This window comes from Spea bombifrons, chromosome 2 (assembly GCF_027358695.1).
Source record: "Spea bombifrons isolate aSpeBom1 chromosome 2, aSpeBom1.2.pri, whole genome shotgun sequence".
Taxonomy (NCBI): domain Eukaryota; kingdom Metazoa; phylum Chordata; class Amphibia; order Anura; family Pelobatidae; genus Spea; species Spea bombifrons.
In genome coordinates this window covers 124,399,185-124,470,773 of record NC_071088.1, presented here as the reverse complement: position 1 = coordinate 124,470,773, position 71,589 = coordinate 124,399,185, and the positions used below count along the sequence as shown (strand labels likewise).

Genomic DNA, 71,589 nt, shown 5'->3' with positions numbered 1-71,589 from the left:
CTTTCACTTTCTTTGCCCAATGAACATAAGCAGAGAAGGTTAAAGCAATGCCCTGAATAAAATCTAATTGTCACCACACTGTAGGGCATCACTAATTTTTCCCAGCCAGGTCAGGCTTAGGGCTGTATTCACTTGAATAGTGAATTGGCTAATTAAAATGTCTTCATGTAAACTTCCGGTTTAGTTTATTCACTGCTGACAAACAGCTAGCCAAATGTGATGGATGCTTATCCCCTGCAACACATGGTTGCTTTACCTGTCTTAGCTACGTCTCATCATTCATTGCAAATCATAAACCAAGCCAGGCTTCAGCACTTATGCAATTGCCTCCACAGAGAAAGGCACAGCTTGCTCCAGGCATTGGGATTAAAAGGTAAACCAGGTCCTACTGCTTTACACTCCTAAGTAAGTGGAGTTCAACAGGGCAATTTAACGTCATGTTACAGAAGTGTCGTGGCAGCTCACACTGTATGCAAGCTGCATGAAGGACAGGCTGAGGCTTCACCAACATAAGTGAGTTGTGTGTGAGTCTAGGTATGTTAGTGTGTATGTGACTGTGTGTGTTAGTGTGGGTATCAGTGTGTGTGTGTGTGTCTGAGAATGTGAGGCTATGTAAATGAGGTTGTGTTTATAGATGATATAATGTGTGTGTTACTGTGGGTGTCTGTGTGTGTGATAGTGTCTGTGTGCATGCGTGTTAATGTGTGAGTCTACGTGCATACGTGTAAGTGTTGAGTGTCTGGTTGTAATAGTGTGAGTGCAAAGATCAGACTCTGAATCCACCCCTGATATAAAAGAGGATCACTTCATGACGTTTGTTTAGCTAAAATAAATAAAAATATTAAATTGTTTTTAACAGGTTTTTTCCCTGAGGGCATGTGGCTGATCTCTTAAAAGGTAAAACTGTAGCAGGAGAAGTGTCTAATAGCTTTATTAAACTGACAAATCCACTCTATAATGTTGGCAGACAATCAAGATGAAATGGCAAACAGACCAAATGAAATCCCACATAACAGAGAATCCTTGAGCTTATGGAATGAATAGAGCTGTGTAACCGTAACATGGAGATACCAGATAAGACTAGAATTACACTTTTCCCCCTATTTTTAACTTTTGGTAATCAGATGTGATCAAATGCTTTTTACAGGATTAACTCTATGACAAATTATATAGGTACAGTATATACAGTGGTAAGGAAAACGTAAATGAACCCTTTGGAATTACCTGGTTTTCTGCATTAATTGTTCATAAAATGTGATCTGATCTACATCTAAGTCACAAGATAGATAAACACAATGTGCTTAGCCTAATAACACACAGTGATAATTTCTCATGTCTTTATTGAACACACCTATTAAACATTAACAGTGCTGGTGAATAGGTGAACCTTTGGATTTAATAACTACTTGAACCTCCTTTGGCAGCAATAACCTCAAACAAGTGCTTTAGGTAGCTGTGGATCAGACCTAAACAAAGTTAAAGAGTTCAAGTTCAGATCATTCATCCTTACAGAACTGTTTAAGCTCAGCCATATTCCTAGGATGTCTGATGTGAATGACTCTCTTGAATTTATTCTTCAACATCTATAGTGGATTAAAGTCTGTGCCCTGACTGGGTCACTCCAGAAGGTGAATTTTTTAGGCCATTCTGTAGTAGATTTACTTGGGTGTTTAGGGTTCTACTGCATCACCCAACTTCTACTGAGCTTCAGTTGGAGGACAGCCACCTTGACATTATCCTTTATGATACCTTAATACACTTGGGAATTCATTGTCCTCTCGATGACGGGAATCTGTCCAGGCAACAAAGCAGCCCTAAATCATGATGCTCGCCCCACTATACTTCACAGTTGGGATGATGTTTTCATGTGGGTATGCAGTGCTCTCTTTACACCATAAAAAGTCATGCGTGTTCTTCCCAAACAGTTCAACCTTAAATTCATCAGTCCACAAAACATTTTCCTAATAGCGTTGGAGTGTCAAGGTACTCTTTGGCAAATTTCAGGCTAAGTTAAAATGGAGATCAGCGGCAATGTGGCTTTTTTTCATTTGTTGGACTCCTGGTTTGCTAACCACTGACTCTGATTAGCTTTAGTTAAGGTGAGTACCCTAGGGCCTAATGGCCTTCACAACAACATCAATTCTTCAAGGTACACATGCACACAGTTTTTTAAAGGAACTCGGCACGTAGGTTGTTACATCTTGGAGAACTAACCACAGTCCTTCTGTAGATTTAGGCAGCCTCGGTTGTTTTTCTTTCTTCACATAATCCCAGATAGACTGTTGAGACCAGGGCTCTGATTCATTACTTCCAGGATTCCTTGTTCTTCTTTATGCTGATCATAGTTCTCAATGACTTTGGCTGTATGTTTGGGTACGTTGTTGTGCTGCAGAATAAACGTGGGGCCAATCAGATGCCTCCAGGATGGTATTCCATGATGGATAAGTATCTGCTTGTAGTTCTCAGCACTGAGAAGACCATTAATTCAAAATCCCCAGCCTCATTGGCAGAAATGCAGCCTCAAACTTGCAAGGAACCTCCACCATGCTTCAACATTGCCTGAAAACACTGTCCATTTAAAAGTCAACAGTTGTTTTATTTCCATTAAAATGTTTAAGGTGTAGAAATCATGGGCAGGCATTAGCATTATATCTGTGAATTCCGGAGTTTTGGCCATAGCTAGTTCACACAAATGGTATTTTATTGTGCCGTCCTCTGTTAACAAAAAAAATTCTTAAATATTAAATGTCACCAATAAAAGGTGGGATATGAAACACAAAATAAGATAAGAAAAAAAAAAACATGTAGCAGGGGACATTGAATCAACTCCAGCAATTTCTGAAGACTGCAGCTATAAAAGGTAAGGGTAATGATTTTCAGAAATAGCAAGGAGAAAGGTAATAGCTGTAATTTATAAAAGAACATGCTATTGAATCCCAACTCCAAATAATATGGCGAGACATAGAAATCTGTACATTAGTTGTTGTTTTTTTGTAATTATCCTAGGCTTGGACAGGACATATAAACCTGTAAAAGGTCATATGATTCATGACCCTGTGACCTTTGATATGTTCTCACTTCCTTAAGATTAAAAATCTGAAATATTAAAAGGAGAGCAGGAAAAGAGGGGGGAACTAGATGAACAATGGACATATGTTTTTAGGATACTCTCAATGAAAATCCTGCCTAGTTGGTTAGACACCGGTTTCTTGTTTTAGTCTGTATAATTTATCAACTAAGATGGGCTACCAGTAATAAACAACGTGTAAAAACAATCAAAAGCGTTTGATTTTAGAACAGATATTACCAATCTGTGTAAAATAAAATTAAAATTGAATTTAAAAAATAAGATCCCATATTGTGCATCTATTAATGTATTGAAACACGACTTAGCAGACATGGGAAAAATAAACTGTAAGAGCAGCAGTATTCTGTTCCTAAAAGACCTTTTTAGTAACTCAAATATTAAATCCTTTCCCCATTTAAAATCACACTATAGTTTATTAAAATCTGAGATACTTAATTACCCCAGCATAAAATTTAGGAAAGAGATCACACATCTTTGGTCAACAAATAATTAAACTGCCCACGACAATGTGCTTGACTTTAGTTAAGTTTTAAAAAAACTCCAGGCCGATTATCCATTATCCGATACATCCACATATGGTGGAACTGTAAAAAATGAAAAAGAAACTGAGGCCTTTGGGGAAGAGACTAGATGAAAAATAAATATTACGTGTGAAAAGTGCAAAAGTGTAGAAGGAAAAATAAAAATATGAAATATACTTCCCAACAATGCACTGCAGCAACCCTCAAAAACACTCCTCTCAATGTTTAGAACAGGGGGCGCATGTGCGTGTAGGGGAAAAACCAAAGTATAAGAGTGTTATCGCGTGGGCACATAAATATAATAAAAATATTATGGTTGCACTCACAAACGATAGCCGAGGCCAAACCAGAAACGTCACCTATAGGAGGGCTTCCCATGGAGCCCCATTCGATGTTCCAGCAAACACGCCCAGCCAGGAACCCCCCACCAACACTTTACCACCAGTGGATACAACACCCCCCCCCGGATACCTGGCAAGCTACCGCCCCCCGGCTGTGACAAAATGCCTAGAACAGAAACAGAGAGAAAATATTAAACATAAACACCAACCAGAAACATAGCAACAAGAAAATGGCTCACAATAAATAAAGGGAGGGAGAGAGGGTCAAACACACAGGGTAAGCTGGCACCACAAAACAGCCCAGAACCCCCTTTACCTTTTATACCCCCTTCACTTCCTCCTCCTCCCAGCTGAACTTTACATGAACCCCTGGCCTAGCCCTGCATCCCTGCCAGTACCCCCTCGACTCTACGCAGACCCTGTAGGCATCAGGATGGGTATTCAGTCCAAGTAGTCCAGTAGCCAGTGTGTCCCACACTTACCTTTACTACTTATCCAGTAGCAAATCAGGTGGCTCAGTGTGGAGCTGCTGGCTGGAGATCCACTGATTCACACTGAGTACAGCAGCGGAGAACGTGGCATGTGGCTGAGAATGTCACTTATGTTGGGAAATGATATTTCCAAAGTTGTTACATTGCATTTGGGCATCTCCAAGGTCAAATATCTAATATATATATATATATATATATATATATATATATATATATATATATATATATATAATAACTTTGTCACAGCTGGAATTATTGCAAGAAAGGGGAATAAGAGACGAGAGAGAGGAAAAAAGAAAAAGGAGCATGGCGGAGGGGGAAGGGAGAGAGGGAAGAAAGAATGAAAGGGAAGGAAAAAGTGCACATCGTTTTAATAGCAGGCGCATATGCTAGTTTATCTATATTTAAAAATGTACAAGAACATAGACAGATTGAAGGTATTCTACATCACATCAACAGGGAAAGCAACATTAGAGGCTGTTTGAAGTTCGAGAGTGTTTTCTTTTATTAAAGTTTAACTTAACAACGAAATCCATTTGTATGGTAGGCAAACTGTCTTTGTTACGTCTCTTCTTCAATTCAGCCTGAAATATCAATCCTCCAATGGCATTAATGGCTTAACTCCTTAAATGCAGCCAAAGGCAGGGAAATTATTTGTTGGTTACTTAAGAGAGGCTAAATGCCACCGAATTACGTAAATGATTTGAAATTATTATTATTATTAACTGATTTATAAAGTGCCAGGCCAGTTCTGACCTGCATTGATTGACTGTCCTTTGTGAAACACAGGGGCGTTCTATGGTGAATAGAACGCCATGGTGAGGTCATATAACATTGCATTAAAGGCAGCATTCATTATTGCTATTGTTATCCCCTATTAACTTATCTTTGTCCTGTTGATAAATTCCTGATTGTTATTGAAAGGGTCAGCCAACATTTGGAAGGTGGCGTGAACAGAAGGGAAGAACATCCCACACGAAATTGATTTAATATGCAAATTTTGCCACCCAATACCACTAATCTAATTTTCGACACAAGTTTAAGCTGTAAGTAGTTTTATTAAATGTATTTAGCTACGCGAAAAGCTGCGACTGTTTCAAAATGGATGTACAGACTGGTGATGATAGACACATTTCACAAATTCCTCCATGGTTAGGAGGATTATATATTACATTGTTTTCTAATAGATAATAGCCAAATTCATACCTTCATCTATGATTAAAAAAAAACCATGGAACCCCAATGATCCAAGTCTTTATGTTTTTGCATCTGTAAAGCAATTGTGTTCCAAACAATCAAGCAAATGCCTTTTTGCTTTTTTAGTGGACAGAATAAAACAAACCAGGCAAACAGCCGACCCAGGCTTCCACTTCAGATAGCTGGAGATGTTTGGCGAGGATTTTATATTGTCATGACACACATATAAAACCATCATTATAAGCACGTTGTTTTGCACAGGGAATTTTGTCAACAAGATAAAAAGTGTAATTATGCACCATGTTATTCCCTTGCCACAATATTTATTAGTCGAGTGATGAAATCACTGTGATTAAAATTCAGGAGGAAGACCAAAAAGAGAGCAGAGAATGAATTTTCAGCAATGCTGAGAGGGACTTTATATATTTGCTGCTGCCCTCTCACTATTTGCGTGAAAAATATTATTTTATCTTTGTTATTTATGCCAAAGTCTACAGAGAATCAGATTAACTGTTTGCTTGTCTTTGGCATTGGCCGGGTTATTGGCAGACATAAATAACTTTATAGTTATGGTGATATCTGTTAGAATGTTAGAACAAGAGGTCATCATCTAAAACTATTTACTATTCTGAGAGGGCGGTAGATAATTTGAATTTTGTGTATTGTTGGGGCTCAAGAGAGTTAAGAATAAGAATGTATTCATTTTACATTTTATATGTGACCTTAAGTGGCTCTTTCAACTAGAAGGTAAGAAGTTTACAGTCCAGCGGTGTTAAAGATATTAGATATTTGTAGTTACACATTAATGATCTAATTTTCTGCTAACTTGGTGATAAAGGTTGTTTTAACAACACCTGTCCTCTTCTCGATCTTCTTGACTCTTTTATTGACTGCTGAGTGCAAAACATGTATCTTTGTCCAGTTCTATCTATCTTGTAAAGGGCGCTTGTTGTATTCCACTGGAAAAGAAGGGGAAATGATGCCTAATAATTACTTCGGGATGAACAGCCAGTCATCCAGGCAGAGAATAGTGAACTCTTGGCCTCGACAAAGTGCACATGCTCTTTGATCAAATATTGATGTTAATATCACTCACATTGTTGAAAATACTAGGCACGTTAACTGACTTATGATGTTGTATATTCTAACTGTTCGAGTAAAGAAGCCAAACGAGTGCCGACTATAAACGTATGATAAACAAAGCAGTATACCAATTCCACCTCCTTAATGTGTTGACTAGAGGGAAATGTTTTGCCAAATTAGGTTTGCCTGAAGCATACCACCAGGGAAACATGGATGATGCCGGTGCCAACTGTTTGATTTGGAATTTCAATTGTGCTAGATATATTCCAGAAATTCATGGAGAACCTCTTATCTGGACTTCTATGTCCTATGTTGACGATGTGTACATTGGAGCAGAATGCATGCAGTCATTAACTGAGCTATTGCGAGATGTGTTATAATGATTTTCTGATGCTGGAATAAAAATGTGTACTTGCAGCAACCAGTGTGGAATTCCCGATGTCGGGACCCCGTGAGAAGCGCCTCGCCATAGTAGAGTCTGCGTGTATATGTGTAGTGCTGGGGTCAGTCTGGGAATGTGTGTGTATACTGTAGTGTCAGAGGCAGCGTGTATGCGTGTAAATGTATAGTGCTGGATTCAGTGTTTGTGTATTTATATACTGTAGTGTCAGAGTTAGTGTATATATGTATAGCGCCAGAGTCAGTGTGTGTAAATGTAAAGTGCCAGAGTCATTATGTCTACTATACTGTATTGCCAGATTTAGTGTGTGTGTATAGTGAGTGTGTATTTTATATATGTATAGTATTAGCCAGTGCATGTTTGCGAGTGGTTGTTGTTGGATAGAGTGTTGTGTATGGTACAGTACGACGTTAGCATAAATGTGTATGTCAGCATATTATGTTGGTGTGTGTTTATTATTGTATGGTGTTAGTATGTGTGTACATGAGCGTATGATGATAGAGGTACATGTCCCAATCTATAATGGATGAAGCAATCACAAACAGAGCAGATAAAAGCACTGGTATTTTCATTTATAGTTTCATGCATGTGCGTTGGTAAATATCAAAGGCTGCTTGGTTTGGTTTCAGTGTGATTTAGCTTCAGGTCTTATCTTTATTAGCTTTCCGATAAAAGGTGGTAGGTATTTCTAGGGAAGCAGCACAGAGCTGAGAAAAGTACAAATTAGTAATTGTTCTTATTTGAAATAAATAAATAAAAATCACTGTAGTAGCAGTTGCTAGGAAAGCGACACATCTTCTAACAGCTTCCACAGAAGGCTCTATAAAGACCTGAGAGACATCTCTAGCCAGAATGTTGATAAATGAGAAAGAATGGGAGGAGGAATGCCAAACATACTCGCTTGAGTCTTTATTGTATAAAATAACCTTTGCCACAAAGGGGTTAACTACAGTACTGTACAAAGTGCTAAAGAAAGGTGTGTTTTATGTCATATTGCCCCAATAAACATCCTTTAACTGAAGACCTGGGGGTAATATATGAAAATAAAAACATTATTGGGGAAGAAAAAAAGGTGTCTCCTAAATTCTTTTGGCTGGCTTCTAGAGCCAAACCAAATTTGTTGACCACTGCCATAGAGCCGGGCAATACTAATTACTTTCCTCTAATGCAGGTGTTCATTTACATACCAGGCCGCTTGGTGATGTCATAAATGGAGCAGCTTTAATCATTCAATTACTCTTTTCTCTTGCTCAATGTATGCATTTGCACATCTGCCTGTCCAGATTTTATTTGCTATTAATACATAACGAGTCATTTTCTTTAATTATAATGTAAATTGTGATATCCATGAATAGATATTTGATTATACGTTCACTTTGACATTTGAATATATTTTCTGTAACACGGTATACTTTAAATAAAGGAACAAAAGGTAATTAATTGAAATCTGCTGAAATTAGATGAGACATTTTGCCTAACAATGCATTGTGGAAGAACAATGAACAATTGTTGAAGATTCAAAATATTTTCATTTTTAGTATCACATTTTTACATTCATTGGGTTATTGTATATTTTTATCTGCACATCAACAAATCCTTTGTTACTTTTCTTTAAACTTTCTCACATTCACCTGACAAGTCTATGTTCATTATAAAAAAAAAATTTATTCAATGGTCTATTAAATGGATGTTCTGAAAAAAAATTCTGTGTATTTTAACCCGCTGATTTCAAAAAGGTGAATAATTATAGATCAACGCAACGTGCTTTTTAATCTGTGCAGTAAGTAATGTGAAAAAATAAATAAAACTTTGCCTTCTTTAACCCAAGGGGTATAACTGTCTATTTCTCTCTATATTGGTCCTCTAGGATTTATTTGTACTCATTTAACCTATTCAATTCCAAATAAATCTAAATTATGCATAGGACAGAAACTATAAGTGCACACCTTAGAAAAAAAATATTTGCCAGAACCATATTAATGCTTCTTAAATTAACCTAATGATGTTACAACAAGAACAGCTAAACCCCCCTCGAAAACCTGCCAAGGTTCAAAGCAAGCATGGAAAGGAGACAAATGAATGGTACAAACAGGGCCGGCCATACCATGGAGCAGAGTGGGGCAATTGCTCCAGGCGGCACTTTTGAAGGCTTTTTTTTTTTTTTTTAAAGCAGAAGAGAGGATGAGAGGGCAGTACCTGCTCGGCGCCCCTCTCTCTCCTCTGCGAGCCCTCTAGTTCAGTCTCGGTGCCGGCTTGTAATGCTGAGCGCCGGAAGATAATGTCAATTCCGGTGCTCAGCATTACAAGTCGGCACCGAGACCGAGCAGGGAGACTCGCCGCAGGACTGCTGAAAGGTAAGTACAAAGGGGGGGGATAGAGTAGATAATAGGGAGGGAGAAGAAGGGTAGATAATGGGGGGGGCGGCATTTTAAACTTCGCCCCAGGTGGCATTATGTCTTGGGCCGGCCCTGGGTACAAATTAGTGTCCATTTTCTGCATGAACAAATTGTTTGGGTGGATTATCAATGGGGCATTTGTACTAGGACCCTTGGTGGCAGGGGGTCCCTAATTGCTGCAGCATATAAAATATATAAACAGCAGCAAAGTATCAAAAAAAGGTCTACTTTTTATTCGCTCACAAATCATGCGATTTGTATTTTGTAACACATATACTTTGCCAAGGAGAGCGCTATTATGTTTTGAGATTAACAGTTAAGCCTGCTTATCTTAGAGGATCGAGCACTGTACTTAATATTTAAAGTCTGGATTTATTTCATTTGCATGTAAGAACAGAAGATCTCCCCCATATATGTGAAGATTGCCATCTCCTGTGGATTACTCTGTGGTGCTGAGGCCAATCAAAGCATTTAAATGGCTACGGTGTTGTTTTAACGGTGAATTTCTGAATTAGTACACAAAGTCCCAGGGATGGCTGGAAGCCTTTGCAACACATCGGCCAAGCTGGTTAAGCATATTTTGAAATTTACCAGTGTAAGAAATGAAGTATATGTTCAATTTTAAAAAGTATATAATGAGTTAATAGCACTGCGTAGTGAAACTGCTTTAGCAAGTAAAAGAGCCAGAAATAGCACATGTTCAGCTAAAGGTACATTTTCTTTTGGTTCAGGGTTCAGCATGTCAGCAAGGTTTTTCGTAAATATATAGCTAGGTTTGTTTTGAAGGCAAAACTATATTTGGGTGTTGATACAAAAAATACTTGGCAACTTAGTAGTAATCAAGGACGGGTAAATTTAAATTCTATTGTATTCTGTTTAGGCGGTCGGGATAGGCTGTAAACTCTGGTGACTCTATCAAACGGGGTCTCAGAGGAGGGCCTTTGCGTTCAGGAATAGGGTTAAAGAAACTCGCCGTAACTTGATAAGAGTGTGCCTACTTTTATAATTTTTAGTATGGTCACCCGTTCTTGCAAGATCGTATAATAAATTCTACTATCACTTGATTTGCTTTGTCCGAATATTTTCTTATACAGTTCTACAGATAACACCAGTACTGGGGTTTAACTGCCCAAACAATCTATATGACCCATATTTTCAACCGCCCAGTGCTAGCGGACTTCCGTCTACCCTCTTATAACACTAGGTATACATCATTCCCTCTCTCTAGTAATAGCTTCACCTACATTGCAATATAAAATATGCCCACGGATATAGTAGCTCACAAATCAATCTGGCAAAAAAAATAAAAAAATGAGTACAAATTTACTAAGTTGCAATGAAAACATATATAAATAGAATCTGAGCTAAACATACGTGCTGTGAAATGATATGATAAATAAAAATGTTGTAGTAACATCATTTGGAACAATTTTGCATAAACAGCTGAATATGAAGCATTGCACTAAGAACTAACAACCAGTGTCATCTTTCTATCCCCCAATACTCCTTGAAATTATGGTTTGCCTTAATCTTTTATAGTTTAGGGATATGATAAAAGACAGGTGTCACACATCATTTAAGATCATTTTTGGCAAATAATAATAACCAGTTTTTATACCATGTTCTTGGAGACGGCCCTAGCATTCTACAGGTTCCGTGACTTTACGTACCAAAAAAAGAATATGTCGGCGGTCAGTGCGGCTGACACGACCCTGGTAAGCAGGTCGGGTAGGAGTCCAGTAGCAGGGGATACAAGGGGTTCCGTTTGTACCCCACAATGCATGATGGTAAGTGGGGTGGTACGGGCAGGCGCAATAAAACACAGAACAAACAGAATACGTGGAAAGGTACTGTATTGATACAGGTGATATGACCAGCAAGTAAAGGCAGTAAATGTCTCTAGGCAGGATGCCCACTGGCAGGGCTGATGGATACGGAGGCCCACTGGATGGGCTGACGGCAGGAAGCCCACTGGCCGGGCTGACGGGTACGGAGGCCCACTGGATGGGCTGACGGCAGGAAGCCCACTGGCAGGGTAGACGGCAGGTAGCGCACTGGCAGGGCAGGCGGCAGGTAGCGCACTGGCAGGGCAGGCGGCAGGTAGCGCACTGGCAGGGCAGGCGGCAGGTAGCGCACTGGCAGGGCAGGCGGCAGGTAGCGCACTGGCAGGGCAGGCGGCAGGTAGCGCACTGGCAGGGCAGGCGGCCCACTGGCAGGGCAGGGGGCAGGAAGCCCACTGGCAGGGCAGGCGGCAGGAAGCCCACTGGCAGGGCAGGCGGCAGGAAGCCCACTGGCAGGGCAGGCGGCAGGAAGCCCACTGGCAGGGCAGGCGGTACGGAGGCCCACTGGCAGGGCAGGCGGTACGGAGGCCCACTGGCAGGGCAGGCGGTACGGAGGCCCACTGGCAGGACAGGCGGTACGGAGTGCAGGCGCAGGCGGTACGGAGTGCAGGCACAGGCAGGTAGCTCAGGTACAGGCAGGTAAGCTCAGGTACAGGCAGGTAAGCTCAGGTACAGGCAGGTAAGCTCAGGTACAGGCAGGTAAGCTCAGGTACAGGCAGGTAAGCTCAGGTACAAGGCCAAAGCAGAACGGTCCATGCACTTCAATGCAAAGGCCCTGACTAAAGGGCAGGGCAGGTTAATAAAGGCCAGGTTCTACCCAGGTGATCAGACCCAGCTGACCTGGTAATCTGATCCTGAGCACTCCAGAGGGAGGGGAGGGTGGCCACTAGTGGTAGCAGCTGGACAGAACGGCAAAAATAATCATGCATGGTCCGGGCTAGCAGGGTGGAATCCTGACAGCGGCCTCCTGAACTAAGTAAATGTAAAGGGACCATTCAGCTTTTGTATGCATTGACATGCCTATGATGTCTGGAGTATCCCTTTTACTCAACGCTTGCATGTACCGCACCAAAAAAATCATCCACCCAATAAGTAACTAATAGTATTCGGCATCATTGAAGGATGAGCTGTGTTACTGCAATGCTTAAGGCCAGAATTACTTTGGCTCGTATATAAACAATTTGACCAAGGAATATTTTGGATCGATTTATACCTTTTTACATTTATTCTGAAAGTACAGTAGCAGTGCCAGCTCATCCATTTCAAACGGGGCACCTACAGATTCTAGATCCAGCAAGACATTGTTCCAGAAGAACATCCCAGTAGTACACATATTATCAGGCATTATTTTTCCAAGAACGATTAGTAGCTTGTGTAATCACTGGTGTCCAGTTTTAAATGGACAGGCTGGCAACCCCAACAGTAAGAGGAGTGTTCATTGGCAAATATAAAAAACAGTATTGTACATTATTTGGTGTTGGAAACGAAATTTGTAAATGGGAACAGGGGGATTATGCAGCTGGCACATATCTAATATATTACAAAATATACTAATAATGATTATAGAAGACTGATAAAGAGTGTCAGAATTACTGTGCTGTTCCCTTTTATGAAACAGTTGTAGTTTTTGCAAAACAATGTTTTAGGCAGCTGCACATTGGCCATTTCTGTGTTCTAGCACTGTTACTCTACTCCAAACTACTAGACCAGTACCATACAAGTTTTTCCTACATCAGAAACGTATGTGAATTTTTCATTGAGAGAATTACTCCTCTCATTATATAGTGGGTCAGACACAGTGGTACAGAATGACTTCTACCATTATATACTGAACCAGACGTTCATACGGAGCCAGGCATTGACGGTGGTACAGCATAACTCTCATCATCATAATTTTAATTTGCATTTTATTGCTTTTTCACTCTCACTCTCTTACTCACCCTGTCTCACTTTTACTGACGCTTTCTCATTCTTACTCACTCTCTCTCACACGTTCTCACTCCTTCTCTCTCCCTACCTTCTCCACCAACTCTCTGTCATCATGAACTAGTCTGCCCATTCGACTCTGACCTCTGAAATCAATAAAGCATTTTTGTCCACACTACTGCTGCTCACTGGATATTTTCTCTTTTTCGGACCATTCTCTGTAAACCCTAGACATGGTTGTTTTGCGTGAAAATCCCAGTAGATCAGCGGTTTCTGAAATACTCAGACCAGCTAGTCTGGCACCAACAACCATGCCACGTTCAAAGTCACTTAAATCCCCTTTCTTCCCCATTCTGATGCTCAGTTTAAAATTCAGCAAGTTGTCTTGACCACGTCTACATGCCTAAATGCATTGAGTTGCTGCCATGTGATTGGCTGATTAGCTATGTGTGTTAACAAGCAATTGAACAGGTTTACCTAATAAAGTGGCTAGTGAGTGTATATCAAGCATATATTTATACATATATCATGAAAGTCCGGTGCCTTTATAGATAAACTTTATTCCAGTACAAGTTAGCAAGACAATATTGTGCTACTTTCCTTTTACATAAGGTCTGATTTTATTCCCTGCAGCCCAAGCTGGACCAACACAGCTTCAGTCTGCTCTTGTGATTACAAATCTTACCATTTAAATTCCAGGGTGATCTAATTATATTTGAAGCAGGTGCACTAATTAGGCCTATGCTAATCTTCCAAGCTAATGGTTAACCTCTTGTGTGAATATTCTGTTTAATGTACAGATGTTGGCTAAAGTATTCCACCCAATGGCTTCCACATACACGGTATCGGAAAAAATCCCACATTGAGCCAAAAATGAAGCTGTTGGAGCAATACATGAAAAATCAATTGCAGTGATTCTCCTTCACAGGAAGAGAATATCAGTATAGTCAAAGGTTTCCCTGTAGTCAAAATCCATATGGCCGGGAACAGTTTCTATGGCAATGTCAGTGGTATATTTTTTTCTCCTGCAACTGGGTCATTTCACAGGCATAAAAATATTAGACCTCTCAGTAATGGGTAATACCCTTCTCCCTTATAATATTGGAAAACATCATTATATACTATATGAACATGTATGTAAATATAAAAAGAAGAATTTGTCTGCCTAGTTGTCTATCCAGATTTTTGAAATTATGAAAATCTTATCAGACGAGCTGGCTATTTATTGCAAAATTTCAAAATGCCTTCTTTCACTTTGATGAGTTATACTATTAAAAGAAATAACGATAATATCAATGGAAGAAGAAACAAGAGTCATATCTTATAAGATCAAATGGTTCTAGTGTATATCAAATCTTTTGGGCTTTTCTCTCTTTATTTGAGCATTATATCTGGGGGAAAAAAAAACAAAATAAACTATACGAACAGACTCTACTTAAGGAATTAAATAAATCTTTTACTTGTGCATGTAGTTTTTGTAGTTTTCTTCTGCTTCCATGTTACCGAATATTTGCTGCCTCCACAGCTTAGGTCTTACTTACTGTTGAGGTTTCAATTACATACAGAGGTTGATTCAGGATACAACATAGAGACGCAGGTCCAGACTGGCGATGACTAAGTAGCCCTAGCTGTTTAAGGACAGTGGGCATTCAATGATGTAGGTGCAGCCGCATGTTACAGCTGCACACTGTAGGACTCGATGTGCTGCTTATTTGGCAATATTGGTAAGTATGTAGCCCTATCGGTCACTGGCACACTAAGTTTTTGCCCGAGGTGCCAGGTGCATCACTTTTTATCACTATTTCTCTTTATACACAAATGCAAATGTATCATGAAACAGATTTAATGGACTAAACCAGGCTTCCTATTAATTTCCATATATGTATATACAGGTATATATATATTGTGATCAAACACACCTGCGCAGCTGCGGGATGCATTTATAAGGCCAACAACACAGTCTCCTAAAGTCTTGTGAAAAGACCACAATTTTAGGCACATGCAGAGTAGTTTGGCAATAAACAAATAACAAGTAGGAAACTAATAATAATCGCTTTCTACACAAATCAACAATTCACCATCCTCTTTTTCTTTCAGCACTGCAGCTAGCTCTGCTCTCAGAAAGTCCAAACACAATGTGTTCTTGCACCGCTCCAGACTGGGCTCCAGCCTACTAATTATGCATAGGTGAGATGGTAGAGACTATGGAGGATCCTGGATCCTAAACACCGCTCTATGCACATAGACTCTCCCAAGCTCACACCCATACCTGGGAACTTCTGCCCTCTAAAAGGTTGGAGGCGAAGAATCCATCTCGTCACTCTACCATGTTTCTCCTTAGTTTGTCTCATCCAAGTTAAAGAAGCATGATCAGTAACCAACCAAAAAAACCTTCATTTCCATTCAAAGTTTGTGGGCTCATTTACTCCCACTCTCATTCATGTTCTCACTCACTCATTTATTCCCTCTCTCATGCACTCCGAATATCTACCTTCTCTGTCGACCGCAAATTTAATGCATTGAAAATCATAAATTGCAGACATAGATTACAGGTGGCATACCCCATAGGCCGACCCTGACACTCAAATTGCACACATAGGACTTGCCCTGGAACCCAGATTGCACACAAAGAGGACTTGCTTTAGCACCCTGATTGCATCCATAGGACCTGCCCAGCCCTTAGATTTAATGCATAGAACTTTGTCCCCAAAGAGCAGGTCTTTGCCATCTTTGCCCCCCATTTACACATCCATGCTATCACACACATATACATAAATACATACTCATTCATATATCCTCCTGCACCCTCTTACCTCAACTGCAGATTTCTCTGTAGTGCTTGCACACTTCCGCATGGGCCTGCAGCTTACCTCTGTGTTGCTCGCACACTGTGCAAACTTCTCTTTTACCGCCCAAAGGAAGCAGGAACATAGCAGGGTCAGGTAACGTGATGTAACTTGACCCTGCTGCGCTCCTGCTTCCCCTTGGCGGTACAAGAGAGGCTGCTCGCGTAGTATGTGAGCAACACAGAGGTAAGCTGTGGGCCAATACGGAAGTTGGTGCGGGTTCAAGGGGCAGCTGCCATTAGCTCCCAGGATTGACAGGGCCCAGGGCAGCTGCACATTTTGCCAAGCATTTAAGATGGTCCTGGACTTTGGCCGGCGCAATAGTATGTGGGCTCAGCAAGTTGAGATAAGGGTCTGAGTTACACCAGCTTGTCTTGTACCATTCCACAACCTACTTACCTACCCCTCAATGCAGTGTCAGTTTTTTTGCCTGCCCCTCTTAACTGTAACAAACTGAGATGCCAACAATGGTGCCAAATTTGAACTGATCTTCAAATACTTAGGACTTTGTTTTCTCCCCCTGCACCTAAATCATATCATCTTTTACTTCTCCATTAGAGGAAAACTAATCATATTTCACTCACATCTAAATTGCATGTTTGATTTTATATCATAACTTTGCCCATTAAAACAAACTGAAATGGTTTAACCTTTAAACATTGATGTGATAAGCGTTTTAATTTTTTATAATGAATATAAATGAGGAAGGAAATAAATGATCTTGTATTTATCACTAGGCAAATGTGATCAAGTTAAAATTATAAAAGGAAATTTGCAGTTCCCAATTAAGACTGAAAGTTATGAATCAGAGTCTAATCAGACATAATCAGGGCAATTTATACCATTTCGGCTATGGATAAGATATTGACAGAAAGGGTAAAATAAACAGAAATAATGCATGTCTCATTTTTTTTACAAAAACTGACAATTTTACCAAAGATGAGACTAATATAGAGAAACTGCTTACGTTTATTTTTGTGTGTAATTGTAATGGATTGGAATGTTGGATATTTTAGTTTAAAATATAAAGAAAAGGTTATTCTATGATTTTTTTAAATTTAAACTTTTATAACAAAGGTATCAGAAAGTCTCAGGTATTACCAGGTGTGTGAGAATATATCTTAATAAATGATAAGAAAACCAGTAACTGTCTAATGCAGGACAAATGTGGCTCTACAATGGTACCTACAATGTTATATTAAAATATTAATTTTATTTATTCACATATGTATACATAGTGCGTGTGACACTAACCAGGATCTTTCATTGCCTTACACATTAGTCCTTATATAGGGAAAAAGTATAGAAACATAGAATTTGATAAGAACCATTTGGCCATTTTTTCTGATGTAAAGACTCAAACCATAACCAATCCTTGATCTCATCTTTTGTTTCTGGATAGCTTTATGTCTTTGCCATGTATGTTTAAATTCCCTTCTTTTATTACCATAAGCAGACCGAAGACACCTTCATCATCCCAAAATAATGTAACACCAAAACACTCTTAAAGAACCGACATAGTTTATTGCATCAAAGACAACAAAAGAGAATATACTTAGCTTTGGGTTATTTCAGCAATAATGTGAGAGAAGCTCATGTCAGCATCAGCAAACACCTACACTCAAGAGTAAACTACTCAAGCAGAGCTTCAAATTAAAAACTGAAGAACAGGTCTTTTTACTTTTATCAGAACAGAACGGTGACGACACAACCTTATCTGAATGGACAGTGGTCCAAGATCCTGCAATTGCTGTGCCAAGAAACCAGTAAAGCAAAGAGAAAGAGAAGAAAGAACAGAACAGCAAGGAGAAAGCTGGAACCAACCCTAGACAGGAAGAAACTGGAGTATCCAGAGAAAACCCATGCAGGCATGGGGAGCAGTGGCGTACTTAGAGGGGGGTGGTCTGGCCCAGGTGCCACTCATCAGGACTCACTTCCACAAAATGGCTGAGCCTCCAGGAACACCTTCCCCCCTGATTGGAGAAACTGGGGAGAAGCTGTCCCTGAAACTCCGCTCTTTTGCACAAGTGCACCGAGAGGCCTGGTTCACAAGAAGAAGAAAAAGACAGAAGAAACAGATCTGCAGGAAAGGAGACAGCGACACAGAACCGGTTGGCACAGAAGGTAGGGGGACATTGAGAAAGGGAGAGAGCGTGAGTGAAAGTTTGAGCAATTGAATAAGAGTTGGCTGAAATGATGTTATTCGAGGACCAGCTGTATACATGAAGTCCCACAATGAAAATTGTATGGTACAATAAAGAAATGCAGAAAACAAGATAAATGGGGTAGAGGGCACTGCAAGAAACCTCTTACAGCTACAAGGGTCTTCAATGTACAGTAAGTGGCATATGGGAATTCTAACCAGTATATAAATTATAGAGGAACTGTCACAGCCAAGACTTTTAGCATGGTTACACTTGCTTTTTAAAACTATGCATATATTATAGCTTTTGTTTCCTACATTAATGTAAGTTCATTTATATATATTTGGCTTAAAATGAAAGGCCTATTTCACCTATAATTTCTGGCAATGTAAAATACCTACCACTAGTGCGAATGCATCTCCTTGCAGCAACTCCTTGTAAGAAGATGCAAAGGGGTCCATCCTCTGCTACCCCTAGCCACCCATCTAACTAGCCAAATTCCCATTAACTATTGGCAGATAACCAATCATGGTAACGGTAGTTGCTTTTGATTGTATAATTCTTCTGGCTTAGCCATTCAAGATGATTCAAGTTGTCCTTGATTTTTTTTTACCCCTACTCCCACTGGGACTCTATGTTACCAGGTGAGACAGAGAACCCTTTAACTAGCCTTCTATTATTATGGTAGTTGCCCAAGTAAGAAGTCAATGTTATGGGATCTCCAGGAGTACGATCCTTGGCTCTTTTTCTACACTTGTGAACTTGGCTGTAATTTACAGTTTTGCTTACTGCTTGCTGCTCTAGTTGGACCATCTGGTCATGGTTGTTCCTAGGGAGAAAAGCATCTGAGGGGGTGCCTCTGAAAGCTTCTCTCTTGCCAGTCCATTTTCACGAGGACATGGTTGGAAATAGTGAGAGAGGTATGGAGTAACCTATAGCCAAAGGCTGTTTTGTTATGCTTCTGTTTTAAATACTGCAATAGTAAGCTCCATTTCCCTAGCATTTGAATCACAGATAAAAAGCTTGGCTATTGACTGATCAGGTTACAGAATAACCGACACTAACATTCCTTTTCTTTTTCCAATTTCTTACATTGTTATTCCCAGTGAAATTTTGAGGCAAAGAAATCTATCCAACCAAATTTGTACGTGGTATATATGGAACCACTGTGTATTTCACATATCCCACCTTTCATGTAATGTTCCTTTCAGCAATCTCATACATTTAAAAATTTGGAATTTTGAATTTATATTAACAGCTGCCCGTTCTTTACTGTAACAGATATGCACTGCTCCCTCTTGTGTTATTTTGCTTTTATTACACATAGTCCTACACATTTTTATTCATTTGAACCAGAGTACACTGTTTTTTTGTAGGTTACATACAATTCTTTCAGGTATTATTCGTTTTTTGTTTAGGTCTATGTGATTGTTTCTTAACTATAGGTATATAAGATCCTATTGAACACATCATTAATCAATAAGGGATACATAATGAAGGCATGGATTAACAGTTTAGCCATTAAGGATATAAACTTTGAACAACCAGTAGCAAACATGACTAAGTAGGGGCTTGTTGGAAGAAGCAAGTTTGAGATGTGAGAAGATATATACAGTTATGGTTATATGTTGAGCTTTACATAAGGCTGACAGCCAATTGCCATGGGGAAGGAATCAGCAATCGCCGTAGGAAAGAATGAAATCAGAAAGATTTCACTATTTGCCAGTCACTGGGCGGGTGATCCACCCCAGGTGCCACTCATCAGGGGGGTGCCACCAGACCGGCATTGGGCATGCACCCTTCCAGAGGCAAACTATATTGTCCGCTGCTAGACGAGCAGGCCCGCTTGCAGAGATAAATCAAGGGAGCGGGAGGTCAGTTATACTTCATGTATGTTTGATGTCATATGCCGCCTCTCAGCACTGAAACGCGTCCACTGCCTGTGTAATTCCTCACCGGAAGGCCTTCACACTGACAAATACAATAGAATAAGAAGAGCCTACAGGAAGAACGAGGAGGAGAAGGTGGAAGTGGAAAAAGAGCTGCACCAGGAAAAGAGACAGTGATGGGGTTTATGCTGCACTACCGTCAATGTCTGGCTCCGTGTATAGGGATAGGAGTAACGTTGTACCACCGTCAATTTCTGGCTTAGTATATAACGATAGCATTTATGTTTTACCACTGTCAGTGTCTGGCTCAGTATATAGTGATGGGAGTTATGCTGTACCACTGTCAATGTCCGACTCAGTATATGATGATAGCAGTAATGCTGTACCACCGGTAATGTCTGGCTCCGTTTATAGTGATAGGCGATATGATGTACCATACCTGTTCAGTAAATATTATTTAAAAGGTATTTATTTATAATTTATTTTTTCCAGTTGACATACAGTTTACAAAATTTGTGCAATAAACATTCTTGCCAACATAAATGTTTTGTGCGTGCCAAATATACGGACCTGCTTTATGCTTTCCCATATTCTCTTAACATTCTATGGAATGAATGTCCAAATAGTAACCATACGAGCTGCATCAGACAATTAAAGGTTCTGTTTCATCCCCTGCATGTTTGGAAACCATTGTAGGGTTTATTTCATTAGGGAGTTAGTTTAATGGTGCCCTCTACTGCTGTGTTACGCAATCCTGCACATTAAAATGCAGTTAATTAGTTTAACATTACTGGCTGTTTTATACAAATGTTGTTAGAAGCGCATGATAATTCAGCAGTACAACTGAAAGCGATAATATTTAATAAATGTTTATTCCATGAATGCAAGGTGGATATTACAGTTCTGATTTTATGAACTATCACACACCATTCACCTTAAGGGGTGACACGATGACCTGTGGACTGTCTACATATTGTAGCCAATGTCGAGTGTAGACATTTTCCTATATTTTTTGTGGAAAATGGGCTGGTTGTACCAGGTTTCCATAGTACATTGACAGGCCAAAATGTGGCAACAAACAAACCTGGAATACACTGCGCAGCATCTACTGTGAATGAAACTATGTACCAGATGTCTGAGAACATTCATCCAGTGCTGATTGGAGATCTTGCATTAACATTTAGTAGTTCGAGCCAAAGGACCACACTACCAGTGCCAGGTGTAATAGCTCACATCCAGAGTACCAGCTAGATCACGAAATGAGTATTCAATATTCACATTTTATTTAAGCAATTCCATTCATTTCTATCACACTGATGAGACAGTTGAATGGCTTGGCAAGACTGATGAGGTCTGAATGCTTCTGCTTTATCCCATCAATACATGCAGTTCTGTATAAAAAATGCTAAACTTCAAGAATAACATTTCTAATAGAGATTTAATTATGGTAATGGAGGAAATATATTTCCCTGAAAAAGGGCACCGCTGGCCCCAGGGAAGTGCTGGCACATTCTGGCCTGGGGGGAGGAAAGCACATGAAGCTGAGTGGCCCCCTCCTAGTAACTAAATATCTGCACTAGCACACACACTCACATGTATACACTCACATTAAACATCCTCGTTATATCATCATGCCTCACGCATTTGCACCTTCACCATTCCCCACTTCCACAGCCTTGCCTATTCCGGAGAATTTCCTTATAGCTCCTTACACACTATTCAAGTGTTGTGTTACATGGCTTCACTGTGCTCTCACCTCTGCGAGTGGGCTAGTCCAACCTTCAAATCCCAAGCTAGCCCACCCTTTTAGTAGTATTTCAATAGAGAGAGTTCCTACTTCAAAATGTAAAGTGAAATGCACATATGATAAAGCATGCCAAAACACAAGTAGACCACTAAGACACAACATTAATAGCCCAACAGTAGAAAGAAGTAGAGCCCTGAATGAAATTATCCATGGTTTCTCAATTGTCCCCTTGGTCAGGATCTCAGTCCCTTTAATATCTGATGTCCCTTTAAGGGTACAATACATGACCAAATGTGGACATCCCTCCTAATTAGCCACACCTATTGCTACCTGGTGTATAAAATCAAGGTCATTGGCAGCCATTTACATATTAATCATTGGCAGTAGAATGGGTCGTACTGAAGAGTTCAGTTACTTTAAATGTGGCATGTGTCACAGAATGCCACCTTTGCCACAATTCAGTTTGTGAAATTTGTGCCTCGGTACGTCTGCCCCGGTCCACTGTAAGTGTAAAATGGAATTGCCTAGGAGTAACAACAGCTCAGCCATGAAGCGGTATCTCAAGCTCTGAGCTGGGCCCTAAAGCACAACACATAAATATTGCATGTCTTCTGTATCTGCAACACTCACTACAGAGTTCCATACTGCCTCTGGAAGCAACATCAGGACAAGCACATTGGGAGCTTCATAAAATGGGTTTCAATGGCCAGGCAGCTGCATGATTGTGCTCCAGTGCATAAAGCAAGGTCCATAAAGACATGGTTTGACCAGTTTCAGTGTGGAGGAACATGAGTGGCCGCAGAGAGCCCTGAACTAAACCCAACTGAACACAATTTCAAAACCTTGTGCAAAGCCTTCCCAGAGCAATAGAGGCCGTTATAGCTGCGGGGGGGGGGGCATCATATTAATATCCATGGTTTAGGAATGGGATGTCAATCACATATAGGTGTAATGGTCAGTTGTCCACATATCTTTGATCATATGGTGGACCTATGTACACTTACTACCTGTGGTGGGGAACATATATTTACTGTAAAAAAAATAATGCACCTTTAAATTAGTACTACGTGCTTTTAACTGCAGGGAACAAAAAAGCTAAGAGATCCAGGGTCCTTCAAAAACCATATTTACTTAGTGATATATTTTTTTACATTCGGCACAGCTACACATTAAGCTTCTAACACAGTGTTTAGTAAATTAACTGCAGAGGTTGGTGCTGATTGAATCCTCAGTTACAGGAACAAGTAACAATCCATTATTGAAACAGAAACGTGTAAGATGTGGAATAAATCAAATATAACTCAAGATTAAAAAGGAGCAGTTACATTTTAACAATACCGTCACGTTTTCTAAAATGATACATGAATAATAATTTGTATGTAGCCCACAGCAAATCACTCACATATTTTGAGCTGATGCTGAAGTATAAAATAATAACGCAGGGAAATTATGCTAGAATCTTCAGGAAATATTGAACTGTTATTTGATTACAATATTTTATCTCAATGTTGATTAATTATAACCACATTCTATCGTGTGATATATACTGGAGGGTATTGCAAAACAGTTTTCATAATACCGCTTTGAAAATTAAATTGCCATTAGAATGGAGAATCTTTGGCTGTCAAACAAGAGCATCATTACATTATTCCTCTGGGTTTGTATAAAATATACATTATATATATATATATATATATATATATATATATTGCAAAAAGCCATTTCCAGATTTACATGAAATAACTTAAAGCAGGCAATAAGTATTGACATGCTAAGATACGGTGGTCAGTATGTTTTCCAATGATAATTTAATGTATTTGCACATGTATTGTGGACCTGCCTTTTCCCCAAATTTATATTTCATTGTCAGTTGGATTTTACACGTTGTGATATATATTTCATTTTCTATAGCTGGCTTACGCGCTATAGATTCACACTCATGATGTCAGCACATGTAGTTAGCTGGGGCCAGACTTGGACTGGGTGATTTTCTGTCACTGCTCCTGCAGTTAGGATCACCCATTTTTGGCTCACAAACTGTAGAAGGGATCTATTTGCAGAATGAGTCTGACAACAAGCTCAACATCCACAGGCGGCAGTGCTAGCATCCTTGGAAAAGCAGCTTGTAACGTCTACAAGTTTTCTCAAATATATGGTGGCAATGTAGAAATAACTTTCAGTTCTTTATATGAACATTTGTAATGTTCAATGGTAGAGTGGATGTTTTTTAGTAACATAAATAAAAGGACTTTATGCCATCTTTTATCATGCTGGACATCATAGAAATGTAACATTATAATACACAATATACAGTAATTTTGATCATCATGTCGACCCCTCCACTATCTAAAAAGGCATCCCATAGGTCTTTGACAGCGTCAACTACGTCACTTATGTTGAACAAACAATTGTGTAAAGCATTAAAAAGCATCTACCATCTTAAAGAGAAAGGGCTCTTATAGACGCAAGCCAATAATATTCTTTAAAACACTTACTGTATTTCGCATTTCAAACAATATACACCATAATTACAGACTTAAACAAAAACATAGGTTTTAATGAATCAGTTTTGAGTTCATCTCTGTGTCAATGATCAAACATATATTTGAGAATTCATACTGCCTAACATAAGCAATTAGGAAGATATAGCGCAATTCATTAATAAAATAACTTCATTCACGGAGCTCCTTATTTGATGAAAACTAATTTAATAAAATAGGACTCAAACAGTGAACAGAGGTAGGCTTGGATGAACAATAAACTGGGAGCCACTGGGGCATAATTAAGCTTCCCAGCAAACCGTAACTGACAGGTTTAACAGAAACCTTTGCCATATGAGAACATTATAAATTAAATCTCATAATTGCGGCCGAGGTCACAGAAAGCCGTGATTGTCACTTTTAATTTGCGGGACACCCAACCTCTGTCTAATAAATCTGCTTCTCAACTTCAATCAGAAGCTACTTTTTTCATGCAAAATTATGTATTGCATGTTTGAACTTTAGATGGAAAACAATTCATTATAATGTTGCAGTAAAAGCCACACTCTAATGGTGCGATACTGGAACACGTCACAAGTGCTATATATATATACTCACTTGATGTCAACCAATAAATGAGCCATGGCATTAAAAGGCAATTAAAAAAAAAAAAGGAGTAGTAACTGATTTTATGAAAAGTTAAGAAAGGAAATCTGGTTGATTTTTTTTTATTAATTATTTCACATTAAAAAATAATGTTAACACCCATTTTTGTTATTTGCTAACACATTGGGTATAGTCACGCAGCATAGAAATAAATAATTAAATGTGGTTATAGCTAAAACAATTATTACAAAACTAGCAACCAAAACAGACCCGGCGCTCTGTGTATTTTAGTGTGTAAAAAAAAAAAAATTCAAACAAAAATGCATATTTTCACATGTAACCCTTTGAGTGCCAATGCATTGCCCTATAGCTTGGCATCCAATTGAATAATGAGCCAATTGTCACACTTGAGCACGTAGGATGCCAGGAATGTGTGTAGTGGAATGAGCTACGGCAAAGAAAAGAATAAAAGTTCAATCTCAAAACTTTGTTCATTCTTAACGATTTACATAGAGAGAAATTTTACATTTTTGGATGGTTAACAGTGAAGGCTTTTTTTTCCCCTCTTCTTCACTCAAGAATTTTTTAAAGGGTACACAATAAATTCCTGTATCAGAGTGGCCAAAAGAGATTTTTTTTCTTAAATTAACCGTTCTGTATAAAGGGCAGGTGACAATTATTAGACTTACCAACATACCAAAGTAGCGTAGATTTAGAAACTTTGTAATATTCCACGGTATATTTGTATTTTCACCACAATATTTTAGACTAAAAAGGGCACAAACTGTACGCAAATTCATGAATTCATAAAAATGTTTTCATCGATACATGTATATGATAATCCAGAAAAACAACGGCCATTACATATATTTTTGCATACATGTCGAGGCATTCAGCAACACTAAAATATACCTTATATACATGTCATAGTAAAGCCAAAAGTATGCTTTCCTTTTTGAGGAAATATGACAAAAACTTATGGTTTTTTTCCAGTTAGTGCTGCTGCTAATAAAAGGCAATACAACAGTGAGCTTTAATCAGTCTTATTAGCAATATTGATCGCCCTAGTTAGCATTTTCTAACTTTAATTTAGTCTTATATGTTATTGTAAAAAAAAAAAAAAAAAAAAAGAAAGGGGGTCACAAGATACATTTAAAGACAATAATTACAGCAATAGGGATGTGAAAGAATCTATTCATGGTCGATTTAAGATTTCAACAAAATGTCATGTAGCAAGCAAGAGCTTTAGCAAATAAATACACATATGGTATATACTGGTGTAATATAAAGAACAATATATATTAGATGCAAGTCTAACATACCTCTTCTTCAGCCCTTACACAGATTTTGTGTAGGTACCAATCTAAGGTGGCTGCCCTTAATGTCAAATCCCTATCTAAAACAACTAAAGCTTCTCCTCCCGATGTGCTCTAATCATTCAAGACAGAAGATGAGGATCTTCATTCAAGCCTGAACCAAACCAGTCCATGGTTGCAGAAAGCTAGAATCCCACATTCTTCCTAATGAAAAGCAATACGAGGTACGGAGATTTTTTGTAGCGGACATCACAGGACATGCTGAGGGCATGTAAACATCAGTGAAGTTAGAGGGAAGACTGAGGGATTGAGTTGAATACATATAGAAATGGTATAGGAAGTAATCGAAAGTGAGACATCCATCTCTCATGCTACCTAAATATGAGATGGTAACCGAAATGGGGCTGCAGAGTCCAACATCTGAGAGGACCAAGGCGACAGTCTCCTGCTACTTTATCTGAATCACAAGTTAATGCCACAGGCATGTTCTCCTCGTGTATTGCTTCTCTGATGTTACTGTTATCCCCGACAATGTGTGCCTCTGCTTATGCGGAACCAAATTCAGCCATCCATTTCTCATATTTCTCCAGGTCTGAAGCTGACACAGACTTTGAGATTTTCTTTAGAGCCAACTCAAAATCCATCATTGTGACAGGCATCTGAAGTTCCTCCTTGGACAATGCGCGGATCTGTTCGGGGGTTAAGCCTTGGATACGCCTTCTCATTGCCATCATTGACGCATCTCTGAAAAACAATGTCCGAGACCATTTTATTTTTATGTTGTGAAGAACAGATAAAGCTTTACTACAAAATTCTTGTCATTCTATGCTTTTGAAATATGAAAAGTATACGTATGTGGGCTTTAGTGTACAATAGCAGCTTGATGAATACGGGCAGACCCATCAAACTCCAAGCCGTCTCACACGGAAATGTCTTTCCCTGTTAATGAAATGCTGCCACAAAAACAAGGCCCCCGAATGCTTGTATATGCAGGTATTCTGCAGCATACATACTATTCCTAGGTTTGTTTTTATGTATACGTGACCTTCAAGGGACTCTCGCTAGAGAGGAATGCATTTTAAAATAATCAGTGACATGAAATCAGCAGACCCCTCACCCCCGCAGCATTCTGTAACCCCTCACCCCAGCAGCAGCATTCTGTAACCCCTCACCCCCGCAGCAGCATTCTGTAACCCCTCACCCCCGCAGAAGCAGTCTGTAACCCCTCACCCCCGCAGCAGCATTCTGTAACCCCACCCCCGCATCATTCTGTAACCCCACCCCCGCAGCATTCTGTAACCCCTCACCCCCGCAGCATTCTGTAACCCCTCACCCCTGCAGCATTCTGTAACCCCTCACCCCCGCAGCATTCTGTAACCCCCGCAGCATTCTGTAACCCCTCACCCCCGCAGCATTCTGTAACCCCTTACCCCAAGCAGCATTCTGTAACCCCTCACCCCCGCAGCATTCTGTAACCCCACCCCCGCAGCATTCTGTAACCCCATCCCCTGCAGCATTCTGTAACCCCTTACCCCAGCAGCATTCTGTAACCCCACCCCCGCAGCATTCTGTAACCCCACCCCCGCAGCATTCTGTAACCCCATCCCCTGCAGCATTCTGTAACCCCTTACCCCAGCAGCATTCTGTAACCCCTTACCCCAAGCAGCATTCTGTAACCCCTCACCCCCGCAGCATTCTGTAACCCCACCCCCGCAGCATATATCGGAAATACGTTTGTCCAAACACATCAACTCCACAGCACTTGGCGGACGATTAGGTGAGAAATGCATATGTTGGGATTTTGCAGAATCCCTCATCAATTTGCAAAACAGACAACACAAAAATGGGACCAAGCACCTGTGCATGTGTTAAATTAAACAGGATGGCTGGAGTGTACCTTTAATGTTCTATTTTATTCTGATAAAAGAGTGTATTCTGTTTTGTACTTTTAAGTTCTCGGATCTTAACCGGATTTCTTTAATTTTTCTCATTTTAAAGTTTTCAGTAAAGCTTATGTTTTCCTATAGAAACACAGGAACCGTTTAACAACAACAATAAATCTATTATAAAATTACACAACATAGCAAGCAGATGAAAATAAGTAGCATTAATGACTTCTATTTCATATAACACAATACGCATTATAACACAATACACAGTAATAAAAGTAATTTAAAATTGTACTTTTCACAAAATTATTTTATGGTAATTAAAAACACACTATTACGAGCCGGTGAACTTCCCCAGACATTACATTTTAATTACATCTCAAGAAACCTAGTCCAGTGGATTAATTGCTTTTAGCATAGTTGGATTTTTTTTTCTGAAATCCAATTATTTACAAAAGGCTACTTTTCTAGAACATAAGATTGTACCTTTTTAAAGTAATGATCTTGAATGGAAACGGAAATAGATGAGAAACAAACCATTTGTAAAATCCTTAGCATTGTGCAGTCTGTGTTTAAATGATCAACCAGTTGTGCATATCTAGAACATATACACACATATACATTGTACGAGTTTTGAATTGTAAATGTAAACTGATTTAAAAAAAGAGAGATGATAATATGGTGAAAACTATTTAATGCTATTTTAACTTTATAGACTTCACTGAACAGTGATTAATATTAGTTTTTTTTTGTTAGGTTTTTTTTTTTTTTTTTTTTTTTAAAAAGCAGTTTCCCATCACACTTATCTTGGGTGGATATGCACGTGGAGGTGGGTGCTGCTCCATAGTGGTCGTGTTATCGGCTTAGTGGCTAGTCTCTGCATAGCGCATGTCATGTGCTCAGCGCCACCGCGAGACCTCAAATGTCAAGAAATTGCACAGACCTCCTTCTCCTTTAAGGTGGCTTCTGTGACCTGCAGCCTGCCCTAGAGCACCGCAATAGGCAGAGGCTGGCTAAATATCCCCTAAAAGAATACTATTATTCTAAAGTGCAGACCACTAATGTAAAGTTGCCACTGAGCACCACCTCGACCAGAATTAAAGTGTGAAATCCATTTATGTCTTAAAAATAGAACACCAAAAAAATCTAGAAAGACTTCTAATAAATATGCTACTTACAACCTACAATTAGTTGTATGATTGCGTTCATTTGTCATTGACATATAAATCGATTTCTTAGTCTAGCCTGAGTTTCAAACGAATACAAATAACCAATTCTCCGTAGGGTACATGAAAAAGCACACATTAAAAAGGTCATGTTACCATGGTGAGTCAATTAATATTCAATGGCACAAAGATAAGTAATTAAAATCGAATGCCAGAATATAAATATTTGCAGTTTTTGTACAAAAATAAGGCCTACTAAGCCTTTTTAACATAGTTATTTAAATTCCATTTTTTTAAATTACGTACATTAATATTTTTCAGGGCTTTTATTTTGGGGGCCATTGGTTTCAGAGACAAAAAAGTGAAAATATGGTATTTGTATGAGCACAAGGAAACGGCTACTATGAGTAGATTACAATAATTTAAAAGATGGCAGGTCTAACTTTGCCGTTACTATTTTTAAGAGTTAGGGATCATGATATATCTTTATCTATCTATCTACCTACTTCTAGAGAAGTGAATGATCAGTATCATCTAGAGCTATTAGACTGCCCGGATTACAAGTGGAAAGATGTCCCAAATCCTTAGAAGAAAAGGTTTTAAGGAATTATTCAAAACAAAATTGAAAAAACCTACCTGCAAACATTGGTTATATCTGCTCCAGAATAGCCTTCAATCTTTTCAGCAATGCTTTCCAAGTCCACACCATCCTCTAATTCAACTTCCCGGAGGTTTATCTTAAGAAGCTCTGCTCTTCCGTTCGCTGTGACAGACAAAACAGAAATATGTTACAAGGTCCTTTAACTCAACATTTTTCACAAAGGCAGCGTTGTATTTACAAATAAACAAACACGCGTCGCCAAGAATACTGTGAAAATAAACTGAAAAATAAAGGAAGTAAGAACATGTGGCAGGGATGATCGTATTTAATCTCTTGAAATAATGTTACTAGAGTTTAGTATGTGTTGGTGTGCAACAGTCAGAAAAGAAAATTCGAGACAATTTGCATGTTAGGTGGATTTGACTTTAAGATCAATTCACCTATAGATTTCCAATCCAAATGCATTAAGGAAATGGCACAAGTAATGTGTTTTGATAGCCAGGACTCGAGAGACCACACACATTATTACACAATGTTCCTTCTGCGGTACTTCACGTACCGTAACAATGCAGTAATCCCACTGCTAAGGGGAAAATCATTAAGTAGTCTGAATTTAGAAATACATATTCTGGGATGTTCTTTAATATCACTGCAATGTTTTTTGCGTGAGGTTATCATCATCCGAGAGGAACATTCTCACTGATAGGTCTCCTAAATGCAAACACTGCAATACAAGCCTGTGAAAAAAATAAGTTTCTAGAACTTTTATGAGGGGGCTACCAGCTGTGAAAGATCAGACAGCAGGGAAACAGGAGATCAAGCACTTGGTTCTCTTCTGTGATCAATGACCATGGTGTGGAATTTTTAATGTACTGCATGCATGTTAACGTGTAGGCTGAGAAACACGTTGATCATAGCCAGTTACACTATTGGAAGACAGGGACCTTAACAGGACTGGTCGGGCAACTGACCAGGTAGCACATTATTTACTGTACAATTCGATGCAATTTCACATTGGGGAATATAAAGCCAGATTCTTGGTGGTATGAGCTGCACATATCGTCTGTTCTCTAGCGTTAATGTATTTTATCAGTGTAGATCTTTGGTCTTTGTCTTTTTGCCTACTCTTCACGACGGTTACATGCTTTAATTGACTTTTTAGTGATGCATTGGTGCTTAGTTACTACCGTATATAGAGAGTTGTAGTAAAATATAATATTTCATGGACTTCACTAATGCTTCATGAAGGTTCCGCCCCAGGGCACATTCTAGGCAAGACGGTACAAGATGGCCCTACATAACTCAAAGGGATATCTTTAAAAGAAATTTCACTAGCTTAGGCATCACGTTGGGTTACTTTAAGCCTACTTGCATAAGACATTTTCTGGAAGGTGCTCTAATAAACGTGAGACTATCAAAATTGGTAACAGAATTAGTTTAACCATTTCTGGAAGGATATTCCATTCTATTTAAGAAAAAGTTATTTTACATGCAGACCCTGCAGCGCAAGTAATGGTCCTAGGTGAAAGATGAACACGAAGCTACCATCATTTAGATTTTTTATTCCCGTCTGGTAGTAAACGTCCTTGAACTTGAAGGATATTATGGGAAAGGGAATTAATAACATATGTCGTGATGGCTGTCTGGATTGTACATTCTGGATCCAAGCGTATTGCTGTAGAACTCAACTGTAATTTCACATCCAGTATCCAAAATACATCAAGCTTCTGGAAGATCATTCGTTTACCTTTAAAAACCATACATAACATTTGTGCCACACTAAATTTTACAGATAGCTTAAGACTCCTTGATATTGGCAGAACGCATCAGAGCTGGGAATGAAATATCTGCGGCATGTCAGGAAATCCTAATTCAAATGACCAGGCTGCTGCATTCTGATATAGCCAAAGTCTAGACAGAGTAGTTACAAAGACAGACCATCTGAATTACAATGACACAAGCCTTCAAGCCAAGGCATGTGTCTCATTTGGAAAGACAAGGGGTTAAACACTGCAAAAGCTTTCAAATACCAATAATCTTGTGAAAACTTTACAAACCTTTGCTTGTAAACATCCAGTAATATCAAAGACCCATTAAAGAAAGTAAATAATTAGAGGGGTTCGCTCTCAAAGATTTTTTTTTGTTCTATACATTTTCGAAGCTGAATTGCTACATTTTGCCTGTGCCTGAGAATAGGTGCACATGCCATTTTAATGACTGATTTTATTATTTGTTTAATTTATAGTATTTGTATACTCTGCTGTATTACGCTCTCATTTCTTATTTAAATCACCTTATTCTGGTGTTGCTTCTCTGTGTAAGCTGACAAGTATAATTAATTTGCTGCCAGTGAAGCATAAAAAATAAGACAGACGAAGAAAAACTGGAAAACTGTGATAAAAACATCACTGCCTAAAAAAATAAATACCGGTAAGTGTTTTTCTTCTAATACCTTGGATTGTCTCGATGATCAAAGTCAGAGAAATGAAACACCCTTAGTGAAGGATGGCGGGATACTTGGACTGCTACACTTTAAACATAGCCGTTGGCAGAAAACGCATGACCTGAGCGGACAGTCCTTGGTAACACAAATCTCAAAGGGTAGGCGCCATATTTGAGGGTTGATTTTCTTATTATTCCTGGGAAATTGTCCTTTGTAGTGATTATTGAAACAAATCGATCCAGCTGAGAGCGTTCCCGTGGTTCTAAATTACCAGCATGCATTTCTAATACGTTGAAAGCTCCCAGAAGCTGTGCCAGTATGTTTTAAAAGGTATTAACGTGTATTTCACAGATATTTTCACTGTCCACTATGGGATCTGCTTGTGCTATATTAAAAAATGTAAGGTTATTTTTATTCTTCCCTTTTTTTTTGGAGTAAAGCAGCGTTCATGGATCATCTAGAAATATTATCGAGCACTGTTTCAGCTTTGGGTATTTGTGAGTACCTACTTGACGATTTTTCATTACTTTACGCAGTTTTGTAATTTAAATGGACCCCTTCTTCCTTTATTTAACATTTAAGAACCGTAGCTAAGGAGATAATATTACCCAGGGTGATTATTATAAACGGCTTCTTTGTTTGGCTTGTGTGGATATGTTCTTGGAAGGTTTTTTTGACATTTGTATGAAAATTGAGGGGCTTCAAGCTTAGTGTGGTGTTTGAGCAGGGAAGGTCATCCACAATACCACATGACTGAAAACAATGGCAGCCTCCCGGTCTGCATGTGAAGGAAGCTTGTTGGGCCAAACCACTTTTTACCAACGCTAAAATATATCATTGTACACAGCACTGTACTTGCTCAAAGAAATCCCCCCCCCACAGTGGGACTCCCCCTTGAAATGTCAGTCAGAGGCACACAATTGTACTGGTGTCTGCGCCTTTGCAACATCTAATTTGAGGTGAATATAAACTCTACATAATGATAAACATCCATGTCTATCAGTCTGAATACTAAATTAACGAGAACCAATTTCTAAACAGTCTGTGGGACTGAGGCTACAATTATTTACATAAATTATAGCAAATGTGCCATTTCATAGAATAAAAACAAAATTTGGCAATATATTTTTGAAATTTAAATCAGTTACATTTGCCATAAGTCATTTTATCACTTTGATAGCATATTTCCATACAATTAAACATCATAATGGTCTCCATTTATTAACAGAAAGTCAAATTACTAGTATTTTTATGGTGAATTTATTTTATGGAAAGGGACAAGCTGGCCCTGTACAATAAATAAATTATTATAGTTAGATTAAATGTTCCGGCTTTCCTACAACTCCTGGTTCTGGCAAGTTATCAACCGTTTGAAGCACCCTGATACCAACATGTAAAACAGGGCATAATTAAATTACTTCAGTGCCAATAGGATATGATCCTGATTGTATGCCCTTCTTGTCTGCACACGAGTACTGATAAGAGGCCTAAGAATGTATCTACCCAATAGTAAAAACAGATATTTCCATATTAGTCTCAGAGAACATAAAGGCTTAATAAATTAAATAACCTATGGTCCAGCATTCACAGTGTTACATGTAAAATATAAGCCTTGAAGACCACATGAAGAACCATGAAGAACCTAGAAAAGTCAAGATTTATGGGGCCTTAGACCTTACACTACAAATGCTGAGCCATAAAAAGATCACAAATCACTTAAACCCAATCAACTAACACTGAACCTGGTGGATAAATCTCTCAGTGGCAGTGAAGCATAAAAGACTAAAGGTCTATCAAAATGATAGCTAGGTTAGTACCAATCGGGAACGTAGTAACATGGATCCTTTATCTTTGGCGTTTACTTTTGCTCAATTACACTTGATATTGCAATGTTAAGGTAAATGTTGGACTGTGGAAACTAAAGGTTTTAGATAATCTATAAAGGAATTAGAAACATAGCAGATAAAAACCGTTCAAGCCCATCTAGTCTGCCCATCTTGATCTAAAACTCAGGTCTTACTCAGCCCTTGTCTTGGGTTCAGGATGGCTTTATGAATGGGGTAAATTTCAATACAATACACATTGCAAGAATGTGTCTGTGACACCTTCTTCTGCGATAAACAGCCTTAAAACACAAGAACAAAAGCTGCAAAGATTTATATAACCCGCTGCTGACAGAAAACATTTACTTTGAAAAAAGCTTAAGGGAAACTGTGCCAATCCATACAGTAATTGCTGTGTTTACTCAAAACAGTTTTTGCCATTATACCTGTAGGTAAAGGTATATAGATCCTCTTTTCTAATCTTCTTCTTAAAGCCTCATCAATGTCCCACGGGAAATTGGTAGCAGCCAGAACCATAACCATTTTTGACGGATCATCATTTTCTAAGGCGCCTCCGACACCTGGGGTATTGGAACATGGATTTCAAGTTAGGAGCAAGAAAAAAAAAAGTAATAATTCAACAATACAGCAAATGAACACGACAAAAATTAGCAGAGCATAATAAAGTGTCAGTAATGGCTTAGATAGATTAATATAGTTATCTACAGTTGTTTTCCCTGTCGAGGCTGGAATTAGCAAGGGACCCAGCACCCTCCTCTATTTGGCATTGGTATGCCAGACTAACTGACGGGCTAAGAGGCAAACATATTTTATTTAGAAAAATCAATGGTATAATGTATGTATTTAGTCAGACATACTTATACACACCCTCCATGTCCTCAAATTCCCTTTTAAGTTGCAAAAACTGCACATTTATTGTACTGTGTATTATACTGCACCGCATTGCCTCCTTTTCCACAGACTGCATGGATTTACGCTTCTTATTTTTTTTTCTATGGGATATATACTATACCACAATGTAGCAAGAAATAAAGAGTTATGAAAATTACCGTCCATTTGAACAAGCAATTCCGACTTGACTCTGCGACTTGCCTCATGTTCATCGGATGTGCCTCTTCGACTGCAAATGGAGTCGATTTCATCAATAAAAATGGTTGTGGGCGCATAAAATCTTGCCTGAAGAGAAAGGAAATGAAATGAAATGCAAGCGTATAGAGAAAAAAAATAAAACTGGGCTGCAGCCATAAACATCAAGCTAGATAATCTACCGGGAATAAAAAGGGCACCTTTAGTGAAACCCCAAAACATTAAAAAACAGACAAGCTACTTTAAAATATTATTCACATACATTCATTTTATGTATAGTGAACGTGGTAACCATCCTGTTGTGAGTTGATCTCTCAGGTATACGTGAAGAAGTAATAGTAAGGAAGAATGGAGGAGTTTGGGCGTATAACCCGAGTTTTGAGACACAAATTAATTTTTGATAAACAGACTTCACCATATTTTTCACACTCACTTCAAATCTTGTATTCAAATCTTTTAACAAAATGAGTGACAGAGGCTCTCCTTTAATACTGCAGGTTACAGACATTTTACCAAATTAGAATGTATAGGATTCGAATTTGTGGTTACACAAAGCTGTCTTTTTTAGTGCAGCAAAGGGAAATAAACACAGCCCCGAGCACAGATTCCCGAAGAGTGAACACTTGTGGTAACTCTCTATACAGTCATAAATTTGTTCTTGCGTTATAAAATATCTACTATAGTTCCACTTTTCAGCAGAAGCAATCAATTAGAATATGAATTTGAATTGGGAACTGGATTTAGAATATGAAGTAGGGAAAAACATGACTTAACACAGATTTTTAAAACCACAATGAATCGCTTCTCGTATATATATCCATTTTTTAGGTCATAAGTGCAAGTTAATAAAAATATCTTGTGATCATCTAAATCGCTTCAAAGCTGGACAGTCACATTTCGACAGAAGATAAGAGCCGTTTGGCTGGCCTACTCTGCAAGTCTCTTCCTTCCTGCTGTAAGACCTCAATTTTTGCTCCTAGTCACAACAGATTTATATCGTAATTGGTTATACAATAAAGTATTTGTCCTCTTTCTCACCTTCCCTCCAAGCTTGAAATGTTGGCGTTTTATAAACACATCCTTGCAACTTCCTTCCATTTTAGTAGCTCTCTTAACTCACTCTGAATGTCAATATCATTCTGGAGATGGAGTCTCCTCTCCAGTACGGCACACAATATTCTAGGTGAGGTCTAACCAGTGAGCGATAAAACACCGTAAACCCAATGCCTCTTTATTACTAATTATCTGCTAAACAATCTAGCATTCTTGCATTTCGTCCTGCGTTGTAATAGGACTTTAAGTCATAAGAAGTAATCACTTCCATGTTCTTTTCCTCTGTAGGAGATTCTTCTGTAGTTTATCTTTGGATAGTTGCTTCACCAGATGTACCATTTTAGATCCAATCATGAACATAAAACAGTTGTCCTAAACTTGCCCACTTGTTATTTACCTAAATTGCTAAATCCCTAAATTATTACCCCCAGGACTGTCCACCCTTTGTTGTAACTTTGTGTGTCATCATGAAAAAAATCCATATTACCATGGCATCCCATTAGAAACATGACCGAATGTTCTCCATTAATGGTCATCTGTTACTCAACTTATGATTAAAGGACCAAAGAACAAAATGTTACAGCAGCATCACTTACCATTTCAAATAACAAGCGGACCAGCTTTTCCGACTCTCCTCTGTATTTTGATGTTAACGTTGATGAGGAAACATTGAAGAAAGTTGTGCCGCATTCCGTAGCTACTGCTTTAGCAAGCATAGTTTTGCCTGTGCCAGGTGGTCCAACCATTAGAACACCCTGTGAAATAAAAATGTAGTATTAAATGTTTTTTCTTTGCTTGGAGGGGGTCTTGTCAATATAGTATAAGATATACAGTATATTTGCAAAATAAAAACTAGCTTTCTTTAAATGATCACATGTAGCTCAAACAGCCACAAACAGATATGAAAGATATGACAACCAACATTTCCCAGCAGCTTGAGGTTCGTATGCCATGCCATTAGTCTACTGCGGAGTTTAAGAATTAAAAAGTAATCCTAGTGGGCTCCTTCAAGAAGAGCTGAACTTGCCCTCTATAAGAGAAGGTCAGTGTGGCAGCCATATTACCGACCTCATAATGCATTATAATGGTCAGTGTCAGCCCTTCTTGCAGAAGCTGCTCAATGTGGTTGGTCCTTCATTAAAAACAAGAATGTCTTTAGTAGAAATAAGAGAAAAATGGAAAGATGGATTGTATTTATAAGATTTTAAAACCAAAATACTAATACAAATATAAAGGACAAGAACCCTTACCTTCCAGGGTCTGCGGATTCCTTTGAAGAAGTCTGGCATCCACATTGGAAGGACCACTGCTTCTCTCAATAGCTTCTTTGCTTCTTCTAGATCAGCAATATCTTCCCTAATTAATTGTAAGATTTGGAATTAAAATAGAAGTAGCCAAACATAAAATAATGAATGTACAAGTGGATAAGGTACCACACAGGCCCACCATGAAGAATACATATTAAAGTACTTTAATATACAACATTTATCTGCAGGGAAGAAATCGGCACCCCAAGGGGCAGGGAGGGGGATACAATGTTATTACTATGAATATTATGTTATAAGTTGTCGTGATGAATCCCTCAATTTCCACAAGAAAAAAAATATAAAACTCATTGAGATGGGGTTTAGAGATGGTAAAAATAAGGGGTGTTTTAAAGACTTAACTTACGATAATTTTAATGTGTTTTTTTCACCAATAGCATGTCACAAAAAAATGAATGTGGATGCAGTAACTGAAATCTAAATTCACACGTAGTCCTGCTGGATTTGTCAGCTTAAAGATCTCTTTATTCTGCTAAAAACTAATCATTAAAGCCTGTAACAGTTTTCAAAAGACCACAGATTTGCCGGCATCATGGCTTACAGGTTTTATGATACCTGCTTTATGTGAAGCATTTTATTGAGGATTTTCACTTTCCTGTTCAGACAAAAAAATTAGGCTTAGGGCAACTTGTACTATCCTGCACATCATCCGGGGGTGGGGGGGATAAACCAGGATTACACCTGGTAATCCATGTGGGAAAGAGATAAAATAAAATAGCTCAAGCAGGCAAAATCATTTCTTGTAATTTATAAGAGCGTTAAAACGGACACTTCAGCCCTCAGATTAACTTTATGAACGTACACGATAAGTGCGTGGTCCCATTACATTTTCGTGTGGTCTGCTTTGCAGTTGAATGGGGGTCCTGTAGAAACCCCCCAGGTGTAGTTGCCCCCTTCCCTAACCCCAAGCTAAATTACCCTGCAAGAGATGCATTCAACCGAATGCATCTCTCTGCATGTGCGGAACTCACCTCTAGTACAGGCTGTGGTGAACGCTGGCTGCAAGGGTCTGTTTAGACCCCAGTGCCCATGTGTAACGGCTTCCCATTGATCTCAATAGGAGCACTTCCCTGCAACTGATTGACAGCTTCAAGGAGCCAATCAATGGCTAGAAATCTCAGATCATGGAGGAAGAATGCATTTTTTTTTATTTTGGAAGTTTAATAGTTGGTACTTTAATGCGCATTCCTTTAGTAGGGGTATCAGGGAATTTGAATGTACCTTTAATATTTTCTCCAGTAATACCAAACACACTGTAAGGCAGGCGTACAAGATTCCAGCAATTACAAAAATAAAAAGGACACAAAGAAATAACAATGGGGAAAATGAACTGCATATCAGCTAAGGCAAGAAACAGAAAACTAACAGCAGAGGCCACAGCTGTGTGATAAGCAGAGCTAGACACCCTGGGGCCACTATGACAGCTTAGACAACAGTGAGATATTTATGGGAGACGCTACTCTACACCTGACCTAAGGCAGGATACCTCCCCATCCCTGAAAAAACTGAGCCTCCCATGCCACAATCCAGCTGGATACAAAATAAAAACATATAAAGCTGTGAAAAGCATTTTTCTTTGATTTTCTTGCCCTAATTCTTACATACTAAATGATGGGATATTTGTTCTTGAAAATAGCATGAATGATTTTGAATATTTTTTTCTGATGATGGAAAGCAGGCTGAAAATACGCAGGTAAACCAAATAAATCAGGATTAGAAGACACGGTTTAGTAGCAATACCTGTCTTGGCACTTATGAGAGGACTATGTCCGTCATGTTACTATAAGGAGCAGCACAATCTGTAGATTCAAAAACTTGGAAAGGGGATGTTTTTTAGAGCAACTTAAGTCAATTGCAAATACTACATAATCATTTCAAAGTTGTTCCATTTCCTGTGACTTGGGAGTTATTTCTCCCCAGGGCTACTACTTTCATTCTCCAGGTGTGTTCAAGGACATAATTTCTAATTTGTCAAATTGTGCGGTTGCATGTGCTAATTCACATTATAATAGCCGACTCGCCTGTTGCTCTCCACTCAAGCTTTTTATCTACGGCGTTAATATTAGACATTTTATCTGATTTTACTAATGTAGCCACTCTAACTGGAACACAAAAGGCATTCCTTTAATTTCACCGCAAAATTTTAAATTATTGCAGAAAAAAAATTAACGCAAAAGAGCCTAGTAAAGGGTATGAGCCAATAGAAAGTCAAATTACTATGACCTTTCAAACACACACCTTCAAATATAATTTTATGTATTTACCCATTTAACATACCCATGCTGCGCTTACTTTTCGGGTTCTAAAAGGTTTTAAATCCAGTGATTATTTCACCTTCTATCTAGAAGATATTTATCTTTTCCTTGCTCTTCCTTTTAGAGTTCCTAGAGCCAAATCGAGCTCCAGAAAATGTGAGAAGGAACTTGAGAAGGTTATCATGCGTTATACCTTCATGATGCCAACCAGAGGTCGCCGACAAGGCCTGTGAAGGCCAAGCTGTACATCTGGGGTTGTTGGTTACCTTCTCCAGAGGAAACCTGCCTTGCATTTTGGATTTACTCAGGCCGAGACAGTCTTGTTTGAATTTGAAAATCAATCTGATCTCGTAGAGATGGTGCCCTCACTGACATACAAAAAAAGACTAAATTCTCATTCAGTTATTATGAGTAATAATAGAAATATTACTACAAATATTAGCAAATAAAAAAAACAACAACTTACCAATGCACATTGGGATTCCTGGATATGATGTCTCTTTCTAAGGCTTCAACTAGATCCTTGTCATATCCAGCACCATCAAACTTTCTAAGTTCACTATCTCCTCCAGCATCCTGGTGAGGTTTCCTGCCCTAAAAAAGATAAAATGTAAACAATTCATGATATTTCTTCTGCAAATCAGGATATTGTAAAGAACCTTCAGATATTTATGGAACTTACCTCAAGACATCTTAAGTAATGTTGGGTGGAAGAGATACACAACATAAAAACAATTTTAATAAATTAATCATGTTGATGTTAAGATCCAATCAGAACAGGGTCAGGAGTCTGATCCTATGCATTGAACAAAAATTGCGCCCGGTAAATATAAATTATTTCCCCCATTCAGCCTTGCTTCTGATAAAACGGGAAAGTCCCATACATCTAACATGAATATCAAGATGTGCTACATCGCTCAAGATCAACTTAGCTCTAAAGATGGAGAAGTCCTATGAGAAAGAATAGGAATATTTTATTTTTTTTGATGATATATACAGCCGTATAATATTGAATTAAAGAAAGCTGTTATTTCTTTACAAAATAATAAAAATAATTATTATTGAACTAGATCAAACTATTTTATCAAACTATGGTTACAATGATACATTTTAATCTGTTGACATCATTTCAATTATTCCTAATTGTAGATACCAAAACCTCTCTTACCAAAAACGCTTCAAAACATGTAGGATTCTGACTTATTCCTAATTGCCATTAACATTTAATCGTCATGTGACACAAAAGCGGGTACTGGTAAATTGTTCTCTCGGAACAAAAAAACCTTCTTAAATATTTCTGTGTTGTTTTTAAGCGATTGATCCTCCTAACAAATTAAATGAGAGCTCTGCTAACAGTTTTTTTCTTAGTACACCATAAATCAGTGGCATTTCAGTCTTCTAAGAGACAATCGCTACTTTTGATTGAAGCACACTTGATGTGACTTTAAAGGGACACTTCTATGCACCATTCAATTTATCCTACAGCCAAGTGTCACCTTTAAAGTTACCCCCCCCGTGTAAAGGCATCGAAGCAATTAATCAGAATCTCCTCTATGTATTTGCACCATTCCCCCCCCAGCTCCTTGGCTTGTAGGAGATTTGTTTCGGCGGCCAGCTCAAACACTGGCTTGCATGGGTTTTCCAATGGTCCAATGAGACCACCATGTGTAGAAAGTCTTCCCATGTTAATGGGAGTGTTTTCTTGCCAGTGATTGGCTGATGCATGATCCTTAACCAGTCTGAATCAGTATTACACTTTAGACTACTAAATTGTACCAAATGCTCAAAAAAATATCCTAACAATTGACTATTTTTCACTTTTGATAAAATGTGGAAGACTATTTTTATGTTATAATCTGTTATTTCAGGGGCACCTATCTCACAAAGGCTTATAAATAAGTTATAGAGATTTAAAGTGGTACAAAAGGAGCAGACATGGAAATCAGCGATCAGATAGATGGGATATACAGTAGCGTGAAAAAGTACAGCCTCTTTGAATTCTATGGTTTTAGATATCATGTCTAAATATTAGTCTGACGGTCTGACCTTGGGGTGAAGTCCACTACTGGGAGGATTGGAAACTGTCTTGAATGGTTTCCACTTTTGAATAATCTTTCTCACTGTAGAATGATTGCCTTATAACCCTTCCCAGGTTGATGGGCAGCAACAACTGCGTCTCTAAGATTATTGCTGATATCTTTTCTCTTTGGCGTTGTGTTAAACACCTGAACGCTCCAGACCAGCAAACTGCTAAAACTTTGGCTTTTATAGAGGTGGTCACGCTTGCTGATGATCGATTAATCAATGGCATTTGATAAGCAGCACCTGTCTGCTACTCAGCATCTTAATTCCTATGGAAGCAGTAAAGGTGTACAAATGATTGTTATTATGTTCTGATACAAACCATATCATTCAGAGAGGTGTATTTTCTTTTTTCACACGACTGTATGTTATAAGGTTCAGATGGAAATGAGGGTGGACAACAAGCAGAATACCATAGTGGTTCGCTGTCAAATGTGGCTCTATATGATGGCTGTTACTAAACCAACGTAATTGTAAGTGAATTCCATGTAAAATGAGTTGTCATCCTTGAGCCATGAAGGATTTCTTTTTCCATCATTTGGATTTTGTGACTGTATGCTTCATATCTTTCATCTGTACAATCACATACGTCAAGTGCTACTGAGAAATACCCCGCCACCACTCTGACCCCTATCAGAATTACCCCAAGAGGTACAGGTACCATACCCCGGGAACACTCCACTGCGCATCCCACTCGGACAGTGCAACGGTTAAGGCATTTAGCTACTTGTATGCCGCACATGGCATTTACCGGTAATTATTGGGTAAGTTCAGGGCATTCCATTAGCCAGCAGTGAAAAACATTATCTATTATAGCCCTGTCAAGTTAAAATTATGATAGACCAAAAAAATCTCTTTATCTCAGGTTTGTCCTCAGAATAGAGTATGAATTTCAAAAAGCTACACTCTCACGACGTGTGTATATTTTTCAAAGCTACTTTTTGCCTGCCATCTAGTGACCAACGTAACAAGTAATGCCTTTTTGGAGCAGATTTAACTAAATAGGTGCTATATCTTATTCCAAACCTGCCAGGAAGGGGAGACTATTGTCCACTGTTTTTGTTTTGTTGCTGTTGTAACTCCCACTTGTACAGAAGTATAACTACTGATTGAACAAGAAATTAATTAAAATTCAGAAATATCACACAATGTTACATACTGTGTTACACAGTAACATAGTAATTCAACTTGGGGAAAAAAACACAGTCATCCTTCCTGCTTTGATCCAAAAGGAAAAACACTCAAAAATTAACCTATTTCAGATTTCTCCTTGGATCAAGAATGGGCAGTAACTCATCACTTTAAGAATAGTCAATCAAAATAGTCAATCAAAAATGAACACATCTGAATCAGAAGAGCTGCGATTCCTAAGCTGAAGTGGTTCTGCTCCACCAACAGATCAACTCGCATGGCAATAGCAATACACCTCTACTCAAAGCCCAACACGTTTCACATGTCAATGGCATGACCAAGCGATGGACTAAACAGACTGGACGTGTTTTGCCTTTGCTAGTGGGATGTTTTCAATTTATCTTTAAGAAAATTGTGGAGATTTTTTTTTAACCGCTAGCACTATGAAGGCAGAACTCCTTTGTGATTTTATAGCAGATAGGCCCGGGACTGTCGTCATCTGCTGTTGAATCGTTTGTTTCTGATACGCTGCCATCTGAGTGGAATAGTCTCTCTGAACACTACGGTGAATCTTCACAGCTATGTCTATGTCTATAATCGTTTTCAGATATCAGAGAGGAGCACTAAATTACGCACGTTCTACATTTCTGCCTGCAAGACGTATTCAACTGAAGAGAAACCTTTGCGTAATTAAGTCCCGAGAGTATTTTAGAGGTAGCTGCAGGACTAGGATCTTTATTTTATTTAAATGTCATAAAAAATATCTTCCTTGGAGCACTTTACAGCAGACCCCCAGAGATAAAGATGGGTTAAATAAACATATATTTGCCACGGCATTAATAGGAGGACCGGCAACCCCCACAGGACCGCTATGCAGTCTGTGAAAATGATCAGTATAGCAAAAATAACCGCATAGCTTTTGCTGACACTTTGTTGCTAAGCGAACCTGCTGTTCGGCCTCTTTTTTTCTGCTTGCCAATCAACACACTAATGAGCAACCATCCTCATCCTAACTAAATATTCCTGCAGCCTGAACATTTTATTTTTACAAATATGTCATTTCCAGTAATATGATAATATACTAATGAAGGAGAGGTCTGGGGTTTATTCACTAAAGCAGGAGTTTGGTGGGGAGTTCTGCTTACTACTGACCCATTTATTTATGCATTATCATACCCCTCAACATTGTAGGTGTTCAAACTGGGATACCCGTGTTGAGGAACGTGGTATAACCCATAGGCGGGAGGGTCCATCAGGTGCGGCTACCCACCTACCACAGCTGACTAGCCACTTCAGAATGCTAGTCTCATGAGAGACCTACAATCAGTGACAAGTATTCTTTGGGCGCTGCCTTAGGCCTGATGCAAGGCAGCGACCCAGCCATCTTCTCCACGACCACCATAATCACAGCGACATCGTATACCCGTCCTGGGTCTCTTTAAGGCGTGCAGTGCTTTGTAATGAATCCTATGGAGGTTGGGGCAGCTCAGCAGAACCTTCATGGTGTAAATTTGCCCTTGTAACTAGCCCCTTAAGCAGCGGCACAGCAGTTTTACGGTCCTTGGCCTCGCTGGCCTAGGTGAGAATACATTGTTGTCTACAAGGGAGGTCTGTGCTGCAACTGCAGAGGACTCCATTCAAATGCAAAAGCAGGACAGTGAGGTAAGAGGTATCTGGGCCAGTGCCCCCCAAAACAAACAAAAAACATGATTGTCGGATGGTATAAATAATGAAAGGCTGGTGTGGTGGAGTTTTGAGAAGTCTCACTAATTCAAAGTATAACAGGCTCACCAAAGTCCTTTTTTAGCAAAAGGTTACTGAGGAATGCACTACATCATGCAAACCCTCCCTAAAACTCCAGCTTCAGCAAATAAACATTTTGGTGTTTATAAGAAGTACACATTTCTAAATAGATGTCCTCATCAGGAAGGTTTACAAAGTACTTTATCCACACAAGTATTTTATATAAACAAAAGAAGTCACATAAAAAACATACTGCATCTAGATATCTAGAACTTGATAAACATATTTTTTCTAGTCATTTATTCTTACCTTATCGTCTTTACCACGTGCTCGGTTAGGGAACTTGTCATTTTTTGAAATGGGATGGGCTTTCCCGACAGGTCCGTGAGGCTGGACCGATGGAGATTCTTTTCTCAAGGGTCTTAAATCTCTGTTGGGACGTCTAACTTGCGGAGGAGCCCTGAAATATTGAAACGGATTTGTAAAAAGTACAAAACACACTATGTATGGCTGTAAAGGGAATTTTGTTTATACCCTTTCAAATTAATGTTTCTTAATGCGTGTAATATATTTATATAGCACCATCATATTCCGCAGCACTGTACAATTGGTAAACAGATCATTACAAGTTGTGTATAGCATAACAATTTGGATTTACAGAAAGAAGACATAAGGGAGGGCCCTGCTCAATTGAGCTTCTAGAAGGTATGGTATCATACAGCCTCAGAGAGGTGTTGTGTATGTATTTTGGGCATGTATATAGGTCCATGAGGAAGAAGAGTGAGAAAGGACAGATCAAGGCTACAACTCAAAGAGGGAACCCGTGCTGTAAATTCAACGCAGCCAAGAACAGCTACATTAAATACACAGTTAAATCCCTGAAGGCAATCAAAAGGGATACTCTTAAGCAAAGGGTATTAACTTGTATTCTGATTGCAAAAAACCTAACCTAACCCAAAGAAGTGTTATATGGGTAGACCAGACAGTGTGGTCTCGGTTAATCCAGGCTCAGCTAGGTCTGGCATGTAGGGGTATATTGGATTGTAAACTATCTAGGTTTTCTGCAGGAATATTATATGTAACATTGTTTCTCTGTTGTTGCAGTTCTTCCGTGAAGCATTGGGGTATATTTTCTGTAATCTCATCAGTACTAGATGTAAAAATAAATAAAATAAAATAAAAAAGTCCTATTGACTCCCAGTGATCTGGACATTGGTAGCTACAGCCCATTGGTCCTCCTGGAACATTTTTGCAGCTCTATTTCCCATTGGACCATACAAAATGAGTTTGTCAGATTGGTTTGTTACGGTAGTGTAGAATACACACAGAAGCTCCATCTCGCAGGATGAGCGGAGGCAGAGGCAAACTTTCCATGAGAAGTCGGACTGGACTGGTTCAGTATGACAGATTGGAGAATATGTTTAATTCTTATGTAGGAAAAAATAGGATGATTCCAAAGTAAGATTGTACATCCAGAAAAGGTCGGACTGATGAGTTGTGTACAAGCTGCCCACAGGAGAGTATGGATGGAAATGACCATTTTTTCACATTGAGATCATCAGAAAAAGTGCTAATGAGTACAGCCTTAATCAATGCATTTGAGCGGCGAAATAGAGTTTTGTGGGTTTGAGGTAGCCACCGTAGTCTCGCCTGCAAACAGCCCAAGTTTATGTTTCTAAGGACCAATGGTTTTAAGGCCAGGACAAAAATTAGCAGAGATAGAGGGCCGCCCTGTCGGGTGCCATCAGTGATAGGGAAACTGTTGGAGCTAAAGCCTGAGTTTAATACTTCTGCTGAAGGAGCTCTGTATAGTGCTAGAATAGATGAAGATTATGGGCTTGTGAGTTCTTCCTGTTTCTAGGTAAAAAAAGCTGTTCTGATTTCCAAAGTGCACTTTTGTTTAGATGATGCCAGTGTCTAAGAGTTCTGCTCACTAAAAACTTGTTGGTAGCTGGAATGAATCGCGAAATTCATTCTTTAAAGCGCCTCATAGCCGGACCTCTCCTAACAAGCAGCTGCTCTCAACGGTGGCCAGGCATGCCCCGTAATAATACTTTGTTATAAATCAGAAAAAAAAAAAAAAAAGTGATACGGGGTTAGATCACATTTTATGCAGTATTAGATTAGATTACGAAACCTTGGCTATTATTAAAAGATGCACTTATTTCAGTCACACGCAATCAATTATGGATACCAACATGACATACTGATTGAGAGGCTCAGGTATCTGTGAGTATGAACGATTCGGGTGCAGACTGAGACGCTCCTTGTGCATGATAGGAGTGTCATTGCTATATTCAATATATATGATTACTAACAACAATCACACTCCTATCATGCCCAGGCAGCCAGTACATGCTGGATCCTGGGCATCATAGAAGTGTGATTTCTGTTAGCAATCACACTCCTATCATGCCAAGTAATCAAGTACATGCTGGAATCTGGTTATGCCTGGGCATGATAGGAGTGCGATTGCCGTTAGTAATCATATATATATTTAACATAGCAATGAGACTTCTATCATGCACAAGCAGCCAATACATGCACATAACCTACACCTTGTACTCAAATTCTATAATATCTCAAAATCAAAACAAGGTCTCTATGTGAGCAAACAAGTTTTTTCAGCAAAAGAGAAAATCTCATACGACGAGGAGGCATCTCGGTGCCTCGAAGATGATTATAGCTTCCAGAACATAAGACAATGACTTGCAATATCACAATCCCTAGACATTTATTTCAACCTCAAACAAAGGCGCGCACACACCAAGAATCAAAACCGCCTCCAGCTACAAAAATAAAACCGTACAAAAGAAAAAGAAGCAACAGAGCAGAGACTGGCGTCACAAACGATATGAGCTGTATACGCGTACATGATAGACGCTGCATGGACACTCACCTGTGCTCTGCTGGGACAGGGGGAGGCCACACGGCTGGATCCTTCACAGGCTCGTCCTGCAATGCAACAGGGAATTCGGCAGGTTTCTCGATTTTGAAGGATTCTAGTGTGTTTATAATGACTTTAACTTGTTCATACTCCTCCGCTAACTCCTGACACACCTGGAAGAAAAAAGGGAAATAAGAACTTTCAAGACTTCGATTAAATGCAGAAATGGTAAAATAATAAAAGAACAGGCATTCTATAGCATTTCTCAGAATACTGTACAGTTTTAGACAAAGCCTGATAGTCTTGTCACATCTAAACTACTATGTTCTAATTTACCAGGAAAATGTGGATCCCTTACAAATACCAGAGGGACAGTTTAATGTCCCGGACACCTCTAAACTATAATAATGCATATTTAAGTACTGTGTGGGTAACCCTAACCCTCTTTTACAAAATGGAAAATGTCTTGCATCTGAGCTTCCAATGAAATCAATTGGAGTATTCCTGTTACTGACAGCTTAGGCAGCCAATCAGTTGACAGTAAAGTGCTCTAATTGAAATCAATGGGAAGACTTTACACATCTAAACAGATTCCTGCATGCAAAGCCAACGCTGGAGCCGACTTCCTCACATGCAAAGAGAAGCGTTCAGCCGAATGCATCTCTGTCAAGTCATTTGGGGAGGGGGCATTCTACAGAATCCCCCGTGCATTTGGAAAATGGACCACATGAGAATTTAAAGGGACCACACACCTATCACATGCATTAAAGCAGCCGGAGTGTCCCATTAGGTCAGTGACCAGAATGATTCTTACTGTAGAACAAATCCAAGAGACTGAGCTGGATCACCCTAACAAGAAACTTAATTGAGCTATAAAATCCAAATAGAAAAAGTTACAGGGAAAAAAGAAACTAAGAACAGTAAAAATAACAGTACTAAACATGGAACACAGGATTCACCTGCTGCCACTTGACTTTCACTACAGGATCTCTAATAGTCTGCAGGTGTTTCTGGATCTGTTGGATGACACCCTGGTAATAAACCATCGAGGAATCGTAATTTCCAAGGAGGGCATATTCCCTTCCCTTTTTAGCATTATCGCAGATCTCAGCCAAGTTCATTTTAGGGGACCTATACAGAAAAAAAAGAGAAAAAAGTATTTATAAATAATTGAACAAAAATATAAAAAACAAAATGGCGTATCACACCACCTGATGCACAAACAGGTTAATAAATATAATTCAACCAATGAGAAGGAAAATCTTACAGAAATCTACCTGTGAGAAATATATAGCATTTCTTGTTAATTGGCAAAAAATGGCTTCTTAAAGATATTCATGATTTTTGTCTTGAAAACAGTGGCGGAACTACCGGGGTCGCAGGGGTCGCGACTGTCAGTGGGGCCCAAGGAGTGCAGAGCGGTTGCTGAAAACGACCGCTCGGCAACTCTTGGGCCCCCCTGACTGACAGAAATCCAGGATGCCTTCGCTCCCTGCCGCTGCTGCCGCCGCCTGCCTCAGCGCTGCCCAGAGTGCAGTGTTGGGACCGTGAGGCGTTTGTCTCGGGTCATATGTCAGCAGTGAAGCGCCGGCACCCGAGACAAACGCCTCACGCTCCCAACACAGGAGTTGACGGTAAGTGACCTAGAAAGGGGGGGTAGGGAGGGAGTGGGTAGATCGTGAGAAGGGGGGGTAGGGAGGGAGTGGGTAGATCGTGAGAAAGGGGGGTAGGGAGGGAGTGGGTAGATTGTGAGAAAGGGGGGGGTAGGGAGGGAGTGGGTAGATCGTGAGAAAGGGGGGGTAGGGAGGGAGTGGGTAGATCGTGAGAAAGGGGGGGGTAGGGAGGGAGTGGGTAGATCGTGAGAAAGGGGGGGTAGGGAGGGAGTGGGTAGATCCTGAGAAAGGGGGGGTAGGGAGGGAGTGGGTAGATCCTGAGAAAGGGGGGGTAGGGAGGGAGTGGGTAGATCCTGAGAAAGGGATAGATGGGTTGGGGGTGGGAGGGGCCCTTAACAGATTCTCACACTGGTGCCCTGAGGTTTCTAGTTACGCCCCTGCTTGTAAACTGTACAGAGATGGTTTGCCGTAAAGTTCTCCATTTCTGTTTTTGGTGATTTTCAAGCCCACATCAGGTTTTTTCCCAAAGTACAGTGCCAGACTGGCAACGACGAGGTGGCCCTGGCACTTTAAGGCCGGTGGCCTCCAGATGACATAAGTACGGATGACATCTGGATATGAACACTCGCACCCCTCGTGTTTTGCTCTGTTACTGTGCAGTTGGGTATATCCAGCCAGTGGCCGCGCACCCCATCTGACGCTGGAGAGGCACACCGGGCCAGTGTGTGGGGCTGCCGGCCAGCACTCCACCAGGCATTTGCAAAGTGTGCCCAATGGCTGGTCTAGGGCTGCCAAGATAGAGAACATAAAACATATACCGGTATATAAGCTTGGGCCTCATGGGTCTCCTTAATGTCTGTGACAACGATGTTTTGAGTCTTAGTTTTCAGTCCGTCCATGTGTTGGAAGACAAGGGATTTAAAACGTAACTCATCCAAACCTAAAAATGGAACAATTCTGACTGTTCTTACGTGTATTTAAACTCTGTGTGATTTAAAAGTCATCTTGCAAACACTTGTCACAAGTTGGCCGAATGATTTCTGGACAGGCTTGGACTGGCCATTGGGCAAATGCCCAGAGGGCCAGTGCCTCGTACATAATTATATTGGTGTGGCAGATCCTGTCCTTTAGCGTACGTTCATCGGTGCAATATGCACCGGTGTACGGGCGTACGGTGTGATCGCGGTTATCGTCATTTACCCCCAGTTGGCCTTAGTGCCGTTTTTAATCTCAGTCTGTCCCGGTTTCTGGAACATTCCTCACAACATTTCAAATGGAAAAAAGAGCTTTTCTGCTTTACAGAGAGTGGTTAGGAGCGTAGACGGGGAAGACAGACCTTTAACGAAACTTCTTCTGTGACTTACTGATAGGCGATGTAAGGCATCCATAATGAAAGGGCATTGTGTTTCAGTTACATGATTTAATATTAATGAATGCACTTCTGCTGTGTGTATACACACTACTGCTTGTATTACTGTACAACACTTTGACACACTAATACCCAGCAAACATTCTGAGTCCCTGGAAAACAAGGACATGAGAGGAGGAAAGAGGGGCAGGGATCGGCTCCCAAAGAGGGACTGTTCCTCTTAAAGAGGGATACTTAGGATGTATGCTAGAAGAGATTAAAATGCAGGAACCTTGTAACATTTGATTGATTATTAGTAAAATATATTTTCAAGCATCACTCATGTATGCAACAAAGGTCTCAACATTGTTGCACAACCCCTTAACAACAAAGATCAGATCACTCGGTAGTGCGGATGAAGCTGTAATAATAATAATCACTAATACTCACGCCAAGGGTCTTTCCAGTTCACATAACGTGGTCTTAGCACACTAACCTGTTTATGGGCTCAATCAGCGGACTCTTGATTCCTGGAGCCGCCACAATAGGGATACGTTAACTGTGGGGATCACCCAGACGTTTCATGGATCTCCGCCGCAGGGACTCACGGAACCTGTAGTCTATTCCTATACGAGCCCACTTTCGCTAGTACCCAGTTAGAAAAGCGCCTGGACTACAAACCCCAGCATGCATTGCGCCCATCCCCAGGCTGAATGAGACAGCTGAGTGTGTACCGGTGCCGTGACCGCAATCTGTAATGTCAGGGGGTCGGGGTTCATAGACCAGTACGTGGCCGGTAACCAGAAAGCTCGCTTGCCCACTCTGCCAGGTTATCGCCACGTGTTCCGTGTTTGTAGTTCGTTAATCGACTGTGTTTGCCTATGTTTCCATGGATCCCGTTAGACGCCCTGGGAGGAGCTTAATACATAGTGCATGATGTAGAGATCCTAGGTCCCTCCTGGTCTTTTGACATTTCATTGAATTGCTTTATTGTACCTTAACCCCTTCAGGACCGGGATTTTGATACTAACGTGTCGCTAAAGGACCGGAGCCGTTTTTGTGTTTTTGCCATGTCTTTCTTCAACTGTAATTTCTCTCTTATCAATTGGTGCACCCACACAAATCATATATTGTTTTTTTTAGGACAAGTAGGGCTTTCATTTGAAACCATATTAAGCTGGGTAGTACATTGTTTTGTTTGAAATAAACTGGAAAAAGTGGTGAAAAAATGAAAAAAACGCATTTTTTTACAGTTTTGTATACATACAAATTGTACACACATTGAACCAATGGGAAAAAATTATCCCAAATATATTCATTAAGTTGTCCTGATTTGGAAACCACCCAACATGGCCAGGATTTTCATCTATTTTGACCAGTATAGGGCAAATATTGCTAGGCATGCATCACGTTTTTGAAATGTAATTTTTTGCAAATTTGGCATGGTAGTCTAATAACTGCAATAGTTGTCACAGATACTGATTATCCCCCCAAAATTATATGTTTATGAAAAGTAGATAAGTCAAGGTGTACAACTAGGGTCATTTTGACACTTTTCAAACAGGGATTTTATCGCCAGTTGCTGCCAAATTTTGAGGTATTTTTATATTTTTTTGTTTTTTTTTGCATATGTTGCAATGTTGCTTTAGATTTTATATTATATTTTGTATAGAATATGTGCAACTGCAGAAAAAACCACCAAATTGTGTTCACCAACATCCCCCGGTTCCAACAAGGCCTCACATGCATGGTTCATGCATTTTTTGAGGAAGCTATGAGGGCAAAACTGGAACATGTGCATTTTCGTTTTCATATTTGGAATTTTCAGAAATTGGTTTCCTGGGCCCATATCCCATTTGGGACATTTTGGAAGCCCCCCAATGTAAATTACCCCATAAAAGTATATATTTATGAACAGTAGACAAGTCAAGGTGTTCAACTAGGGTAGTTTTGACAGTTTTCAGTTAGCCATTTCTTCAGTGATGTCTGCCAAACTTCACAGGGAAATTATTTTACTGCTTTTTTAACGCATACATTTCAATGTTGCACTGAATTTCTTGCACACCATAAGTGCAACAGTGGAAGAAAACACCACATTTTGTTCACCAAGATCCCCTGATTCCAACAAGACCTCACATGCATGGTTCATGCATTTTTTGAGGAAGCTATGAGGGCAAAACTGGAACATGTGCATTTACATTTTTTTAAATATTTTTTTTTATCAGATTACTTGTAAGTGACAGGTTTAGGCCGCTGACATCAATCAGGGAGACCGATCAATAATCAGCGACTTAAAATGTCACCGACAAGTGATCAGGTAATAATTATGATTATTTCATTTATTAATAATTTGTGTTTTTTCATAATTACCCTAGATGACCCCTCTCTCTTTGTAGAGCAGGGTCATCCGTGGGCTGCCATAATGACCCGATCACTCCTATTGGCCAGGAGCGATCTGATCAGCCCAGCCCAGCATTTGACCTGGAAGCACCCTGGACTTTCAGGTCAGTGCTGTTATTTTTTTATTATTATTATTATTTTATTAATTTTTTTAAATTTATTTTTTAATTTTTTTTTATTATTATTATTATTATTTTTTACATTTTTTTTAACTCTTTCAATGCTGATGCTCCATTGAAGCACAGCATTGACTGATATTTAGTCCCCACAAGCTTGTGGGGACTAATATTAACCCCTGCAATGCTGCGATGGGGGTCATACACAATCGCAGCATTGAAGGGGTTAATTGAGGAAGAGGGGGGTAGGGGTTAACTGAGGAAGGGTGGGGGGGGGTCTGGTCTCCACATGAGAACCCTGTCTCCCTGTCCCTGAAGCTGCCTCTGGCAGCTGGGACACAATCTCCAATAGACTGGAGATTGTAGGGGAGGAATCTCTCTGATCAGTCCTACAGGACTGATCAGAGGACTTCTGGGGGGTCGTTTTTGCTGTTGCTGGTCTGCCTGGGCTTTCAGGCAGACCACCAGCAGCAAAGCCCCCTACAAAACGGGAATTAACCCCTTCAATGCCGCGATCGCGGTATTGAAGGGGTTAACGCTGCACTGACGCTCTCATGGAGCGATCAGGCAGCAGGGGGGTGTTGGATCAGGTCCCCACACTTGTGTGGGGACCCATTCAACACCCCCCCCTTCCCTGAAGCTGCCTGTGGCAGCTGAAACCGCGATTGCAGATCTTTCTGCAATCGCTGTTTCTGCCTACAAAATCACTCCGTGGGAGTGATCGTAGGCTTGGGGGCGGGCTTAGACAGGCTGTGCTGTCTGCCCAGGAGTCCTGGGCAGACAGCAGCAGCAGCGCCCCCGCGATCACCGCGATTGTGGTGATGTGGGGGCGTTTTTTGGAGGAGACGTACCTGGTACGTCCCGGTCTACCGGTGACTGTTAACCAGGAAGTACCAGGTACGTCCCGGTACGGAAGGGGTTAACATAGAATATAAAATAACACAATGTATTTATTCACTGTTATTGTGAGGTTTAGGATAGAGTGCGATGACGATGATCAGAAAATAATTAATAGAAGTATCGATTCCACAGAAAATGGTGGCCATGTTATGGTATTATTTGGGTTTGTATTGTATAAAATGGGATCTAGAAGTGCAACGTTTCAAAAAAGTGATCTTAGCATTTGTCACCCTAGCAACTGCTGCAATGGTCCACACAGCATCAACAGTCTATTGGTTACCATGGTGATGAGCTCAATTTTAAAACTTAATGCCAGAATCACATTTCTAGATAATTCCCCCAAATTGTGGAGTTTCTTTATTTCTATTGTTTCAACAAAGAAAATACAAATTACAATTATTTTGGGGTAACTGTAATAATAAATAAAACACCTGATTCTCTCCTTAAGATTCATTTTATTCTCTTGTTCAAGAAGCCGCTAATATGCTCATTTTTAAGGTTAAATCCTGTTCAATTCTAAAGGATTTAACCCTTCGGCCTTAGGTAACATTATTAAATGTAAAAAGCAGATGTTGGATATGGACTGGCATCTTATCATTAATTTGATGTGGAAAACAATGTATGAATAGTCTAGCGTGAACAAAGGTAACTTCATAGGAAAAGGCACGAGGAGAGCTTCTTCAATGTGCAATGGATCTCATATCCATATCCTTGACGTCTCTTCCAATTCCTTATGCGTCCAAGGAAGCACATATTTGAGTTCCCATCAGACCAATATTGGACAGAGTAAGATTTAAGTAATTTCCCGTAGAGATAGCCACCAATAACCAGGAGAGCTGTCACATCTGAACTGTGGGTAGATGATATAAGGACCATGGAGAGCAGGACTTAAATTTGGCTCAATGTTTTTGAAAGATTATGCTGTTCAGTAGAACAGCGAGTGGTTGACTTGGTGGTCACCCATTAAACTTGTGTAGGACTAAACATTTGAGCAGTCTATGCATATCTGTGAATTCTCAATGATTGCCCCTGAGTCTCAGGGTTTTTGCTCCAGACTCAGGGAGAAGGAGCATAATCTCAGGGTCACGTAGTCTTTATATTCTACACAGATGAACAACATGATCTGAAGGAGCAATCAAGGGAGCCAGAAAGCTTATATAAATATTGTACATAAGTCCCGATCTAGGTGTAGCAAGAAATAGGGGCACATTCTCAGGTCACATGCCTGGGTTGATAAGTGCACCTTTCCATCTTTGGTCCTCCCGTGTTGCACCTTTTTATCTTCATGCTATATGCCCTGGCCTATGGGTGGTGGTGGTACCATCAACGATCTGGGGCACGTAGATTATCACACTTTCACTTGAACATTTAGACACTCACTGAAAAAATGCCACAGTGGAACCAGGTCCCCGAAGACTCTTTTTTTGGGTGGAAGGAGTGGGTTGTGCCTTTTGGCCACTACTCCCTCTTAAAGTCTTCAGTGGATCCCCTACCTTGGGTTTTAAAAAAAATAGAATAAAACAAAAAGCTTTGCCATATGATTAGAAACTGGTGTCAGATGTTGGGGTTCTCAAGTTTTGACAAAGATTTCCTTTCACTGGGAGAAGCATGATAAACGGACTAAATAGTTTGGGCCAACACAAGTATTTTATTTAAATGTCAACTGTTATAATGCGGCTCCACTATTTATTATATGAAACTTGTGTCAAGCCAGTGTCAGGGAGTGTTTGGCAGTCCATCCGCTGGGAGTTGCTGGTCAGCATGATGGGAATTGCGGTCCTCATGAGCCTGAGTACAAGTGGTTGTCTGTGAATAGCAGCAGGTTACAGCATTAATGGAGCTGAACATATTAATGGCGTTAGAGATCAAAACATAGATGTTTTTCGAAAGCATTGATCAAATGTTCCTTTTCCCTTTTATCTTTTTCTAAAATATTATAACCAAAATATATCAAGAAGCACCTCAAAGTTTTTTAATATGTTCTGAGTCCTTAGATCTTGAGATCTAAAGATTTATAGTAGCGGAGCAAAGCAGGCTGTGCTAAAATGACCATAACAGGCTTTTTCTCCCTTTATTCCCTTGTGTCACCAAGGAGGTTATTAAAGGTGCAATGCAACTTGCAATGCAGCCATAAAGGAAAACGTCTACCATTGTTTTAATCACTAGTACCGCTTAAAAAAATGTAAATTGTGTTTTCAAAGCAGTTATCGTTTTTACATAATCTCTTATATTTGATAACTCCATATTTGCTATGTTCATCTGTACATCTGCATACCTCCCAATAGTCGCGGTTGTTTGGCACTGTATCGCTTCCCCAATACATGGCTGGTCTGACTTGGACTTGAAATGCCACTCACAGAAGCAGGAGTGTAGTGTTACATGACGCAATGCTACGTGACCCCACGGTAATATTGTGGCTACTCACACGGTGTAAGAAGTCCAAGGTAAGGGAGTGAGGTGTGATGGAGTGAGTTTGTTTTAGTGTAAGTGTGATTTTAGATTGTGTTAATGTGTGTATGTTATTGTGAGTGTGTAAGAATGCATTAATGTGTGTGTGTTATTGCGAGTGTAAGTATGTGTTAATGTGTGTGTGTGTTATTCTTTGTGAGTGTAATGTTAATGTGTGTTAGAGTGAGTATATGCATTATAGTGAGTGCTGGTTAAAGTGTATGTATGCTAGGGTATGCTAATGTTACTGGAGGCGAGCAAGGTAACTAGGCCATGCAGCTGTACCTGACCCCCGGACACAAGATGCCAGCACACCGCTGCTCCAATTAATTAAATTCATTTATTTACCCACATATGGACTATTGCTGCTGAGGGTGAAATTTCAGGAGGGTTGAATGCCTTTTGTGCCTGCCTTTTAATGCGGAATGCTGTCACAATGTTTTTGAAATGCAGTAAAAAAATATTATTATTATTATTAATAATATTAATATTTAATTGAATAAGAATTTATATTAATAATAATAATGTAATCATACTTATATATAGACACTGGACAAATGTCAGTACAGATAGATACAGTAAAACTGTATTTTATGCATCTGTGTAGACCAAATAAATAACACAAAATATAAAAAGAATTTACATGCTGGAGCGAAATACATGCACTTAGATACCATTACAAAGTCTAAAAGCAGCAAAATTATGATATAGTCTTCTTCCAGTAACCGTACAGCGCTTAAAATTTTCTCTGTTACTCAGACCTAATGGAATATTTTACATAAAAATAAAATATAAGGCTGCGTTTTCCCTCTAGGTTTAACATATACGGTTTGAAAGAACACAAAGCCTGTGAAGTTGTGAATGTCATATGCTGCTAAGGATTCTGGGTTCATTTTTCACTCACATTTAATGCTTTTCAAGTATTGTTTTTGTACGACTTGCCAGTCTACTAGATAATGCACACATTTTTAGACAGGCTGTAACACTCAACTGGGGAATGACATATAAAACAGTGATTTTTCTATTGAATAACACAAGAAACGACTGACAACAAAAAATATAAAATGATATGGGCAGCTTATGAACGCAACAAGGAACCAGAAATTATGGCATTTATGGAAATACTTAAATGTTTTTCACATGGACAAAAGATGAAGTGAATTCTTTAGTTGTGCTCAGAAAAAACAGCATAGTAGATGTCACACTCAGCGTACCAGATGAGACGCCGGTACAGGTTAGGACACTGTGTCCTGACAAGAGAAAGTCCATCAGTCTCACAAGAGGTCTTTACCCTACAATTAGTTCCCCCATGGGTTGAGCCTTTTGGGTTTGAGTGGCCATGGGACTTTCTGATGATCCTCCAAGACCAAGGACAAACTCTAAGGGTGCACACACAGGATAGTCAAGACAAGTCGTAGTCAGGAGGATGGGGGTCCGGTATAATCGATGTATCAGAGCTGAGGTCAGGAAGCCAGAAAACAGACTTGACGAGGGGAAGCCGTGTCAAACACAGGATCAATAGTAATAAATGCGCTAGGACAGGATACACTATGACAAGCATAGGTACAACCATCAGAGGGCCATGTGTGATAAGCTTATGTGGTTGCGGCCAATGTAGAAGGAAGAAGCCGCAGCAGAGGCAGGAGAGGAGCGGAGCCTGCGTAATCGGTTGCATGATGATCCCGCCAGTGGTGTGGAATATTGGAAGGTGGATGTCCCCGACGGCTGGGCAGGGGATTTGACGGCATGGCATCTTGGCAGCAGGCCATTGGGTAGGTGACAGTACCCTCCTCAAAAGGGCGACCTTTGCCAGGCTTCACCAATGGGCGTGGAACCTACAAACCAATTGCGGAGCGTATACTTGCACCAGAACCCAGAATCTCTCCTTAAGCCTAAACACCCTCCAGTAAATACTGGAGGTTTCTCTGTTGCCACCGGGAGTGGAGGATAGACTGAACTATGTATTCCTCTTGGCCTCCACTTGAACGGAAGCCGAAATCAGCGCGGGGAAGCTGTTACAAACCAAGGGCTTTAATAGAGACGCATGGAAAACTTGCAGAATGCATAGAGCCCTGGGAATTGACAGTTTCTATGCCACGGGGCTAATCTGCCGGCTGACTGTAAAGTTACCAATGACGCTCTGTGCCAGCTTCATGGACTGGACCTTCCACCTAAGGTACTTGGTGAACAACCACACATGATCACCAGGCAGTTAAGTAGGGTTTGGGGATCGCCTTGTGTCAGCCTGTTACATCGCAAAACTTCCTCCAAATCAGTCTGGACTAAATCACCAGGCAGCATGTTGAAACGCCAGTTGATCTTCCAGAGCCAGAATAGGTGAAGTAGGTGGTACGACTGGCGATGGACCGCGTTTTCTTGAATCCCATTGTTGCAGCAAGTTCCAGTCACCCAGTCATTTTGGTGCTCGATGAACAGCTGCAATTATTGCTCCAGATGTTGGTTAGCTTCTTTCTGCTGTCCTATTGGACTGGGGTTGTATAGGCGGATAAGAAGGCGGGGAATTGTGTCACGAATTGTGTGGCCCTTTCAGAGACAATCTCTGTTGGTATACCGTGCATGAGGAATATGTCTGCTAGAACGGTATGGAACACTGGAAGGTGAATGCCACCGATGGCAAGACAGGAGATTGGGCCGCATAGTACTGGTGGGAGGCCTAACCCAGCAGCAGGCCAGCTGGTAGGTGACAGTAGAGCTGTCATTTCATTATTTTCTTTGAAAGTTTAAATACATAAAAACAACACAAAAATTTAAGTTTCAGTTTCTATGGTCACAAACTATTCACAGCCTGCTCTTGTGTCACATAATCCCGGCAAATCTAACATGATTAAAGTGTTATTTATGGGAATGGTTTGACAATCTAAAGTACCTGGTATTATGTTTTTTCTGCTACATTTCATCAAGACTGCACATTAAGAATAAAGTATGAACTGACAGTATACTGTTCAACATAAACAGTAACATGAACGTACACATAAAACATACTGCAGGAAACTAGTGTTTGATGGAAGGTAAGAACCCATCTAGTCTGTCCATTATTCCTACTGTAAGGTCTCTAACATTATTTGGTCTATGGTCTTGTCTTACATTGAAGACTTCCATATGCCATATCACATGAATACAGGGCCTGAAAATAGGCCCAGTCAGGGCCAGGCTGGCTCACCTGCAAATTTCCATCATGCTGGAAAAGGCATTGTTCGTCACTAAACTGTTCTTGGATAGTTGGGAGAAGTTGCTTTTGAAGGATGTGTTAGTTCTTTATTTCCATGGCTGTGTTCTTCAAAAATGAGTGAGCCCACTCCCTTGGCTGAGAAGCAACCCCACACATGAATGGTCTCAGGATGCTTTACTGTTGGTATGACACAGGACTGATGGTAGCACTCACCTTGTCTTCTCCGGATAAGCTTTTTTTCCGGATGCCCCAAACAATCGGAAAGGGGATTCATCAGAGAAAATGATTTTACCCCAGTCCTCAACAGTCCAATCCCTGTACCTTTTGCAGAATATCAGTCTGTCCCTGATGTTTTTCCTGGAGAGAAGTGGCTTCTTTGCTGCCCTTCTTGACACCAGGCCATCCTCCAAAAGTCTTTGCCTTACTGTGTGTGCAGATACACTCATACCTGCCTGCTGCCATTCCTGGTGACGCCCGACACCACAGCTGAATCAACTTCGGGAGATGTCCTGGTGCTTGCTGGACTTTCTTGGGCGCCCTGACATATTCTTCACAACAACTGAGCCTCTCTCCTTGAAGAGCTTGATGATCCGATAAATGGTTGATCTAGGTGCAATCTTACTAGCAGCAATACCCTTGCCTGTGAAACCCTTTTTGTGCAAAGCAATGATGATGGCACATGTTTCCTTGCAGATAACCATGGTTAACAGAGAAAGAACAATGATTTCAAGCACCACCCTCCTTTCAAAGCTTCCAGTCTGTTATTCTAACTCAATCAGCGTAACAGAGTGATCTCCAGCCTTGTCCACGTCAACACTCTCACCTGTGTTAACGACAGAATCACTGACATGATGTCAGCTGGTCCTTTTGGGGCAGGGCTAAAATGCAGTGGAAATGTGCTTTTTTGGGGATTAAGTTCATTTTCATGGAAAATAGCGACTTTGCAATTGATTGCAATTCATCTGATCACTCTTCATAACATTCTGGAGTATATGCAAATTGCCATCATCTAAACTGAGACAGCAGACTTTGTGAAAATTAATTTAAAATGTCATTCTCAAAAATTTTGACCATGACTGCATGACTGCAGTAGCCCTCCTCCATGGTCTGATGATTCATGAATGGGATAGACAACTAGGCAGTGGTGTATTTACCTTCAGTGCTGCCCTAGGCCTGACCTAGCCGCCCACTCTGCAATTAGCATTTCCTATGCATTAAAAGGTGATGCACTCATTTAAGACACGATATGTTATGATGATATGATCCCGGCGTCCCATGTCTTGTCTTCCAAGCTGGCACAGCCTCCATAGCGTAAATAGGCTGGTTGAGGAGACCAAAGACCTCCACTGTAACCGGCCCACTGCACAGCGGGACATTGGGGGGCTTGATTGCCCAAGAGGGTGATCTTTCTCCTTGATTTGTAGCAGGGGACTGGCACCACCCTAAGACTAGATGGCCTAGGCCTAAATACCTCACTGCAACTAGGGCTAGAAAAATGTTCAAACTTTACAGTTTTACTGATCTGTTGTGCTTGGCAAATTGTTGCACTTTTCATCCCATGGTTGCTTTAACCATGGATGTCATGGATGTCATGACATTTATACAATGTGACTGCTCCAGGTGTCAAGACGCTTGTGACGTTTCGGGTGTTTTGCTCCAACGAAAGTTACCACTGAAGAAAGCAAAAATGTGAGGATTCTGGCTGCAATTCCTACAGGAGCATTTTTCATCTGTTTGCCGAGCTCCCCCAAACTGGCCTGTCTAATGCATGTATCACTGTAAGCATAATGCAAGGCCAACTCAGCTCTTCTTTGCAGGAGGAACTCAATGGTGTTAGCTATTCATAATGAATAGATAACTCACTAATATGAAATGTTTCACTGACCTACAACCCACTCTTTACTGAGTGTGTGACTTATATATTTATTACAAATCATACGTTTGTTATCATGTTGTTGTGTAGATTTTTTTAATTTACCCATTGTACATTGGTGCAGAATATGATTATACTGTATAAATACATTTGTAATAATAGATGAATCATGAATATGTTATGTCTACATTAGCCACAAGGTGGCGTATGATTTTGCTAACCTCTTAGAGCAAATAACCACAGCTTCCATTTTTAAAACGTAAAGTGATTTTAAACTCCATGATTCATGATCCGCAATGTTCCTTGTTTTCTTATTAAAACAGACACTCATTTTAGACAAGCCTAATTAAACCATCAATTGTTATTAAATAAGAAGAGATGCTGTAAAGTAAAATAAATTATCTCTACTTTCTGTTGTGCGCCGGAATATATGCGGTACTTATTAAGTGAAAATCTATCCACTGTCATTAGCTAAACTCTACTTGAAATGTATCTATGATTACAAATCTGAAATGGTTGCAGAATTCTTCATGCCATATACAAGATTTAATCATGCCTTAAAAGTCCTGTTGTTTTTGGTTTGCATTTTGTTCTATGGAAGAGTGAAGGAATGAAGACATACAACAATCCCAACGAGTAGTATAGTAAACAAACAGAAGTCAAGTATCTAGAAATCATAAGGGCATGAGATGGGATTTTGACAGGAAGCAATAAATGCCTCCATTTGGTTCCATCCAGTTAATGGGTCAGAACCATCAATGTCTCTTTATTTACAAGATGCATTTATGTGAATATAGACACGGATAAAAGACAGGGCCCCTCCTAGCCTATAAAATTGGGAGGTATGAAAATACATTATTACATTCTCATGTACTGGTTTATCTTTTGTCCAAAAATATATTGACTTAATTTTGTTTCATAGTTTTAAGCTCAGTATTTAAAATGGATATTGTTGTCATCAACAGCTTTAAGCAGAACGGTCATTTATAAAAACTACCAATGCTTTTTGCTTGTCAATTGGTATAATTGCTTTTGCGGCATTTCGTTTAAAAAGTTTACTTCAGGTAAGCTACTAAATTTATTTCCTCTCCTAACCTTAGCTTCTCTCAACAGGAGTGGGATGGCCCGGGGGCAATTTCCGACTTGGACCTGCCTACTCACGGGGACAGGAGCACGGTCATGTAACATGTTACTCCAGAGTAAAAATGTGTGCAAGCAGCTACAAAAAGGGGCTCTGGTGAATGTAAGGGTGTGATGATGGCATCACTTGTGTAACAGAGTGAATGTGTAATACCATGTATGTTAGTGTAACTATATATGTGTGAGTGTGTATTTATGAATGAGTGTTGTGTGTCTAAGCGTGTTTGTTTGTTAGCATGCATGTAAGTATGTATCCACATGTGTGTGTGTATATGTTAGACATTTAGACACTGTGTGTTAGCATGAGTGGGTATGGGTGTGTTGCATGATTGTGTATGAATGTGTTAGCACGAATGTGTATGTTTTAGCATGATTACGTATGTGTGTGTGTACGCCTGTTTGTGAATGACAAATATGTATCATTAATGGATACATTGCAATGTCCTATATTAAAACTGGATGGCCTCTGAGAAATCTCGTATTTTGCTCAGATGCACTTCCAGATGGTAATCACAGCTAAGGTGCTGCTTGTCAAGCCTTTTAATGAACCATCCGTTTAATTATATTCTGCACCTTAAGAATAACAGATTATAAAACAGTTCCATCTGAAGTGTTGCCCCTCCTTCTTGTGCACTGGGTGCTTCAAATGCAGAAAAATGTGACATCCTCCAGTTAATAAAATATTCAAACTTTTGTGCGCTGTGCAAAATAGAACCTTGGAAACTGTCAATTGAGAAGGCATTGAGCTGAAGAATGCCCTGCGGCAGCTGTTAGAAAGAAGCTGACGAGACTCACAGTCGCTTTCTTTCTGCAATAATGACCCTGCTATTCAAGAATAACAAGTAATGCCATGGATACCCAAAGTCACATGATGTGCACTTATGCGCTTTCTCATTCACACGCACACACACAGAGTCTTTAACTCCTGTACTTCCGGAGAGGTGTGATATGTGGCTATGAAATGTATAATGCACCCTTGCAGAGCTCATAAGGTATTTTAAGCTTTAAGGTATATTCATCAGGTATTAATCAAGAGAAAAAGCGGATCATGCTCTGCTTATTTTTAGTGCACTAATACATTCTCCTACCTGCTCAATGATGGTAGAGATGCATCATTTAAATGGCTGTATATTTTTAAAACTTCACTGTGTAATTATGAACTTCTTAAAATTGGTGGACACCGTAGTAAGATGACTCTAAAGAAGTTACTTCTGATTTCTGGTTAAGATAATTATGTTCAATAAGGTCTGGATTATCGGTGAAGTTATTGAGCTACCTCGACATACTCAACTTAAACCACTTGTCAGCAATTGACTAAGCCTGCTTTAACTATCTATTCATAGTGGAGTTACTGTTGAGTGGAGTACTGTTACATTGGGCGTTGTAAGTCTTGTCAATATATGATGAGTTGCTGTAACGTTCTACCTGGTTGCTGTTGAGTTGCGTTTTATAGCTGGAGACTTGTTTGAGTTGAGATGTCTAGACTATCAGTTGGTCTTATGAGTCAGCAAGTCTGTTGTGTAGGTACGTCAAAAAAGGAGATGGACCTTCTGATTCAACTATCTAGTTATATAAATTACAGTATATAATTTTCAGCCTGCCTATTAAAGCCCTGCTTCCCCCATTATTAAATGCAGACCCTACAGTGTGTAGCTATTACACATTGTAGAAACTACTTAAGTTACAATTTATCCAGTATTAAGGATGTTCAAGATGGTGCTTTAACAGCTTAGGACAGTGAACAGAGATGATATTAAGTTGAGAACCTGTGTTTAACAAATTATATTACTGTATATCTTATCAATAATTCTTGGGATGCAAAAATCTACTTGTAAGGGCATTAAGCCAACAGTGATTTTTCTAGACTACTTTCATCTACCTACAAATTACCATTAAGATAGGAATAATATGGCGATCCACACAACCAGACTTGGTTTTATTTGTATTAATTTTTCTTTGTCACATTTCGCAGCACCATTCTACACAATTTTGTTTTGTTTTTCTTTATACATTCTGCACAATAGTATTTTACACAATTGTAGGTTTTACCCAGGAGGGAATATTCATATTTTCTTTGATATAGTATCTATATTTGGGTTACCCCCAGTTTATATCCCTTTGTCTTTAAAGCTCTTTAAATAGGTAATAACAAATACATTATACAGGGCGAACCAAGCGTCCTTTAGCAAGTGTAGAAGTTGAAACAACAATTCTCTTAACAAACTCTCTCTTAGATATCATTGAGTATGGCAACTTGGTTAATGCTTAATAGCATTGTGGTTACATAATGCTGGTTTTGCCACACGCAGCCACCAATCTTAGATTCTTTAAGGTAGACACCTGCTGAGGTCGATTGAGTTGATTGGTTGAGTTGATACCCTTTTTCAACTACACTGTCTATGGTGAATAGATTCGTATTAAGTTGAATATGTCCAACAGTGGACTTTTAGAGACAAGTTACCAGATTTCAGCCTACCCAACTAGGGTATCAATCACAATTAGAACCTGTGTGACCAAACCCCAATATCCAGAAGTAGTGCTTAAAATGTTTCAATAGTATGCATGACACTTGATATTTTATACTACACTTTTTCAACTGAATGATGTGGATTACTTCTTATTCTCCAAACTAATTGAATAGATACAAAAATCCTTAAGCGCTCTTAGAAACAAAACTGATCAGCATTAAGGAGCATAATATTATCTCACAATAACTCCAGACTGGTTTTCACAGCAATCAATACGTATATAAAACTCACTAGGAAGAAAATCAATTTTTACTCTTATCAGTATCTACAGTAATGTCTACGTTTCTCCGATGGTTTGGTGAAATACTTCCTTGAAAGGTAATCAGTGTTATCTGGAGAAGAATAGCAAAATCATAACCATGTGTAGATACTTAAAGGGGAACCCCAATGTTTTTTCTTTTTTTTTTGTGGTATAGCTGTGTGTGATGTCTAGTGTTGTGTACTTCGACTCTCATGTTAAGCAGCCCAACTGCCACACATGTGTCATTAATGGTGTCCGGAGAAGGCTTTATATTGCATGAGGGTCTCAGTGGGATAAAAGGCAGTCCCACTGATTCAGCTCCATGGTAAGTAATATATACATGTAAAATTAGAAAAGACTTGCCAAAATGGGGGTACTTTGACGTAGTGGCGGGCTAAGAAATGTATAACTATATAGTGAGACGGAATCCCCAGTATGTTTACCGTTAGGTGCTTTTAAATAGTATTTAATGAGTGTCCACTGATTTCTGTTGAGGTGGTTAGACTAAACGCAACAAATCTAGGTGCTTCTCACCAGAACCTAATCCACACTAGAGGTGAAAAACGTGGATTCAGAATTTCCAGAGCACCATTTTCTTCTTCTCGTGGGGATGTCACAAGCTCTTGCTTGACCAGAAGTTTGGAAAGCCTTCAAGATAATACTCTTATTTTATAAGCTAACCTTACCACAAAATGTAAAGTTCCTCTTTGGTTTTGCTTCCTCTCTTTAAAGTACCAACTCCATCTGTTTCCTGATTAAATCAAAATCATATTTTAACACAATGGATAACTCGCAGATGCCAGCATGTCCATGGAAATAGTATACATCAATAGCTCTAAGATGGCTGGAGTCACCAGGCCGTTCATTTACGCGCAGCAAATTAGAGCACATGGCATTTTTTATGAAGAGTGGATAAAAGCGAACTTTTGAAGCAAAAAAGTCAAATCTAGCTCACATAGATTATTTTAGAGAGAATATTTCCATTGGAGGAGGATTCAAATTTACCTCAATGGAAGTTCAATCTATCATATAGTCATGAATATTAGACACAGATTAAATGCTCCAACTGGAACATCTTGAAGTTTTTCAAAATGTGCAAGCATTCATAAACAGCCTTGAAAGGTTATGCCCAGATGCTTTAAGAAGTTTCAAAAGTAATAGCAAGTTTAACCATACACAATTAGATCTCTTCACTAAGAAGTTGAGTATTCATTCAGGATAACCGTTAACTTAACTGACCAGACTTGGCTAAGGTCACATGGCCTTCTTACATGTTAATGCTCACAACAAAAACTGCATATTCACTAACATGCAAAGTATTTGCAAATGCATGCAAGTACCTGCAAATATTTCAAGTTTCAGTTGAGAGCATGCAAGTGTTAAATGAACCCTCACATGTCCCGGTATGAAACTTGCTAACTACATACTCCCCACCATCAACTAAATGAAAACAAAATAATAATAAAACAGGGTCCAGGGGGTCTTAGTCACCCTACGCACAGTGGGATGGATCCTGTGTCCTTTAATCCTTTGAGCCAGCAGCCCCAAGTGTTTCACTATAATTGGAACACAGACTTTCATGGGGCCCATTCAGGTCAATGGATGATGCATGCAACACTTGTGGGCTCAGGTGGACAGGGGTATATACATTTGTTCTTGTGTAACAAGAGCCCACTTAACAATACATTTGAGATGTCAAAATTTGAGAAATATAATCTTGCACGCAGATGGGGCTAAACCTGCCAATCCCATTGTTTTATAGCATGGCGGCAGTGATGAGATACGCCATCGACCGGTTGCCCCCTACACCTTTCTTTACTGACAACAAACTGGAACAGGAATTTTGATCAGATGAGTCTTTGGCTAAGCTTTTACATAAACCAATTTCCCTCAGCACATAGTTGATAACTCGTTACTAGGCCCTATGATATGAGCATAGAAGTGCATGAGGTTGGCCCAAAGACTCAATTGACAGTGGACTGCTTTTCATTCCTGGTTGGATAAACAACATTTCCAACGACGTGAGGCCCAATACCCGTACACCCAATGGTACAGAAGGGGACACACTATGTCTACAGTTTTATTGGTGTGACCACAAAGGCTTGTTTAACTTACTCACAATGCAAGGACAAATTAAGTGAGATAGATAGTCCACTTTTTTCTTTCTTCCAACTTTGTACTACAGGCACACTTTACGTTTCTCGACTGGTCCAACTCGTGGGACGTTCTCATTAGAAGTGCAGTGTGTACCCCACACTGGGCCAAAGATCAAGGGCCTGCTTACCTGGACAAACCATATACCTACCTTGGACTACCAAGCAGCTGTTGAGGCTACTTCTAGGTTTAATAAAATACTTCTGACAGCCACCTATACTGACATGCATCTGAAAATAATCAATTGTGCATACGTATCCCCATTGAGGCAGCATCATTTTGGGCCTTAGGGAGGTAGATATCTGTCCTAACTGTGCGGCTACAGCCATGGATCACCTACCACTGTTTGCTAGGTTTTGGGGAGACATTAAAGTATTCTTTGTGTTCAAAATGGACTGGCTGGAAACTAACTTAAATAAGGAGCCTCCCTTATATAAATTATTATTTATTGTTTTATATAGCGCCATCAAATTCTGTAGTGCTGTACAATGGGTAGACAGGACATAACAAGTAGTATATAACATAACAATTTGACTTACAGAAACAACAGGTGAGGAGGGCCCTGCTTACAGTCAACTAGACTTACACACAAAGTCTTTACTTCTGCCGCCACACAGGAGAGGGAGACCTCCCTCCACCGAACGTTTACCGCCACAGCAACAGCTGCCTCGGAGAAGAGGGAGACCCCCCTCCACCTCTCGTCCACCGCTGCAGTCTGCTAAAGAGGCGCACAGGAGAGGCAGACCTCCTTCCATGCGGCAACCTGCAGGCTTTTATGATGGGAGATTATGCCACTCTCAAGATGCCCGCAAATCTTGACACTGGAAGTGACGTTTGTAGTGTTTTGGCGGCAAATTCGAACATGCACTCCCGTATGCTATTTAAACACCTCAGTCTGGCGTATCCTTGCCTTCTGATGGTCGTCTATGCCTAGTGCTAGTCCTCAGAGTGCATTTGTCCAGTTAAATGTATAACTCTATACAATTTTAGGAATTTTAATATTAATATCCACTTCTCGGCCATTGCTATACAGATTACAAAGCAAATCACCTTGGACAGAGCACAGATGTACCCCATTTTTAGGTGAAAACCTTCACTTAGAAACTTACTGTTCCTAGATGTAAAACTGGTTGAATGATATGAATCAAATACTTTCAGGCCTAGTTCCCTTTGTTCAAAGACCTTCTTCCCATAAGGCCCTGTGTCAAATGCCTTAGCAAAATCTAAGTAGGTTATGTAAACATTCACTCCACAGTATGCTTGCTAGGTGCTGCCAGCGGAAGGCCATGGGGGAGGCTGGGCAAATGCCTCGGCACAGGCCTAGGGTAACCCCAACAGTATACTTTTAGGCTTGTAGATTTTGATACATGTAAGTACCTATATGTATACTTGCAGACTTGTTTAATAATGTAAAAATGATTTTGAGGATCGGCCCCAGCATTCCACATTTAAACTTTTCTGCAGCTCAATAAAATGTAAAACTGTGCCCTTAGATTTCTTTAGATGTTTACCTGAAAATCCCTTTTTTTAAGTATACACCGGAAAAAGATTTATATAGAATGCAAAAGAACTGAATACAAAATATGTTCAGACCATCATAAAAAGTAAAATATTCAAAAATAATAACTGTTTGATTCAAGGGATTTTTTTTTTGCATATTGTTGCATTTTCCCTGATTCAAAATATAGAAAGTAAAAAGCAAAAATATTCTGTGTGCTGCAGCAAAAGTAAATGTAAGTCATGGGATGAATAGTGTTTTAATCCTTTTTGTAATGTATTATTCATTATCACTAAGGAATAATAAAATGTTAATTTGAATAACAAAGCAGTTTGAGTTCCCTCCATCAGCATGTAAAAGTACTAAAGTACAATTCCGCCGCTAACTACAGATTTTTAACAACATAAACCCAAAAAATCCATGTGAACGAATCTTTCTGAACTATAGGATTTTACATATTTTTTTTTAATGAAAATATTTTCTTAAATTCTCTCTGGTTTCTTAAGTAGGATGTTTTCTTTTCGTTGATCATTGCTTTTTATTGAATAACCTATAAATATATACATTTTTTGAAAAGCGAATAATGGGACAGTGGCTTGAACTGCCATCATTTATTCCTTATTCCGCCCCATGCACCACTGAGTGGGTTAAGGTACCTTTACGGTGATACAACCAAGACAGATAACCCAGAAGGCAAAGCAGGCGAGAGCCCAGGCTGAGTTTTAGGATGTTTTAGGAGATCTAAGATGAATTGGTGGACTCTTACCTAGATTTCATTAGCATGAGGGATATTAGTGGCATTCTAAATCATACGATGCCAGGTTTGTGAACCCAGGACATATTGGAAAGGAGAGAAATCTTAACGTATCCTTCCTGGTGAAATACTTTATAATTAAATAAATCGTGATTATAGTATATCACACATTAGTGTTGAGTTAGTTCCATTAGTCCTGCGTTAGCGAATGTAGCAGCTCCTTATTTCTTGACCCTTCTACTCTTCGGCCAGTATTTTGATTAACTATAAGGCTTTCATCATTGTCTTTAAAGTCCCAGTAGAGTAGGACCTCTTCTAATGCAGATCCTTGCTGAATGTTTACATGAGGGGGCGGCATCGATTCACTTTTATGTCAAAGGATCTCTCTCTCTTTTTAGATATTTGGATGGAGACACCACTGAACGCTCTTTGTTGTGTTTCTAGGTGTGCTTTTTTTTCTCATTTTAAGTCCGGTTGTTTCCTGGAATAAGTAATAAACGCTACAGATGCATGTTGTGTCATTTGGTAGAAGACACCAAGGTCTATCATGACACATGAACCAGGCAAAACTGGTATGTTCAGCGGAACGTATTGTACACCCTTTATTTTATACATGCTACAAAATAACATTTCAAATTAATATGTAGCTTAAAAGCTAACTGTTAAAAAAATAGGACAAAACGATGTTACCCATATAAATCAATGCTATATGCTATAAAATACTCTTAAAATACCGTTGTAAAGACCTACACAAGCATTTTTTCCAAACCTGAGTAGTAGTAATAATGGTAATAACAGTAATTAGTAATTAGTAAGTCCAACATATATTGATAATTCACTAACTTAACTTCAAGTAAAAATAACCTCGTGGGTTATTCATACAATAGTAATCTATACTCTCTAAGGCATATATGTTATTTAGCCTATATAGCCTACACTTTACACTTTGCACAATATCAACCTGACACAGATTTCATTGTCAAACAGGCTGAAAAAAATGCACACGGTATATTGTACATATTCGTTAGTAATACAAATGAAGATATATTTGGAGTTTATTCAGCACCATGGACAAGAGACAACTATGAAGAGAGAGGCAGAGTCGTCTAGCAGACCATGAGACGGGGTGCCTGAGCTCCTATGTGCCACAACGGTCTTACTCGGGGATCTCATTTATTACATGTCATAACTGAAACTATTCTTAAAGTGACTTTTAGCATCTATGAGTAATCTTCTACACTGGAAAGGGGAGCGTGTACCTGTAATAAGCAAACTGTGATATAGAATTATGAAGCAAGGAACTATTTGAAGTCAGTTGGGCTTTTAAGTATTGAGTTAATTTTGGAGGAACTAATGTAAGTTCCATGGTTACTTGGCTTGAAGCAAAGCCAGATTCCTTCCCAGATATACTTATTTGTCTCCAGTTCAACTGAATGAACTGAAGGGTCTATTTACTAAAGAATGAGTAGCAGATGAGTGGAATTAGGTTAAAAAAAACATCTAACTGCATTAACAAAGCTCTAGGGAAGACTTATTCTGGTGAGTTTCTCCTGTGAGAAGGTCCAGGTT

General features: G+C 39.5%; 1 protein-coding gene across 1 annotated transcript; it reads right to left on the bottom strand.

Annotated features, from left to right (window-relative positions):
- Positions 1 to 25,294: 25,294 nt before the first annotated feature.
- Positions 25,295 to 51,361, bottom strand: KATNAL1 (katanin catalytic subunit A1 like 1). The gene is made up of 11 exons (XM_053456374.1): positions 51,275 to 51,361; positions 48,777 to 48,948; positions 47,830 to 47,990; positions 45,240 to 45,390; positions 40,441 to 40,568; positions 37,645 to 37,750; positions 36,991 to 37,149; positions 35,305 to 35,431; positions 34,681 to 34,815; positions 30,004 to 30,130; positions 25,295 to 27,056 (listed from the first exon to the last, which is right to left on the bottom strand). Exons 2-11 carry the CDS (start codon positions 48,936 to 48,938, stop codon positions 26,858 to 26,860), a joined length of 1,455 nt encoding a protein of 484 aa, XP_053312349.1. The 5' UTR covers positions 48,939 to 48,948; positions 51,275 to 51,361; the 3' UTR covers positions 25,295 to 26,857.
- Between the last annotated feature and the right edge of the window lie 20,228 nt (positions 51,362 to 71,589).

Coding starts and splice junctions, on each gene's coding strand:
- KATNAL1 (XM_053456374.1), bottom strand. CDS start 48,938: ATGAACTTGGCTGAGATCTGCGATAATGCTAAAAAGGGAAGGGAATAT. Junction 34,816..35,304: donor ATTGCTTGTTCAAATGGACG/GTAATTTTCATA, acceptor CCAATACCCCAG/GTGTCGGAGGCGCCTTAGAA. Junction 27,057..30,003: donor GATATAACCAATGTTTGCAG/GTAGGTTTTTTC, acceptor ATTGTTTTTCAG/AGATGCGTCAATGATGGCAA.